Source organism: Eretmochelys imbricata, chromosome 7 (genome assembly GCF_965152235.1).
Source record: "Eretmochelys imbricata isolate rEreImb1 chromosome 7, rEreImb1.hap1, whole genome shotgun sequence".
NCBI classification, from domain to species: domain Eukaryota; kingdom Metazoa; phylum Chordata; order Testudines; family Cheloniidae; genus Eretmochelys; species Eretmochelys imbricata.
In genome coordinates, this window is record NC_135578.1 from 77,341,913 (window position 1) to 77,414,001 (window position 72,089).

Sequence of the window (72,089 nt, forward strand, 5' to 3'; positions counted from 1 at the left end):
GATAAGCAAGTGGCAGCTGCTCCAGGTGAATTAAGTCACCTGGGGCCAATTAAGATCTTTCCAGAAGGCAGGGAAGACAGCTAGATTGATTGGGACACCTGAAGCCAATCAGGGGCTGGCTGAAACTAGTTAAAAGCCTCCCAGTTAGTCAGGTGGGTGCGTGTGTCAGGAGCTGTAGGAGGAAGCTGTGCTCTTTGAGGAACTAAGCAGTACAAACCATATCAGGAGCAAGGAAGGAGGACTTTAGGTAACAGTGAAGTAGGTATTGAGGAAGTGGGGGCTGCTGTGGGGAAGTGGCCCAGGGATTTTACACGTCCTATTTCCAAAAGGTCAGCTACCATAGCTGCTACTATCAGGGTCCCTGGGCTGGAGCCTGGAGTAGAGGGCAGGCCCAGGTTCCCCTCTCCCCTCCCTGACTAATTACTGAGACTCGGAGACAACCAAGACTGTGTGAGGGAGGGTTGCTTCTCCTCACCTCCCTTGCTGGCTTATGATGAAAATGGCTCAGTAGGCTGTGACCCTGGCCTCTAGAGAGAGAAGGGATATGTGGAGGGTCACAGTGAGCCTCTGAGGCTAGCAAAATCTGCCAGGAAGCACGGGACGCACTGAGATAAGGACAGAGCTTTGTTACACAAGTGAAAAGAATGGATACAAGTAGAGCAAGATGTATTAAGGCAGGATATCCGATCTAAGGAATAAACCTTTAATAGAATGGTCTATTACCCTAGAGATTCCCCAAGAATAATCAACAATCCTATTAAAAAAAAAAGTTGAAGAAATTCTCAGTCCTCTCCCCTTGTTTCTCTTCAGTATCAACAGGATTACAGAATATTCCCAATTTCAGAGTCACAAATAATATTCAATATGTCTTGTGGTGGTGGATAACTGTGCTGACCCTGCTAATGTCTGAGGACTTGCTCTGTGCTAATAGGGACCCCTAATCCACCCTCTCAGACACCTCTATCAGCTGAGACTGAAGCCTTTTCCAAGCCTGGTTTTATGACCTTGGGTACCTCTAGACCAGTTTACCCCTTGTGTTTTTTCTTTTTTTCCCCTTTAATGGTTGAGATTCACTTGTCTCTTGAGATATTAAGTCAGGACAGGCACCCAAAATCAAGAATTCAATCCAAATGTGGCACCATTACACAAATTGTTAATTAAGAAAATAGAGAGAAGAACCAAAGAAAATCATTTAATCTATACTCTTGTCTAACTATGGCTCTGAAAAGCTGTAGTAGTATTAATTGCAGTCGATTAGGTAGTGGTGACAGCAGACTTACATGTCAGAAGCTGGCCCTTTGGTGTGTGAGTTCATAGAACTTCCACACACCACCTATCTTCTTCTCTAGAGATAACGTAGCCCTTCACATTCCATGAGCTCAAAACAGGGTGTCAGTAGCCTATTTTGCCAACGAGTCTCTCTGTTTCTAGAGTTCTTAGCTGTGGAGTTTTGTTAGTATGTTTAGACATTTCCTCTTTCTTCAGTTGAAGCACAATACATAATTACTGTTTTATTTCCCACTCTCCAAAAGATTTTGTCTAAATCCATCATACTTTTCTTCCCCAGTTCTACAAGCATTTCAAGGAGCTCCTTTGAACTGAAGTATAATTTTTGTTTTTGTTACCTTTCCAAAGGCTATTGCCTCCCGCTCTGAGTTTTTGGGGTTAGACCTTTGTTAGACACCTGATCTTTTTAGTATTTCAATGAATTCTCCATTCCATGAAGGCTACTTGTCTAGGAAATCTGCAGCTATTAGGTGTTATAGACCACTGTATGTTTTATTTTAGATATGTGTGCACCTTCTTTACAACATGATTTTTTTAGAAATCTGTCACATTGAATCATGTTAAGTATTACTTTATCCTTTGAGACACTTGATTGAGTGTAGTATCTTATTTCTCACAATAGATCAATTTGAGTAAGAGTATCAAAATTGGCCTAAATTAGATGCATTGATTTGTTGCACTGCTCTCTAATCTAATGATAGTTGAACACTGCTTGAAGGGTAATTACTATTTTTTCATGGATTTATATTTTAATAGACGTGTGTCGAGGATTTCTTCCTTGGTATTCAGTGTATACACATGTTGTGCATATATTTCATAAAGACTATCAATTAAGCAGTGATTTTAAGACAAAAAAAAAGTTTCCAGTAGAAGCACAATGATGAAAGTCTAAGAGCCATGGTCTATTCTCATTTATCATGAGGAACAGATTATGGGCCAGGATCTGATCTCAACCACACTAGGGTAAATCCAAACAAATTCCACTGGACTCATTCCTGGGTGCTGAAGAAAGTATTGATTTGCATTGACATCTGTGAAGTTAGTCTGAATTTACTCTGGCATAGCAGAAACCAGACTCTGGCCCTGTCAGCATAAATTTTGAACAGTAGATTTAAAGCAAATTTTCATACAATTATACTTTGTATTTAAGTAAAACAGACCTCCAAAACTACCACTTGATATATGTTAACATAGTGGATCTGACTTGTGAATTATTATAACCTGACATCTATTAGCCATTAAGAATTCTAAAAACAGCTCAGTCTGCCCTTTGTAACCACAACTAATTTCTGACCCAGTTTATTCTTTCCCCTTTCCTCAAGCCTACATACTATACTGTAACTTTGCAAAAAGCACAAAAATTTATATGACAGAGTGGTGAGTGTATCATTCTTTCTAAGACATATTGTACTGCAGCACAAATGCCTTCTAATATAGAAATTGCCATAGTAACTACTCATTTCTTATTGATTAGATGGATAAAAATTCTCATAATACACAAGCACGTTAACTTGTTGGCACATGGCTTCAGGCTACCCCTGTGGCAGCCTTAACTTATGCATTCTCCACTTTTGCAATATGTAAAAGATATTTTTTTAATGAATGATTGTTCAGTGAATTAGACCAGGAAATAGCCTTTTCTGCTGCTTACACCACAATGTATCCTAATTTTAAGTTAAGTTCATTATGCAACACACAAACAGATTTCCTTACTTTCTTATAGTATTCAGAGTAGCAGCCATGTTAGTCTGTATTCGCAAAAAGAAAAGGAGTACTTGTGGCACCTTAGAGACTAACAAATTCCTGGTTTGTTATTGGACCAGGGAAAATGGACTGCATGCATGAAATGAAATCTGCAGGAAGAGAGATTGTTTCTGGTTTTGTAACAAGGCCACCTATTTTGCACTAATGGCTTCTAATTAAAAACAAGAAAAATCTTCTGGTTTAGTGGTGATGGCAGGGGTCTTGATGATCCCTGGCTGAAACTTCCTCCTGTGCCAGGATTTATTGGATGTACATTCAGGTTTTGCATTTCTCTCTAGTAAAGTGGAGCCTGGTGTGCCAATTGTTTGACACTCAAAAGGCTCCCTTGACTTCAGAGGCGATTTGCTGGGCACTCAATGAAGACACTTGTAGGCCTATGGTGACTTATAGTCACTGACAGCTGACTTTGTTCATGGATCAGCCTTCCATTGCTTGCTCTCTCACACCAATTGGAGAGATGCTTCAATAAGCCTTTCTCTAAGTTAATTTGGGGAGACAAGTTTTCTGAGAGTTTTGCCAGGGAATGGAAGTTGTCTTCACATAGGCAGAATGCTGTATAAAATTAAGTACAGCACATCCCTGGAACAAGGAGCATCCATTTATTCAGAACAGCACAGAATGTAAAAGCCCGATTTTAAAAGCTATCCCATTGGCTTCAGTAGGGACAGGATTTCATCCATTGGTTCTACCATTTTGTCATCATACTATCCTGGCCAAGTATTGCAGAACACTATTGGACACTCGCGTAGAAGACTGAAGATTTTGGTCAGAGTCAGTTTCAGTCAGACTTGCCTTCCACCCTCTTGTCACCTTTCTTGACTCTGAGCACTGTGGTTGAAAAAAGAAGAGTGCGGTTTAGGAAGATATCATATGCTGGGCATTGTGCCACTCACTCATTCTCTTATTTAACCTGCAGCCTCATTCTGAAAGCTCATCGGATCTTAAAATTTGAGCCTGGTCAGCAATTGGAAGGGAGATCACCAATGATAATGTAGGGTCCTGCAGGAAGTGATGTGGATAATTCGGAAGGCCAATCCCCTGTAGAGAGAAGTGGTGTATAACTTTGTCTCAGGACAGATAACTGAAGAAGTTTCTTTGGCAGCTGGAGATACCTAAATACTTAACTGGAGGAAATGGGCACAGCTCTTCCCTAAGACTGGCCTGGGCTCAAGTGCATGCCTTGAGACTCTTCACCACAGGGGAGAGTCAGAGTTAAGGACTAAGGAAGAGGAGGCCATACAAAGTGCCTTTTTTACTTGCCTGCTTATATACCAAGAGGCCAGAGGAGAGTCAGGTTTGTTTACACTATGAAATTAGGTCGATTTTATAGAAGTTGATTTTTAGAAACCGATTTTATATAGTTGATCGTGTATGTCCATACTAAGCGCATTAAGTTGGCGGAGTGCTTCCTCACTACCGTGGCTAGCATCGACTTACAGAGCGGTGCACTGTGGTTAGCTATCCCACAGTTCCCGCAGTCTCTGCTGCCCATTGGAATTCTGGGTTAAGCTCCAATACCTGATGGGGCAAAAACATTGTCACAGGTGGTTTTGGTTACATGTTGTCAGGCCCCCCTCCCTCCATGAAAGCAATGGCAGACAATCATTTCGTGCCTTTTTTCCTGGGTTACCCATGCAGAGGCCATACCACGGCAAGCATGGAGCCTGCTCAGCTCACCGTCACCATACGACTTCTGGGTGCTGCTGGAAGACACAGTACTGCATTGCTACATAGCAGCAGCTGCTTGCCTTTGCAGCAGATGGTGCAGTAGGACTGATAGCCGTCGTATGTCTCCTGGGTGATCCTGGCAGACCTCGGTGAGGTCAATCGGGGCACCTGGACAGACAGGGGTGCCTATTCTCCTCTTAGAGCACCAAATGGGAGCCAGAGACTCCAGGTCATTCTCTTCTTTAAGTTTCGCCTCATGGAGATTCAGTCCTGCCTGGAATATCATGCAAGCTGGAGGCTTCTGCCTCAGGCTGCTCTCCCAGCCGGTAGCACCGTACGGTCACACCTACCCCAGCCTATCCCTTGCTCCCATGGCTCATGAAGCCTGAACAGTAGTAAGGAGCGGTTCAACTACAGGCTGAGTAAGTGCAGAATGGTGTTAGAATGGGCCTTTGGATGTTTAAAAGCTCACTGGTGCTGTTTGCTGACTAGGTCAGACCTCAGCGCAACCAACATTCCCACTGTTATTGCTGCCTGCTGTGTGCTCCATAATATTTGTGAGAGTAAGGGGAAGACATTTATGGTGGGGTGGGGTGGGGTGGGAGGTTAAGGCAAATCGCATGGCACCCGATTTTGAGCAGCCAGACACCAGGGCGATTAGAAGTGCACAGCAAGGCACGCTGTGCATCAGAGAGGCTTTGAAAACCAGTTTCATGACTGGCCAGGCTTCGGTGTAACAGTTGTGTGTGTTTCTCCTTGATGCAAACCTGCCCTCTTTGTTGATTTTAATTCCCTGTAAGCCAACCACCCTCCCCCCCCTTTGAAATAAAGTAACTATTGTTTTGAAACCATGCATTCTTTCTTTATTAATTTTAAAAAAAAGAGAGAGAGAGGTAACGGACAAGGTGGCCTGGATGGGGTTGAGGGAGGAGGGAAAGACAAGGCCACATTGCTCATTGTAGCCACAAAAAAAATCAAACTGTTTGAACGACAGCCTTCTGTTGCTTGGGCCATCCTCTGGAGTGGAGTGGCTCGGCTCGGTGCCCGGAGCCTCCCCCCACCCCTCGTTCTTGGGAATCTGAGTGAGGAGGCTATGAAACATGGGGAGGAGGGCAGGCAGTTATACAGTGGATGCAGCGAGGGTCTGTGCTCTTGTTGGCTTTCCTGCAGCTCCAACAGATGCTTCATCATGTCCATTTTCTCCCCCAGCAGATGCTTCATCATGTCCGTTTGTTCCCCCATTAGCCTCAGTATCGCGGCCTGCCTTCGCTCTTCGCACTCACTTAATTCTTTCCTGGCCTCTGCCACTGAATGCCTCCATGCATTAAGCTGTGCCCTATCAGTGCGGGAGGACTGCATGAGCTCAGAAAACATGTCATTGCGAGTGCTTTTTTTTGCCTTCTAATCTGCAATAACCTCAGGGACGGAGATGATAGGGGCAGCGTAGAAACATTCTATGCTCTACGATTCTGGGGGGACTGCATGGTCATCTGTGCTGCTGAGTTCGCCACGCTGACCAAACAGGAAATGAAAATCAAAAGTTCCTGGGGCTTTTCCAGTGTACCTGGCTAGTGCATCGGAGTTCAAAGTGCTGTCCAGAGCGGTCACAATGGAGCACTTTGGGATAGCTCCCGGAGGCCAATATCGTCAATTTGTGTCTGCACTACCCCAAATTCGACCCAGCAAGGTCAATTTTAGTGCTACTCCCCTCGCCAGGGAGGAGTACAAAAGTCAATTTTAAGAGCCCTTTAAATCGATTGAATGGGGTTGGTTGTGTGGACGTGTCCATTTTAAAATCAACCTAATGTGGCTAAATTCAACCTAACCCCATAGTGTAGACCAGGGCTTGTGAGTGGATATAGTTTCTTAAAACAGATCCAGTAGGAGAAAGAGAGAGAGAAGGAGGAGCTGAGCCAGAATGAGTTTAGTGGAAGGGTCCCAGTGAGTTGAGAGAAAGGGATTGATGTGTGTATTCATTCTTTAGGCTTCTGCACTGGGATTATTACAGCCTGCAAATGAGACTGACAACACAGTGTGTTGGTCCTAAAGTATCAGCTCATTGGGGCCTGGGTCTGGTGGGAACCTGCCAGCAAGAATCTTTCTTGTGTAAGCTCTAAAGTATAATTGCATTCATGGTACCTGCAGAGGGAGGATGTTTGGTTGCCTCAGTCATTAATCCCCCACTCCTTTACATAGGTGTCTTATCCACTTTATCTATCACCGTTACACTGACCAGTTTTGTGTCTATTTCCTCCCTACAGCTCCCCGTCATGGTCCTTTTTTATGATCTTTACTTATTACGTGTGTAAGTTGGTTCTTCCTCACCAGGTAGTAAACTCTTTTGATCTCATTTGCTTGCACTAAATTATGAATGGCTTGGGTGGCTGAATGTTGCACAGGTCTAGGGGGAGGGAAAATTAAGTCAAGGAGTGTCTTTCCCCGGATTGTCCAAACAAGGCCATCTTTTTCCCTCTGAAGGAATGACCAGCACAGCATTAAGAGGATGTTGTGCTGCTGTTTTGCTGTCTGTAAGGTACTTTGGGATCTGTCTGCATGAAGGACACTATAAATGTAAGTTATGAAACTGGCCAACAGTCACAGAACATACAAGCCTGCAAAAATGGCAGGCCCAGAAAAGAAAATCTCTGTCTAACCCGTAGCTTTTGTATGTACGTCCCCATCAACAAAGTTCTAAGTGAGGCAGAAATAAGAGCATTATTGAGTCCTGTACTTTCCATTAAAAGTTGCCTTAAAAACATGCAGAAGTGGCTTGTAAAATAGCCCTAAGAGAGACGTTATGCAGTGTTTAAGAACACAAGGTGCTTTCTTGCAAGTTGTGTTCAAGAAAAAGGCCAGTTGTGGTTTTTTCCCCAAAGTGGGAGATTTCCAAAGTCTTTAATTTCATGAAAGTTAGTTATCCTAGTGCTGTTACAAATACCTTCTGGAGGCTGTAAGCAAGAGCTGTTCCCACCCTGCTGTAAAGCAGTCTGCATACTGTATAGAGCCTACACTCATTGCCTTCTGGCTTTTGGCTTTATGACAATAACTATAAAGTTCAGTCTAAACTTTCTCCCCAGGCTTGGCTTCTCCTAGGGGTCCTACAGCAGGACTTCTTAGTCCATATCTGGACTCCCCTCTGTCTTGCATTCTAACTCCTTTCTGTCAGACGACCACTCCCACCTCTCTTCTATTCATGGTGGAGTTTAATATGACACTCATTAAATTACACTTCTGTAACTGTGAGTTAGGAAGATTCACTTAGCATCACCCAGTGGAGTTAATAGCACATGCGAACAGGTTGGGGCCACAGGAGCCCGCTACCAGCCTGCTTCAGATTTTACAGGTTGCATCATGAACTTCTATCTAAAAAAGAAAAAAAACTCTGGCAAGAGAGCAGTTCCTTTTTGTAGTCACCTTTAATTTGTAATTTATATATACTGAAATCTGAGTCTGTTGAGGGTAAATGATGGTGCATTTCCTACCCATATGTGGAGAACGTTCTATCAAAGTTTATGACAGTTTCCAGGAATTGCTATACTGGACCACACTAGTGATCCATCCCATTCAATATCCTGTCTCTGACAGTGGCCAGTACTAGTTGCTTCTGAGGAAGGTGCAAGAAATCGCTTACTGGACATTTATGAAGTAACCTGCCCACAGGGAAAGTTTTCTTCCTAAGCTGTCAGCAAGAGGTTGGCTCATGCCCTGAGGCACAGGGGTTTAAATTTCGTGTACTTTTATTTATGCCATATAATGTAACTGTGAGTGGTCTCATCCATATAAATGCCTAGTCCATTTGTATTAATATCCCCCATCTTTCTCCTTTCATGGCATCAGCTCTTCATGAAAAGAGAAACTGATCCTGATATTTCTCTTCTTTCCCATTTCAGGTGACATTTAGATTTTTTTAGATCCTCCCCTAACCTCTGTCACTGAAAAAAACTCCCGCATCCTCCAGGACCGGTTTCTCTAGTTCTCTATGGCTTTCATGTCTGCCTGGACTCCAGCACTGTGTATGCACAGTGCAGCCACAGCTCTAACATCCCCCAGAATGTGTTGCTCATTGGAGGGAGACATTAGAAAGTGCAACATCAAGATTGCAGTTTGCTGAATAAAATGGTGTCATGAACTGGAGCAGCTGGTGGTAGTGATGTAGGGACCTTCCTGGAGGAACTAGGGCCTGGTTTACACAGCTGGAAAGGAAAGGTGAGAGACAGGAAGGAAGGCTTTTAGATGGTTTTCTCAGCTGAATTAATGTGAGCCTCAGGATTTGTTCAGATAGACAGGCTGGTGAAGAAGCCATCCAGTCTGGATAATTCCCAACAAGCCTGCTCATCTCTATTGCAGTATTTGAAGTCCATTGGTCAGATTTGGCAAAACACCTTTTACCTGCTACCCTCTGGTCAAGTCGTTCACGCGGCTGAAAGGGTTGCTTTTTTTTTTATGTCGTACTGTTATGCAAACAATGCTATGTAGATGTTCAGGTGAGATAAAAATAAATGTGTAAATGATAGCACAAAACTCGGAATACAGCCTTGTGTGTGTGAAAACGGCTGTGTCCCAATCAACTTACTTTGTATGTGCAAAGGAAGAGCTGCCTTCTGGAAGGTAAACAGAGCAACTCTTTTCCTAATAAAAAAGGAGTACTTGTGGCACCTTAGAGACTAACAAATTTATTTGACCATAAGCTTTCGTGAGCTACAGCTCACTTCATCGGATGCATGTACTGGACTGTATTTTCCACTGCATGCATCCGATGAAGTGAGCAGTAGCTCACGAAAGATTATGTTCAAATAAATTTGTTAGTCTCTAAGGTGCCACAAATACTCCTTTTCTTTTTGCGGATACAGACTAACATGGCTGCTATTCTGAAACCTATCTTTTCCTAATGTTGTTAACTGACACAACCAATCTTTTGTAAATTTAAAGTAAAGAAAAAGACACCAGAGATGCAATAATCTTAGTAATTATTTCAAAAGGGCAGAAAAACTATTCAGAGGGAGTTTGTTTTGTTTTTGGGGAAAGAGCTGATTAAGAAGAGGTCTTATTAAACTAAGCAAACCCACACGGAAGTGATGAATTCCGGAGAGTTTACCAAACATTTGAGCATTTAATTGTTTAGGGGGAGTTACTACATACAGTAGATTTGCATACAGATTGCACAGTGTTTAAGGTTCTCATCTTAACATATAAGATGTTAAGTAATCTCCAGGCTTTTCTGTAACTGTTCTGGAGAGATCTGGAGTTTTCAACAGCAAGTTCATATGTCATAGTAAAATGAAATAAAAGCTGTGTCTTTAATACATTAGTGTGTGCATGTGCACATGAACACACACTTGCTTACACCGATATCTTGCTTCATAAATATTAAAGGTCAAATTCTCTTCAGATACAATGGTGTAAACCTGGAATAACATCAGTGACTTCACTTAGGTGCTCAGATGCTACAATGATGAGGGTGGTATAAGAACCTACGTAGCACAGAATTCACTATTATTGCACATGATTTACACTGATATGATTGAGATCAGAATCTGGTCTAAATAATTAATTTAGCATGAGTGGAAAAGAAAAACAGCACATGGAAGATATCATTAATGGAAATACATATGTCGTTGGCTCTCACATAATAAACTGGCAGCTCTCACTGAGGTAACTGCATTTTATTTGCAAAGTACACTTGGGAATTTTTTAAAAAGTAATTACACATTTTCCTCCATTTCCACCGATTTCCAGAGAACAGTACTTTACAAATACAAACAGAAACAAGTAGAACCAGGTTTCAATACACTTTACGATCATGACTTTTTAAAGGCTCAGGAGCTACAAGCTTATTTGAGCCAGTGTCAAAAGAAAGAGGAATAAATTTCAGCAAAGGAAGAAGGAGGCAGTAAAGATAACTATATAGAATAACCAACAAAGGACAGCACTGGGAACAACTGTATAAATAATTGTAAATGGTTAGATACATATTCTAAGAGGCAATGTAATAAAATGCTGCTGACTCAGGAAAGAACAGTAGCTAGGGAGAATTTTCTGAACCCTTGCCATTTTAAAAGGCTCATTTTCCAAGTATGAAAGGATAGCTGTAGCTTTTCCTGAATAGAAAACATTACACCTACTGTTCTTCAGATATGCCACAGAGACTGGCTTATCTTCAAGAAAATATAGTCTACCACTTCCATGATGCAAAAATCTGTGCAAGGCTGCAGTATGATGCAGTATTTCTCCCCACCCAGCTGGCAGATTCAGAGAGAAATCAGCTGACTCAAAGGCTGCTGGAAAAACCTCTCATTTGTCTGGTAAGAAATTGGCAGAGGGAAACAGAGGATTCTTGCAAATAAGATCTATTACCATGGCCAAATACTCAGACTAATATAAATTTTAAATCTCTCTCTCCATGGCCCATTATTGAATTGTACAAGCCAATGTAATTATTCTGCTGCTAACCATGTTCAACCGCAAATAGGAAGATAGACAGCTCATCTTTTAAGTGCCTTGTTTGTCTTTTTAGACTCTCTTTTTGCCTTGCCAAGAGGAGAGGCGGCATTAGAGGACACATCTCTACTATAGCCCGAGGCCAGTGTGAGAAAAGGACCTGTGAGTCAGGTAAAGTTAACAGGGTTGGGATCAGGCCATAAGAGGGGTAGCTTGAAGGGCCCAAATCCTTTTTAAGTCAATGTGAGTTTTGTCAGGACTTGAAAGGAGACAACTGATGAGCAGAAAGATTACTACTACCACAGAATAATCCTGATATTAACTAGGCTCTGTGTCTGATAACCCCTGGAGGCCCTGGGATCTACTACAGGCCAGTAGCCCAGTAGATAATTTGTTGCTAACTGAGCCTACTCACGTAGATCATGAGTTAAAAACACAAGTCATGCTGTTTGTCATTGCACTAATGAATCTGAGATGATGCCACTGTAAAATCTGTACATTACAGATTAATTAACGCATTCATTTAACATCAATATTTTAATTCCTGTGTATAACAATGAACTGGAAAAAGTTTCAAAAGGAATGTGAACGGTCTAGTCTTAAGTCAAAAGGGCAAAATACAATCTAAGCAACTGATTCGAAATTCACCTCAGTGCTGAAGATTTTAGAGAGAACAGCTGGTTAGCAGCAGCAGTGCTCTAGCTTTTTACCATTAAACCTGAATTAAAATCCCAGAGCAAGCTGTGGCCTAGTCTCCATATGCCAACATCATGAAAACCCCTCAATTAACGAATGGCACTTTCTACTGAAAAGAGGCCCAAGATTAAAAGAGCAGGAGGTGCTGCAGGTTATTACTGAAGTGCACTGTCCTGAATGGAAAGGAACTGTGAAAGACTTGCAGTATGCCTGGGCAGACTTGCAGTATGCCTGGGCACGCTCTTCTTAGATCACCTAAAGTCCTGATCCAGCATTGAGCAAATATCATGGTAACACAGGTCCTCATCGTCATGAGCACTACAAACCTCACAAATATAAACAAAAATATGTTTTGCGGTTTTTTAAACAAATTATTCAAATCTTTTTTTCCTTTAAAAATAATTAAAATCATGTCAGCACTCATAAATGACCCTATAATAATAAGCTAGTGTATGCCTGCTACGAAGGGGAAAATTCTCGGGTTTTTTTCTAAAATTTTCATGTATTCCTAACTTCTATAAACAGATTAATCTTTCAGACCACAAAAGATTACATGAGAAGATTTAACTGGAAATTTTCAGTTGAGAAAACTATATCTGTTGGGTCATGTTAAATTTCATACATTTTGTTAATGTTTTTAAATTTAATTAACTTTTCAAAATATGGAAAGTTGTAAAAGCACCTGCTATTTGTGTGCAAATATAGTTATTTAGCCAGGTTTTTGGAATCATCGCTCTGATTCTCAAATCCCATTACACCTGTGTAAATCAGGAATAAATCCAATCAAATCAGTGGAGTTACATTGGTGTAACATATGTTTAGGTGAGAAGTGACCTCATGTTATTCACTACTGAACTTCCGCAGAAGCCTCTGCACTGGTGAACATATATTTTTTTCAGACTTTTTTAAAATGATGCTCAGATACTCAGTAGACCAGACAGCCTCTGAATTGGATACATCAGAGTTTAGGCACTTTATAAAATGCAAACTGAGAGCCAAAGTCCTTTTGCTTGTCTTCTACAAACAATCCCATTGCTTTAAATGGGACTACATGCTTGAGTAAAGTCATAACAATTGCAATTCAAAAAAGACATTTGATGTACTAGCTCACTTTCAAACACTGTGAAATGGAAAAAACTTCAAAGTATTTTGTGACATTTTTTCATTATTTTGACCATCTCTAATTGTAATAGAAAGATAAGCACCTCTATAGAATATGGCTCATGGCAGAAACGTCCTTCACTATAGTGAACTGTAAGGCCAGATTAAAAATGTTTTAGATTTGGTACCAGGCAAGCCCCAAAAAACACTGAGAAAGGACTTCCATGGTTCTGTGTGCTACTCCATGTCATCGGTGCTTTCACTGAATCAAGCCAATAGTGAGGTAACTTCTAAAACAGTTGTTCTTACATTCACTGAAAGGACAATGTTTTGATGTCATAGTGACAGCAGAAACACATTATTTCCATTCAACTTACACTCCTATGCAATTGCCATTGCTGAAGTAATTCTGTGATATATCATTCACCACACTGTTTTTACAGCCTGTCAACTGAAGCAAAGTTACAGGCTCCCCAATTTCAGGTAACTGTCCTGATATGTCTGTCCTTTTGCACAAATACATCTGAGCACATTCTTTAACATAATGCCTCCAAAGACAGTAACCAAGTTTGTTAATGCATCACATACAACTTCAAATCTTGTAGTTCTATAAACTACACCTACCTAATCCCGCTGGATAAATATAATAAGGATGTAGTAGAACCCCCCCACCCCCACAAATCAACAGGATCAAAAAGTTCTCCTTTCTGTGACATCGCTTCAAAGTCTTCTGGTTTTTAGAACAAAACTTCATTTTGTGGTGGAAGGGAGATGAGTAAGAACCACGATAATACAAACAGGCCAAACCCTTCCAAAAGGCCACAGGAAACAGACGGTGTTGCAGTGAATAAACAGTTGAGTTCACTGATATTCTGATGGGACTGGCGAATCCTCCAGAGGAATAGCAGTGCATTCTCTCATATCAGTATCCGAGTCGCTGGGTGGGAGAGTGGTATCATTAGGCTCACATGGGCAGCAGCTCACTCCTCCTATCCGGCTGCTTGGTGGATACTGCAGGGAAGCACGGAAGTCTAACGATAGCACTATTAGACGGTACAGTTGTAACATCACAACTAAGATATTCTTAGCTGTGAAAAACACCAGCATCTGATTGATTACTTTAAAATAGCTCATCAGTATCAAACGTAAAACGAGGAAAGGGCCATCTTGTATGAAGAGGCTGATTCCAATGTTCCACAGGTCTGCACTGTGTCTGCACAGCAGTAAAGTGGGGACTCTCATAGATGACACAGATAGTTTACAGCCAATATGTTGCACTGTAAATAAAAGACATGCTGTGTTAATGTAGCACTCTGAAACCTAGACATGAAAGGCTGAAAGGGCAGCTCAGAGGTAGAGTAGATTATTAGTGCACTAAACTATCAACCCTGCAGGTCCAGGTTCAAAATAAAGTATGCCCAGGGCTTGATACAGCAAAGCGTGCACTTCCCTCTTAAGAATGTACTTACAGTTAAGTATACACTTAAGTGCTTTGTTGAATAGGGCTTGAAAACAATATGGTCTCACTCTGTCCTTGTTGGACACTTGTCCACATCACACACCCACCATACAGATTTGGTATGACCAGTAACCTCCTTTCAGTGATGGCACATGGCTCACACAGCTGGCCTTGTAGGTTAGGGTTATGATATACAGGATGGGAGGTATGTACAGTGCTTACAAACAGTATGAATGACTCTAGTCATTGCTATCTATTTCTGGTTTTATGGGTACTAAATCACATGGGTATATCTTAACTTGTATGCACGAGTCTTCCTTAACCTGATGAAAACGTCTCGCTAGCTAACTTAAAATGCTTACAGTGATATTGCACCTGCAAGGCAAGATAATATCTAGGGGTCACTCATGATAAATATGGTTGTCTAACATGAAAAACTTACCACTGAAATTAGGTTATTTTGTTTAGACTGCATAATTTTTAGATTTAATTAGTATCATAAATCATGACACATTCAGTAGAAGAACTGTATTGTTTATCTCTTTGGATGTAAATAATTCGGTCAAGAATGGAAAGCAAACCTCTTAGAACAGCGGAGCATTTCATTTGAATTCATTAGAGAAACAAAAGTTTCTGCATGCAGTTGCTGAATTTTTTATGCACTTGTGCATCATCATCTTGAATCACCCTGCCTTGATGCAGCTGAATGTCATGTGCAGCACTGACATAGCCCTTTGTTACAAAGCACAGTGGTGCAGCCGTAAAAAGTAAAATTTTTGTGTCTCACTCAAACAGCTGTACAGAGGTGTGATAGTTACAAACTTACCTTCTTAAATAGAATTGTCACATATGGTAAATATTTTAAAGAGCATACATATACTCTTTCCTTTAATTTTCCACTGTGAAATGTAGGGAAAGAAACAGAATAGCAATGACAAGGAAAAACCTGGCATACATGTTGCTTCATTTAAATTAATGCTACGATCCTTTAAGGGTATTTGAATGCTTTCTTGAACTAGAGTGGTATTTATTTTTGAAAGAATACATTGTTAGCAAATCTGTATCTGCAAATCTGAATGTGACACATCTTAAAAGCTCCCGCATCAATCTGTAGCATCGAGCTGCTAAAATGAAAAATTAAAACATGGAAATATGGCCTCAACCTTAATATTTAAAAAAGCCTAATATCCTTTGTAAGAAAATGGCTTCAGAAAAAGTCCCAGAAGAAAAAAATGATTGAGCTATTTTATCAATTTTATATAAAAACCTGTTGAAAATAATTCCTGCTTGAGCTGATGGTATACATGAGATGCAGCTGAATTGTAAACTCCCAGAAAAGAGGGGTCAGAATAATAGATGCTGATATAGGGAGATGTCCATTATGCCTCCCTGCACCAGAAAAGCCCTCTCTGCAAGAGGATAAAATCACCCTGAGGTAGGACCACTTGTGATGTTTCTACTACCTCCTTTCCCTGGTGTTCAAGCCAAGGATGAGCAGCGTAATACTTTTATGGTTTCCAGAGAAGCTCTGTGGACTGGAGCCACCAAGTCGGGGAGTGTCTGGCCATGCCCTTTTCTCAGTCAACCATATCCACTTTATGGGCTATGCCGGCCTCATGTTAAGAAGAGGACATCCCAACTCAGGGGCTCTTTGCCATCGTCTACCCCAGTGGGAGCCAGCATAGTTCCAGGAGTGGCTCTAGCCCCCGGGTTTATAGTTAAGGTTGTGTCAATTTTTCCATTATAATGACACAATCACAGCAGGTGCTCCTATTTAACACATTCAGCAGCAATTCCAGTTTGCCTGGAAACAAACAGTGTATATTAAAGAGATCACAGTTCAGCTTGAAATAAATCTTCCTTCAAAAGAAAGCATACTTATTTTTCTATGCTGATGCTGAGCTTCCTTCGAATAACGCATCATTGTCTCTGTGATGTGAAATGCCGACCAAAAGCCCACAGCATAGTCTTTGGCAGTGGTGTTTACTTTCATTCACATAAAGCTGTAAGTGTGCACAGCCCTGAGACATGCTCATCTCTGAAAAAGCTGTTTTGCTGATACTAACCTGCAAGATCAAGTGGAAACTGCAACATACTCCAAGTCCATACACAAAGAATTGCATAAACAAGAGCATGGTTATGCCTAAAAATAAACAAACAAAAAAGTGAGTAACTAATTAAATGAACCCCCAAACTATTTAGAACACGGTCACTTTTAAAAGGATTTGGAGCTCAACAGTACAGCTAGTGGGTTCATGTGTCATTCCAGTGGAATTCTGGAGAAACCTGGGGCAACTCCTGGTGGGAATCCCTACAGTTGGTTTGCATTTTCCACCTGCTTGAGCTGTGTGATTTAGACCAAACCTCAGAGTTAAAACTCAAGAGTGATCAGAGTATGGAAATAAATTCTGAGGCTCAATGAGGAGAAGATGCCCTACCCTTCTGGTGATTTCACATCTTCGTTGAGCTTGAACCATCTTTGTTATGTAGAGAGAGCCTGCCCTGCTGTTAAATAAGTTTTCTGTTACAGGTACAGCTTAGTTGAATAGTGAAAAAAGAATAATGTATGGATATTTTCAGGGACAAAAGTGCCAAGTTCAGTTCCCCATTATTTGTGGGGTCACATTCTTTATGAAAATTCAGATAAGTGAGTATCTCTGAAGATGTTTCTAAATCATGCTAATTATTATTCATCTGAAAATTCACATTGGAAGCAGATTACTCTCTCCTCTCCTATTTTAAAACCTTGTCACCCACTCAGGGAGGAAACCATATCAGGTAACCGAACATGCAACTTGGATAATGAATAGCCACGGCAAACTGTTTGCAAACAACATACAGTCTGAAAAGTATCTGATTTACAAGACAATCAAGATTAGCTTGTGAACAAATCACTAACCAAAGGAGAGGCTCTGTTTGTAATAAATAGTTGGAGTAGCTCTAATTGTATGTATTGTAAACAGTATGTGTTAGTTACTCCATTTTCCTGGTTGTTTGAGTCCTTTCCTTTTGATGAATGTGGCATGTTTCATTATGAATAACGTCCTACGAAGCGGATGGGAGCTACTTGTCACCTCCATGGAGGCGCAGAAGAAGATAAAAAGTCCTAGACAGTAACCATCTCTTGACATCTCTGAATAATCTAGTTGCAGCAACCCCAAATTCACATGGATTACAAAACTTGAAATGGAACAAGAAAGTCTTCAGTATAACCTTGGATACAAATGATGTACTTCAGGAAATATTACTTACCTTACATTTTCTACTTCCAAAGTCTCGCTAGTGAATTCAAGTATGTCTGCTGCAGTTCCCACAAACATAAGCAGCAGCTGGGACAACTGATCACGGGTGATTTCACCACCAATGGGAAGAAGCCATCTCCCTATTATTAGTAGTAGTAGAAAAGTCTGGTGGAGTCCTAGCGTCCATACAGTTTCGCACACTGTGGAGAGCTGGGAGACAAAAACTCTAGCCTATTGCAAAGACCAAAACAACAAGAAAAATACTGTAACAATAGGAACATGAGATGGTCTAGCTATAAAAACTTATCTCCACTGAATGCACCTTCAATTCAATTGATCATGTTAGCTCTTTCTTCAAGCAGAATTAAAGCAAACCCGTTCATGCTGCTGGTGTGACTCACTCAATGGACTGCCAGACCGAGTTGATTTATCTTTCTTTTTCTTCCCTTGTCTCATTGTTCACTTAACTGTTATACTTTGCTCCACTGTAACTCCAAAATTGTTGAACTCAATTTTGTCATTCTTGGGGAGGAAGGAAATCCCTTCAGACTCAGACCAATCCTAGCAACAACATTTAGAGAACAAGCACCATCTACACCAATGGCTTTTTATAAATGACAATTTTCATCACACCACTTTGCAAAACTGTCCTGTGCAAGGTTCACTACATAGACCCAAAAAGTGCTATCTTATCTCTGTGCCCCTATATATCATAAGGTCTATAGATTGAGTAGAGAAAGGTATCCCACCGACTCAATTATGTGATGATCTGCTCCCTCATTTTTGGGAGTGCTCTCTTTTAATTGATTGAAGTCTTCTCTGTTGCCAATATTCTCCCATGTTTGTTCAGTTTCATTATTGCAAAACTACAATAAACAAAAACATCATACACTGAGAAAACATCATGGGGCTGGAGGAGAATTCTTGAATTTTCACCCAACAACTTCATCCTAGACAGACATCTCCTTCCTTCCATTCCAACATTTAATCTCCCAATTTCCCATTCCTGTTGTCTTAGCTGTACTTGCATTATACTCCAGCAGCAAACTGTAATATGCCACTTGCTCACCCCATTTGCAGAACTTGAGCCTCATTTGCATGTTGATCCCAGTCTCAGCAAGCCCACAATGGATGTCACTCCTGAAGCCCAACCTCCTGTGATGGTGTGCTGTGAATTCCAAGCCAACTAGTTCTGAGAGAGCCTGTGGTTCTACCTATTCATGTATTAAAATACTATGTAATGCCAACACTGTACTGCACTTAGTTTTACTTCTGAAGTTTGACTCTGACTTGCTGGATTAGTAAATACAGTATGAGTGTAGGATCCAGACACTGCAGCAGAGTTCTAGTAGTACAGTAAACATTTTTGTTCAGAATCTAGTCAACTGCCTTTTTATTAGCATATTTTAATAAACATATTAGAAACAAGAGAAAAATGACAGGTATCCATTTACTGCCACAACCACTGGTAGCTTTCCCCCCGCCCCCTTGTGTACTATAAGCCTGACCATTTTCTCTTTCTGCATCAGAAAACTCCAATGCAATATCATTTAGAAAGGGAAGGGGTTTCAGTACAACTATCATTTTCCCTTTAGGGCTATGAGTTCTGTGGCTTTCTCTGTGATTATCAATAGTGCCATCCTATTAGTTGATTTATTTCATAATTCACATAAGTTTGAAGGGACCTGCTAGGGAGCCCCTAAATTACTACCCAGTTTTGTAAAACAGAGTATTGTAGATTTTCTATATTGTATGTGGTGTTGAATTTTCTAGTAACTGCCAGTATATTTTAGCAGAATCAAATATGTCTGATATAGGATTTGTATGATCTTAGTGGGTTTGTGTGCCTAACTTTATTGGTCCAGTTCTGCTCATTTGCACTACTTTACATCTGGAGTAATGTAACTGATGTCAGTAGTATTACTTCAGATTTACACCAGTGTAAGCAAAATTTGGCTCCATTCTCTGTAGTTTCATTGTCCAGGAGAGCATCCAAATACTGCAAAAATGACACCTTACAAACTAGTTTGATACAACATATGACCACCTTCTATGCATGGGTGCAAAATCCAGCGTTATCTTAGAAGGATAGATGATTTCTGGGTGTCTGCAATGGGTAGAAAAAAAGACTTTTTACTGAATTAGGAATTTTTTATTTACCCCAAAATCATTGGGTATGTAGAAAAATATCTGTTCACTAACGGTGAAATTCTTCCATTGTTCAGGGGGCTAACACAGCATTCCCCATTTTGAAGACTTAAGTGGTGCATGGGTCTAGTGCTGAGGTGAATTTCACTCTAGAACTGGACTCAACACCATTTGCTATATGGTAGGGAAACCTCTGTAAAGTTTTGACTTCACTTCATAATGCAGTATGCTGTAGCTCTCTGTAATATGCCACCAATGGTTCCAAAAATATCCAGTCAGGCTCCCTCTGCTTAGAAGGTAAATCAGGGTTAAGGCTGATAGCTGCATTCTAATCTGAAGACAGGTGTGGCCTATGCTTTTGCGGGGGGGAAGAGACTATTTTCAAGACAACTTTCTCTTATCCAGGGGACCTGTCTGTAATTATTCTGGTTGTTTCATTTCTCCTTCCATAAGATCCCTCAGAGGAAGAAAAGATAAACCATTTTTTCTGGCAAGAGGCTATTTATTTCTATCTTCCAAGGAAACTCCTGCTGTAATTGGTGAAATGTCAGGACTAATTAAGAAACAAAGCTATGTGCTGCTGTGTATCCCCTTAGAGCAGAAAAGCACCTCTTTGAGTACATACAGCTCTGACAGAATGTAATGAAGGCAAAAAAACCTGAAGTTACTGAACTTCAGTAAACAAATCCTCATTGCATGGGGCTGCGGTGATTAAAGAAACTACTGTGATGCAGGGAGCAGATATTCAGTGACTCTTATTATTGTCCCTGGAGCAGATTGGATATGATTTTAAAAATCTATCTTCCTAACAATCCCTAAGCATCTCATTTCATTCTACTCAAAAACAAAGCTAATTAGAAAATCAAACTCCTCAGTTATTGAAGACTTTAATCCCATCATATTTCTGCCAGACAGGCCCGGATGATTGTTTTCTAGCATGCTCATCGCATCAGTATAGGAGTTAAGAGTGGGATTCACAAAGGTATGTACAGTAGGCACCTAACTCCCATTGATTTTAATGGAAGTTAGGTGCCTAAATAAGAATCCCACCATAACTTTTTCTGCACCAAACAGACAGTTTTCCAGGGAGTGCTAGGGATCTACATGCTAGTACAAAGGCAACATCTTCCAAAAAATACCTGAATTTGAGGTTCCACTTTTCCCCTTTACTGAGAATGAAGCATAAGTGAAGCACCTCAGGTACCACTGTGCAGTAATTGTGGACAAAAGCTGTAAATAGAGCCCCTTCCCCAATAACCTGGAAATTCAGAAAAAAGCTCTTAGGTTAGCTGTTTGGGTTATTTGTGGTGGGATGGGGGTGGAGAGTTTCACAGGGAGAGAGTTTAACATAAACAAGGGAAAAGAACCATGGATGTTTTGTATCTTATGAGATGGAAGGTAGACAGAGGCATTACTGTGGACATGTGACATGAACAAAACAATGAAACACGAACACAATGTGGTTAAATGAGGAGGCTGCAATTTTATTTAAAGCTATTGTCTAATTGGGTTAATGACTCCAATGTACCCAGGAGGGTTGTTTTAGTACACATCTCAACAGACACCACTGGCCTGGGTGGGACTATAACCTGAGGGTGAGTGTGAAGGCCATGCCCCCTCTACACCCTCAAGCTTGCCAAGGAATGGTGACTAGAAACCAGAGTCACAACACACTTCCTTCCTCCCACTTGGGGTAGGAGCCACAAACTATGCAGGACATAGAGGCTAACCCCACTGTGCATGACTGTGCTCAGGGTCAATGCCCAGGCAACCCACTGGGTTACAGGGAGCTTGAATCAGACTATTTTTAATTTATCTATGGACTAGAATTGCCAAAGTTGCACCAAGTGTAATGTAACCCCTGAGCCCAGACCTCTTGGATGCCAGGTGGAGGGTGAAAAACCCACCCAGCGCTTTGCCAGTTTTGCCATGTGGGAAAAATCCCTGCCAGACTCCATCACCAGAGATCCAGCATGTAGATTAAGAGGAGGGCTGAAACAGGGAGCCCACAATGGCTGCCCCATCTGGACAGAAAGCTGTATCAATCTCTTCGCTCTGCATTGTCACCAAATGGGAGCCAATCACAGAGCCATAGCACCACCCTGAATTGTAGTGGCGTACTAAACTGCAGTACACTATTCAGCCACTAGGTGGCACAGTGTGTAAAATATCTTATCTAAGCTAACTTCAGCCATACCTGGCAGAACTTTAAAGGATCTTGTACTGAACGCATCTGGTGTTTAGCTCTGAGAAGGAAGCTCAGTCTGTATCTGGTACAGGAGCCTGGGCTGCTAGGAGCAGCCCAGCAACCTGCCATGTACATGACACGCAGCGCAGTAGGTGGGACAGGTCCAGAACCCAGGCTCAGATGCAGAAGGTGGAAGGAAGTGATGGGAGGATAAGAAGCAGCAGCAGCCCCACCACAGTGAAGGAAAGTGGAGAGGAAAAGGAGAGGGAACATGTGGAACACTGCCTCAGCTGTTCCCACTTGAGAGAGCTCCTCCCTCTCCCCCACCCTAGCAGGTATCTCAGCAGCTCCTGGCACCATCAAACTGCAGCCTGGTGAGCAAGGTGAGAACTGTCATATTGGGGTAGGGATGAGGAAACGGAGACCATACATGCAAAAGCAACTTACTCTGTCCGTAGCTATCTGGGTCCCTCTTTCTATTTCTAAAGCTATTTGTGTTTTAATGTGAGCTTTTCTCCCGCAGTGCTGGACTTCTCCTTCTGAAGAATTCTGCCCTGACTTGCACTCCTTAGTCCTTATTCTGGACTAGATGTGAGCAAATAGTGGACACATATATTTGTTAACATGTTCATTTAGTCTGAGTCCTGATTTGATTCAATTACATTTGTGTCTTGTTCTAGCTCAGTTCTCTGGGAATATTTACGAAACTGGTGTGTGTTCACATGGAAGTTTGGGGAAGAGCTGTTCATTTTACAAAGTACGTACAAGCGTGAATGGGAGCATTGGCACTAGAGCTATTCGCCCTGCCCATCTATCCACTATATACATGCAATTATTTAGTGGGAATATGACACTTATTTAGTGGGAAACTCCTGCTGCAATTGGTGAAATGTCAGGAAAAAGAAAATTGAATGTAAAGCCTGGCAGGCAGTAAATAAATCTGGCTTACATCTTTCCTTCTCTGTCAGGAAGGAACTCAACTATTTTTCAGTATTGGATCTATATACGTAGCTAGATGTAATTCTCTTTATTGTGCAAAAAAGGATAGGAAGAAATTTTTAAAATCCTCAAACTTCCTTGGCTAACTTATTTCCTACATTTTTTTCTTCCTAAAATGAGATTCAACATCCCTATGATTTCTTCACATGTTTTTCCTACAGTCAAACCTGAGAGTTAGGAACACCTCGGGAATGGAGGTTGTTTGTAACTCTGAACAAAACGTTATGGTTGTTCTTTCAAAAGTTTACAACTGAACGTTGACGTAATACAGCTCTGAACTTTACTATGCAGAAGAAAAATGCTGCTTTCCCTTTATTATTTTAGTAGTTTACATTTAACACAGTACTGTACTATATTTGCTGCTGCTTTTTTTTTGGTCTCTGCTGCTGCCTGATTATGTACTTCCAGTTCCAAATGAGGTGTGTGGCTGACCGGTCAGTTCATAACTCTGAGGTTCTACTGTATTTATAAACATTAAGTGATCCAATCAAGGAACAGAAACCATATCGTGATCAGTTATAGGCCAAATTCTAGATTTTAATACTGCAAGGAGCAATTGCTACAGCTTGTGAAAACCCTATAGACTAATTCAGAAAATTCCTTTTGGGATTGCAAACAGTTTGCAAATGGAATTAAGGGCCAACTAATAAACTTTTCACAGTGTCATTTGACCAACTCTATTCTGGACCCACTGCTACAAGGGGCAGAGTACCCTCAATTGCCACTGACTACTGTGGGAGTTGAGAGTTTTGAAAACTCCAAGGGAGTTCTCAGTACCTCACAGGATTGGGCCCCCTGAAGCAACAGACGCACCTATGGGGCTACACTGTAAAGAATGAAGTTGATGCTGGAGACCTTCATAGTCTGCTGCTATGGAAATACATGTGATGCTGCCAATTCTGCACTATGACTTGCTTGCAGGATTAAACGTGAAGAGAAGCTGGACCGTGACTAGGGCCCTACCAAATTCATGGTCCATTTTGGTCAATTTCAAGGTCATAGGATTTTGAAAAATTGCAAATTTCATGATTTCAAATATTTAAATCTGAAATTTCATGGTGTTGTAATTATAGGGGTCCCGACCCAAAAGAGGGTTGTGGTGGTGGTGGGGGTTGCAAGGTTATTGGAGGGGTGCGTCGTGGTATTGCCACCATTACTTCTGTGCTGCCTTTAGAGCTGGGTGCCTGGCCAGCAGCTGCCACTCTCCGGCCACCCAGCGCTGAAGGCAGTGCACTAGTGCAGAAGTAAGGATGGCAATACCATGACCGCCCTACAATTATCATGTGACTCCTCCTCCCCCCTCCCTCCTGCCCTGCAACTCCTTTTGGGTCAGGACCCCCAGTTTGAGAAATGCTGGTCTCCCCTGCGAAAGCTGTATAGTAGAGGGTAAAAGTACACAAAAGACCAGATTTCATGGTCCACGATGAGTTTTTCACGGCCACGAATTTGATAGGGCCCTACCCATGACATAAGGAGAGGACACTTGTTTAAATATAGTCTTTTGTCTCCCGCAAAAATGTCAGGGCAAGTGATGAAAAAACAAACATTTACTTTATTAGTAGGATGATATATCAAGTTGGATCTAGCATTAAAATCATACTTAAATATACAGAGCAGAGCTGAGCAAACAATTGTTTTTTTAGTTTGGTGGCCAAACTGAAAAATCCAAAATAAAAAATTCATTTCAGGTTAACTCAAAATTGAACTTTTAGATTTTTTTTCTTGCCACAACAAAAAAACCCCCAAATTACATTTTTCTTTTGTTTAGATTCTGGGTGTTTTTTACCCCTTCTTAAAGATAAATCTAGCTAAACTTCTACTGAAATATCACTTCAAAATGAAAAGTGAAAATGTTTCATATCAAAAAAGCTAAAACAAAATGTTTTGACACTCTTCATTTTTTTTCATCTGAAATTATTTGCCATATTCTACCCAAATTTGCAAATAGTTTGTCATCCCAAAGCTGCGTTTTTTAATAAACACATTCATCCACAAAACTTTGCCCATATGTAGTACAAAGCACTAGTTCTGTCCGTGGGGTGGATTTTGGTTGCTTCTTAAACTGTTCAGGGTTGTTTAAAATAAATATTTGGTTGGCACATCTTGTAACTTCTTTTGTACTGAATGGAAATTTACCTTTAACCTGGCTGTTGCTCAAGTACACGTGGAGTATGAGTGAGCTCTCTGTGAGCCTGATTCAAAGCATTGAAGCATGTGTATAAAGTTAAGCATATACTTAAGTCATTCTCTATTCAGCACAGCACTTAAACACATTCTAATGTGGCTTGCTCAATTGGGACCTTAAGCTTTAGGAAGAAAACAGGAATGTCTCAAATCTGTGTTTTTACAGATTATAAAATTTGTCAGTTTTCTACCTTGCTATTTAATTCACTGATTTTACTGACTAATTTTTTTTACTCAACATAGTTCAATCTGACTTTATACCATAACCCTCTATTAAAAAAGTGCATCCCAACATGTTTTAAATCAGAGGTCCTCAAACTGTGGTCGGTGAGCTCCATTCAGGTGTTCTGCAGATAGTTCCCTGTAAGGTGCATGCCTGGGCGGCTGCACACAAAAGAATAGTGCTCGCAGGTGTGGCTCCACTAATTAGGTGCCTGGACCCTGGAGAAGACACATATAAGGTGAGGTGGTGGCCTTGGGAGGGAAGAGGGGGCAGTGGGGTGAGAAGAGGGGGTGGGGGGGAATTTGGGGTGTGCAGGGCTGCAGCGGCCAGAGAAAGAGGCAACTTTCCCCAGCTCCAGGGCTGTGACTGCTGGGGAGAGGCCCCCCTCCTTCCCAGCCTCAGCTCATGGGCTGCTGTGGTGGGGGAGAGAGGGAGAGACCCTCCTCCTTCCCAGCCTCAGCTCTGTGGCTGCCATGACGGGGAAGAGAGGGCACATCCATCGCATTAGACAGGTAAGACTACTGATATTAAAATATGAGTTGTGGGCTTTTATTTCTAGAACAAAAAACATCTATTATTAAGGTTTTTTTTAAATATATATAGCACTTTTATCCAAAGCGCTTTACAATAGTTAGCTAATGGTTCAAACAACATTTGGAAAGATCATTAAGTGGTCTGCCATGACCCTCAGCAATTTTCAAGTGATCAGTGGGGAAAAAAAAAGTGAGAACCGCAGCTTTAAATAATATAAGGCACTGTCGATATTTCACATATCTGATATATATACGTGTGTGTGTGTATATATATATATATTAATTAGTTATGCTCATTCCTGTGATACTTATGGAAGCAAAACTTGCATGCCCTTCAGTGGTAGGGGAGTACATATTAAATTATGCCCTAAATAATTACCACTTTTTGGGGGGAAGAGCTAATGTTTACTTTCAGGGATTCAATCTGAGAGCAAAATCTTTAATAGTATTTACTGCCTCAGTTACCACAAAACCTTTTTATTGTGTATTCAATAAATGTGCTATAGTTGTTGCACAATTGCCTGGTCTTGATCCTTTTATTAAGAAAAGGCACAAGATATTTTATTATAAAGAGTAGTACTTGTGACTGGGTGCTACATTTTGACCTAATTATTAACAAGACTGATGTCCTTCCCTGAGGTCTTGGTTTGAATCCATTAGGTCATGTGTACTTTCAGAATCCTCTACCCTTCTCTTCAAGAATAACCTGAACTATTTACTTGATATACTCCCACTTTAATTCAGAGGAGCAGTATATCAATAAAATACAAAGTATGCCATGTTGTAACATCATTCTGGGACATAATCTCCTGCCTTTGACTACAGAATTAGCCTGTTTCTTAGCCCAGAGTTAACAATTACAAATGTTCTCAATATCCACTTTACCTGTTCACAAATGTTTAGGAAGATGTGCCAAACATGAAGACAATAAATTCTTGCTTCTGTGTTTAGAAAGAGCCTCAGGCAATCTCAGTGCAAATGCAATTTTGAATATTTGATAATGTTTCTCTGTGATCTAACAATGTTTCAGAGGAGAAAATGAGGCTCTGTATTTGATTAATCAAACTTATTCATTTTCTTCCTATTGCTTTCTGTTAACGATCCTCTCAGGCTCTTCTGAGGAAGTTCTAATGCAACCCTTGGGGCTAAATCCTGATCCATGCTAAGCCCCATTGTGCTACTCTGGCAGTGCTAAGGGGACTTAAATATGCTCTAAGTGGGGAGATGACAATCATCCAACACTGAGGAATCAGCTGATTAAGAGCTGGCTGATTTAGGCTTGTTCTATGCTCTGTTGTTCCCCCCTACCTGGCATAGGGGGTGCATCAAAGATAAGAGGGAACCTTAATGCTGCTCTGAACTATACTGACTAGGGCTGGAGCTGCATAGAATTGGCTTTAGGATTGGAAAGCTGCAGTTGACTCATTTGCAGCTTCCCCCACCCACTCACAACTACCCCTAGCCCTTCCTTGGTGCAGCTGAGGATTCCACTCTTGAAATGGAACGTTCTCATAATCCTCATGAATAACAAGAGGACTTAGCCTTAATAGAACACCTTTAATCCAGGGATTTCAAAATGTTTTACAAAAAGGGGTAAGTATAAGTATCTTTTTTTTAAAAGAGAAAATAAAGCATAGATAAAAGTGGCTTTCCAAAAGTCACAAAGGGAATCAACAGCAGAGCTAGGACTAGAATCCAGGCCCTGTCCCTGTCTGCTTCATCACATGTGTAATAGCTCTGGAGACTGGCTCCATTATTTAATCAGAAAGCACAGAAGTCAGTACATCTCTGGTCAGAGGGCCAGCAGGAGGCCTATGCATCACTTAACTCTACTTAAACCCTCAAATAGGGATAAAGTGGGACAAAGGGGGTGAATATCATCCATCAGGAGTACAGGGTTGGCAGTGACTATGTAATCTTCCTAACAATAGTGGGCAAATATGCCTCAACCTTGACTTAGGTGGGACCATGGTACCTGTCTGCTAAGAACTGGACTGGAACCAGTACTGTATTTTACCTAAGCCACCAAGCAGCTATCTGACAGTAATGCCATTGCCAGCCTAAGTTGGGTTCAGACCAGTAACCTAGAGGTGCATGGCTGTATATCATTTATCTTGATACTTCCAGTCCCATTCCCATCAGCAGAATACCAAAGAGATTGGTCTCAGTCAGCCTGGCAAGTAGTGAGTTTCATTAAATCAAATGTAATGAAGTGCTGCCAATTCAACATTACCAAAAGATGTTACTAGAGTTGAAGCTGGATTGGTAGAGTCTCCAGAGAATGGAATGAAGAATAGGAATAAGACCTGGCAGACTATGAATAAAGGAATCAGTTTCCAGATATTTCCTTCAAGGACCACAAGAAATACCTGAGTTTCACGATGAGTTTCCAGTAGCCATAATGATGGTACTGTGCTAATCAGATATAAAAATATTGCTGGAGAAAACCTGTGAAGAAAACGAAAAGATAGCTTAGGTTACAACACTGTATGAGCACCACATATATCCTACCATTTTCTGAGTGGAACATTCAGAATGTTACTTTTCAGTGTGAACTGTATTTAATAAGCGTTTTGTGAGTTCTGCCATATGGAATACAAAAGGGAGGGGTAACTGCAACCAACACTTTAACAGCTGTCATTCTCACTGAATTCCTAAGGCAATCAATACATGTATGTCTTAATACTGGTTTACTAGTAAACTTCTCAAAGATTAGGTTTGTTTAAAAACCTCTCTCAAAAACAAAATGAAAGTTTCTCTTTTAATTCATGTATTTTGCCCACTCAGTTCTGCATGGAAGTGGGTATATAAAAATCTCTTGCTGAAGGCCCTCTTTCTGATCTCAACCATTGGTGTAAATCAGGAGTCACTCCACTGAGTTACACACGGACTCTGATCTCAAACTACTTTTACACCTGTGTAAGTACAAGGGTAGAAATATCCTGAACCAAAACAAATGTGTCCTCCCCAAAGAAACCTTCAACATGGACTAAAACTGTTTATAAAGATACTGGCCAGATATGCATGTCACTCACGCTGAAAGTTCTGTAACCTTGTTTGTTACATCTACATAGAGTGCTTCTGCGGGCGCAGGCTGAAATTGTGGAAAAGCAGCATCACTTGCCCCATAACCTCAGCCGTGCAGAACACAATGCCATCCACAGCCTCAGAAACAACTCTGACATCATAATCAAAAAGGCTGACAAAGGAGGTGCTGTCCTCATCATGAATAGGTCGGAATATGAACAAGAGGCTGCTAGGCAGCTCTCCAACACCACTTTCTACAAGCCATTACCTCTGATCTCACTGAGGGTTACCAAAAAAACCTACACCATTTGCTCAAGAAACTCCCTGAAAAAGCACAAAAACAAATCCGCACAGACACACCCCAGGTTGGGGTTCCAGGGGTATTCTATCTGCTATCCAAGATCCATAAACCTGGAAATCCTGGACACCCCATCATCTCAGGCATTGGCACCTTGACAGCAGGATTGTCTGGCTATGTAGACTCCCTCCTCAGGCCCTACGCTACCAGCACTCCCAGCTATCTTTGAGACACCACTGACTTCCTGAAGAAACTACAATCCATCGGTGATCTTCCTGAAAAGACCATCCTGGCCACTATGGATGTAGAAGCCCTCTACACCAACATTCCAAACAAAGTTGGACTACAAGCCATCAGGAACAGTACCCCTGATAATGTCATGGCAAACCTGGCGGCTGAACTTTGTGACTTTGTCCTCACCCATAACTATTGCACATTTGGGGACAATGTGTACCTTCAAAGCAGCGGCACTGCTATGGGTACCCGCATGGCCCCACAGTATGCCAACATTTTTATGGCTGACTTAGAACGACACTTCTTCAGCTCTCGTCCCCTAGTGCCCCTACTCTACTTGCGTTACACTGATGACATCTTCATCATCTGGACCCATGGAAAAGAAGGCCTTGAGGAATTCCACCATGATTTCAACAATTTCCATCCCACCATCAACCTCAGCCTGGACCAGTCCACACAAGAGATCCACTTCCTGGACACTATGGTGCTAATAAGCGATGGTCACATAAACACCACCCTATACCGGAAACCTACTGACCGCTATACTTACCGACATGCCTCCAGCTTTCATCCAGACCACACCACACGATCCATTGTCTACAGCCAAGCTCTAAGATACAACCGCATTTGCTCCAACCCCTCAGACAGAGAAAAACACCTACAAGATCTCTATCAAGCATTCTTACAACTACAGTACCCACCTGCTGAAGTGAAGAAACAGGTTGACAGAGCCAGAAGAGTACCCAGAAGTTACCTACTACAGGACAGGCTCAACAAAGAAAATAACAGAACGCCACTAGCCATCACCTTCAGCCCCAACTAAAACCTCTCCAACGCATCATCAAGGATCTACAACCTATCCTGAAGGACAACCCATCACTGTCACAGATCTTGGGGGACAGGCCAGTCCTTGCTTACAGACAGCCCCCCAACCTGAAGCAAATACTCACCAGCAACCACACAACAGAACCACTAACCCAGGAACCTAACCTTGCAACAAAGCCTGTTGCCAACTGTCCACATATCTATTCAGGGGACACCATCATAGGACCTAATCACATCAGCCACACTATCAGAGGCTCGTTCACCTGCACATCCGCCAATGTGATATATTCCATCATGTGCCAGCAATGCCCCTCTGCCATGTACATTGGTCAAACTGGATAGTCTCTATGTAAAAGAATAAATGGACACAAATCAGACGTCAAGAATTATTCAAAAACCAGTTGCAGAACAATTCAATCTCTTTGGTCACTCGATTACAGACCTAAAAGTTGCAATTCTTCAACAAAAAACCTTCAAAAACAGACTCCAACGAGAGACTGCTGAATTGGAATTAATTTGCAAACTGGATACAATTAACTTAGGCTTGAATAGAGACTGGGAGTTTATGGGTCATTACACAAAGTAAAACTATTTCCCCATGTTTATTCTCCCCCCCCCCCACCTCCACTCCCCACTGTTCCTCAGACGTTCTTGTCAACTGCTGGAAATGGCCCAGCTTCATTTATCACTACAAAAGGTTTTCCACCCCCCCACCCTGCTCTCCTGCTGGTAATAGTTCACCTTAAGTGATCACTCTCTTGTTACAATGTGTATGGTAACACCCATTGTTTCATGTTCTCTATGTATATAAATCTCCCCACTGTATTTTCCACTGAATGCATCCGATGAAGTGAGCTGTAGCTCACGAAAGCTTATGCTCAAATTTGTTAGTCTCTAAGGTGCCACAAATTCTCCTTTTTCTTGTTGTGGATCTCTCTGTTTTCTCTGGTTTCAGAGTAACAGCCGTGTTAGTCTGTATTCGCAAAAAGAAAAGGAGTACTTGTGGCACCTTAGAGACTAACCAATTTATTTGAGCATGAGCTTTCGTGAGCTACAGCTCACTTCATCAGATGTATACATCTGATGAAGTGAGCTGTAGCTCACGAAAGCTCATGCTCAAATAAATTGGTTAGTCTCTAAGGTGCCACAAGTACTCCTTTTCTTTCTGTTTTCTCTATCACTTTGTGTCACCTCTGCTTGCTTTGATGACACTTGTGGCATTCAGCTTCTTGAGCTGACCGTGTTTTCCAAGAACGCTGAGGAATTTTATCATACCATCTACGCACACTTCTCCCTTTTTTTGGTTCTTGTGTTTGTTGCTACGGTTTCCCAGTAAAATGCAAGTCAATACTTTCTTCATAGTCATTTTTTGGACCGTTAGGAGGACGTTAGGAGTTAGGTCCAATGTTGTTGTTTTGAATGAGCCTGATCCAAAGCCTCATGAAGGGATTGGAGTCTTTTCATTGACTTCCGGGGGCACTGATTCCAAACCTACTCCCATTAAAATTGACAAAACTCCCCTTGACTTCATGGGTGAAGGAGAAGCCTGAGGAAACTTACTTGGTTATCATTACTCCTGATTACTAAATCCTGAAGTCACATGAAACTGCTTGAAACAGCCTTAACTATCTTTTCTCCATGATGATGTGACAGCAAAATTAAAGATGTTCACAGATATAATAGGAAACATTAGCCCCTCTACTACACTTTTGTTAAGGTATTTCCCTAAAGCAGCCTTTTTTCGCTCAAATTGATTTTGTGGTGACAGCCCCTCACGTTCTGTTGCTCTGCAATTTAAGTGGTCTTGCTACAGCTGCTCAGTTTTTTGGCTTGCAGTCAGTCCAGCTGCTCCACCCAGTCTGAGCTCTACCCCCTTGTGACATCAAAATGAGATTGTGTGCAGATCTTCACAATATGACCAGTTCCTTTTTTTTCTTTGATGCTTTGGTCAGCAGTGAAATAGTTAACAATGTTCTCACTTAAATAATCATGGTTAGATTTCATAGTTAACACAGATTGAGACAAGCAGAGCTATTGTTTCAGGATTTCTGCAGACATCACTCCACTAATTTACATTTTAAAAGTTAGAAGGATTATTTTTGCAGCTATAAGGGCTAAAGATTTTGGGCATAGGGGCTAAACTAAAGTTTATTTTCTGGAGCAAGAGAGAGCTGCCAGAGAAAAGTACCAGTTTTCTGAACTGCCATAAAATGGCTCAATCAAACGCCCGATGCTACTGCCTTCAAAACTACCTAGTTACTCCTTGGTTTTTTAAATGTATTTATTTTTTTACTTCATTTCAATGTCATTGATTCAATTTTTTTTTTAAGTTAGATCATTTCAGAAGAGAGCAAAATAAGGCCTGGTCTACACTTAAAAAATAGATAAACCTAGCTATGTCCCTCAGGGCTGGGAAAAATTTTGCACTCCAAGCGCTGTCGTTAGGTCAACTTAATCCCTGGTATAGATGCATCTAGAAGACTGATGGAAGTGTAGTCATATCTTGAGAGTGAAGTAGTCCTAATTTCTACCCTAGAAACATGAAGCAGGTATAAAATGGAAAACAACTAGTATATTTGACAATCTTAGCCAGAGACATGATGGCTACCTATCTTTCCTGTAAGACAAGGTGGATGAGGTAATATCTTTTATTGGACCAATTTCTGTTGGTGAGAGAAACAAGCTTTTGAGCCACAGAGAGCTGCTCTTCAGATCTGGGAAAGGTACTCTCAGTGACACAGCTAAATGCAAGGTGGAGCAGAGTGTTTGGCATAGGCAGTTAGCGGATATTCTAAGGGACTGTTCAAGGTAGAGGGTCCATTAACACCTCTGCAGTCATAGGACAAAAAGAGAGGGTTAGTGGCATGGCCACCGACTCCATGGGTGCTCTAGGGCTGGAGCACCCATGGAAAAAAATTAGCGGGTGTTTAGCACCCAGTGGCAGCCAAGCTTCCCCCCTCCTGCTGTGCTTCCCACCTGCTGGGGGCCCCACTGATCAACTCTTCCCCGTTCCCCCCAGTGCTTCCGGCCCACTGCAATCAGTTGTTTCGCAGTGTGCAGGAGGCACTGGGAGGGATGGGGAGAAGCAGGGATGGGGCGCACTCTGAGGAGGGGGTGGGAAAAGGCAGGGGTGGGGCGGGGCAAGGTGAGGCGGGGTTGGGGCTTGGAGGAAGGGGTGGAGTGGGGGCGAGCCTGGAATGGAGCAGGGGTCGAGCACCTCGCTGGTAGAAAGAAAAAGAAATGTCTAGACACCTTCTTGTTATCAGGCTTGATCTTACTCCCAGTGAAGTCACAGAGTGCAGGATTGGGTCCAGTTTTTAAAAAACATTTCTGCAGGATTGCTCTAGCTCCTGAGTAAATTTGTTTTCCCCAAGACTTTTTACTGACCTCTGTTGAATCCGAACTTATTTGCACAGCTAAAACTATTCTTTGAATTTTCTGAAAACAGATGTGCAAAATATTCCTCTGCATAGCTGCTGATGTTGACAAAAATAGGATGTTCTGACACTGCTTCTTTATAATAAACATGTATTTTGATCCCTATAATTACTAAACAGTTACTGCATTATTTAAAAAGTACAAGACGCGTTAGTACTAGGAGGATATTTGAGTTTAGACTGTGAAAATTTTGTGGCTTGCCTCACAATAATATTTTGGACTTTTATAACATTTCACACAATGGTGTCAGCATTTATTATCATAAAACTATCTTTCTTTTTTTACCTGTTTGTTTACTTTCAGGGACATGTGGCTTGAGTTTCTACAAACGGAAGATCTATAATAATACTGGCAGATGCAAAAACTTTACCTCTGCTTATACAGAGCTGTTGATTTGGCTCACTCTTTAGATCAGGGGTGGGCAAACTACGGCCCACAGGCCGAATCCAGCCTGTCAGGGATTGCCACCCTTATGGCCCCATGGGCCCACAGCACTCCTGGAAGCGGCTGGCACCACGTCCCTGTGGCCCTGGGGGCGGGAGGAGAGGGGCAGAGGGCTTCGCGTGCTGCCCTCGCCTGCAGGCACCGCCCCCCACAGCTCCCATTGGCCGGGAATGGGGAACCACAGCCAATGGGAGCTTCGGGGAAGGTACTCACAGGCGAGGGCAGCGTGTGGAGCCCTCTGCCCTGCCTTACCACAGGAGGCACAGGGATGTGGTGCTGTCCTCTTCCGGGACTGGTGCTGGGCCAGAGCAGGCAGGGAGCCTGCCCTGGCCCCAGTATGCACTGCTGCCACCCTGGAGCCGCTCCAGGTAAGCAGCACCAGGCCAGAGCCCGCATCCCTCCTGCACCCGAACCCCCTGCCCTGAGCCCCCTCCCACACTCTGCACACCCTCATACACCCCGTACCCCTCCTCTGCCCCAACCCCTTGCCCTGAGCCCCTTCCTGCACACCGCACCCGCTTCCACACTCCAACCCCCTGCTCCAGCCCTACATGCAATTTCCCCATCCAGATGTGGCCCTCGGGCCAAAACGTTTGCCCACCCCTGCTTTAGATTAATGAATCACATGGGATATGGACAGAAGCAAAGTAATCCTGTTTGTGTGAGCACTTTCTAAACACATGTAAAACCCTCGACCTTGGGCAAACTGTGGTATGTTTTTAAGGAATCTTTGTCTCTCACCCACATTCATTTATATTGAAACATTTTCAATGCAGTAGCTCCCATATTTAACTTCAGACCGATTAGAAACTGAAATACTGAGCAGAATCTACAGCATACCAAGCCAGTGGCTTGTACACATCTTTATTTGTTGATTGTCAGTTCAGGGTAATCATTGTTGCAGCCAGCACTGATGAGGAATAATGTTCCAGGAAAACTGTGGCTATCAGTGAGACTAGCAGAAGGAGGAGGTTGCTGGAACTATAGCATGGAGCAGCCTGCTTTCTCTGGGATTTTTGCCCTAAGCACAGTTGCTACCTGACAAGCTGTTGCTCACAAAGCACCCAGATTTTCTATCTGTGCAGATTATAGCAAAATCTAAAGGAGTTATGTAGTTTTTCTTCCTAGCTATTTCAGCACTCTAGATCAGCAGCACTAGAACAAAAATGCCTTGCATGAAACTCACATTTTCCAATGTTTTCCCTGAGAAAAGTTTGATCTCCAAAGAGCCTGATGCAAACTACCCTTTTAAAAAGCTCTTTGGGATTTTGCAGTGGCTTGTCCAGAACCCTACTGCCCCCCCAAATCCCATCTACAAACCTACTGTAGTAATTGATGCAAATATTTCTGAAATCTCAACACAGACAAAGCAAGAACAGCTTATGTAGCAGAGCTAAAGTGAGTCCCAGCTCTGAAATAAAATAGCAACCCAGCTACAGTGAGCCTCAGATCTGCAATAAGTGTATATGCAAAGAGCCAAAAGACACCCTGAAGGAGCCAAAGGGATATGCTCACCATTTGTAGCCTTTGCCTTGCTTAAACTTGAGGGTGAGCCCAGTTTCCAGGCACAGGAGGAGGTTGAGCAATGCCAGCAGCCAGAACTTGGGTTCCTTCTTCACTTCAGTCACCCTCCAAACCCCGATCAGAGAGTGTAGAACAAAGAGCAGCCTTGTAACCAGGGCATTGAGCAGCACCAGCAGCTCCATTCTCAGCTGGCCCCCCACCCCCTCTCCCAGTACTGCGGGGGCCCAGTGCCTTTTACAGGCGATGGGAAGTTTCCCTGGGAATAGCTGATATGTGTATGCACCACAAGCAAATAGACATTTCCTCTTGTTCCATCTCGACAAAGGGGCCCAGTATAACAAAAAAAACCTGCATTGCCCCTCCTCCAGACTTCCTGAAAACTCTTTAAAAAAAATCAAAACCAGGCTTTTAAATTATAGTGCTGTCCAATGCAGGACTCCACACAGCACTGGCTGATCTCATTGAGTCACAGGCACATAAAGGATTCCTTTCTCCCCTCCACCCCCATCCTCCAGTCAGTGACTAGAAAAGTTATGGATTTGCATCTGATGGGTTTTTTTTTCATCCCTTTGCTTTCATCCCTTTTCTCCATTTGCTGCTGTTGTTTCATTTTATATCAAAGGGCAAAAGACGTTAGAAAAATTACCAGTTGAATCACTTTCTGTAGTTGGAGTTGTACAACCTGCCCCCCACCCTCTTTCCCGATAAACATTGCTTTAGCAAAATAATTTCAGCACGCTGACAAAGCAGCTAAAGGAAGAATATACAGAACTCGAGCTAAAATCTGGGCTGACTTTCTAGCCTTACCTCATGCCATTAAGGAGAAATAGAAAAAATACACAGTCTGAATGTTGTGCCAGTTAACTCTGAATATCCTTGCTTTTGCTTGTTCCTTGAACTTCCATAGAAATAGTATGTAAAGTGAAGTGGCTTTAATGTACATGGTAAACTTTCTCTATTATAGAGAATAATTTTATTTACACTGCATAACACGCAAGAAAAGTTTCCCAAAAGAAAGCTAAACATTAGACTGAATCATTGTGGTCCAGTTTTACACCCATGTGACTTCAGTGATTTCAACTGAGACACTTGGGTGTAAAACTGCAGCATGAAAGCAGAGACTCGGGTCTGTTGTAGTTTGTTTTGATTCCCTAATGGTCTGACTCTTTAGCTTATCTGATGATTTTACATATCCTGTGTTCCTCTAGACGTAAGCAAACATTTTTGCAACAGTTTGTGACTCTTACCAGAGCAGTGGTGTGTGTGCGTGTGTATTTTTAATTCAGAGCATTGGATTCTTTCAGCTTAAGACATCAGAGCATGCACTGATACTACCCTCCACCCCCGCAAAAAAAATCCCAACCCAAACCATATGAATCACAAGGAGACTACAAATAATGTTGAATAAATAAAGAGAATATTCTGTCAAGGCATGTTATTTCATTGGAAGGACCCTGGAATCTGTAGCTCTGAAGGATACTTTTTCTCTTAGATTTTTACTGTGGCAGAAAAAAGTCTTTTATGGACTCTCCAGATCTGGTTTTGAGAGGTAGAACACAATTTGGTTAGAAACAGCTTTAAAGCTTACAAAAGCTACTTGAAGTCCCTTAAAGGTTAATCCTGTTATTTTAGATAGTTGTATAATGTGTGCCAATCCCAGTTGCTAGGTGCCCTTACAAAAATGTCAGATAGAAAGAACAAATATCGAGAATTGGGGGAAGAAGGGGGAGGAAAGGTCAATAATACTAAAATTCTCCTGCCTAAAGAAAAACAAAGAAGCCACTTCCACCACTTAAAGCATCCACTCAGGAAATGCCTGAGTAAATAGATGGGCTTTGCAATGTGCCTTTGGGATCAACAAAAACAACTGAGACTGAGAGGGAAATTAATCTCAATCAAGAGCCCACCACTGTAATGCTCTAGCCTATAACCCCCCCTTCCACTTTGAATCTGGAGGGTGTCAGTTCATGCACTGAAGCTGATGTTTAACAAGAACAAACCTAACCTCTAAAGTAGCCCAGGGTGAACCCATACAAGGACACTGTATGAATGTAATGGGCTGGCAGTGTGTACATGAAATCGTTAACAGGTGGTATTCCTGCTCAGAATGATTTAACTGGGTTCTGCTGACCCACTGAAGCAGATAGCATGTTACTTCATCTAGATATAAGGGAGGTAGGAGAGGATCTGTGGTGTAGGCTGAGTTCCTGAAATAGGAACCCCGGAAACTACCAGGCCTGAGGAGAAGTTTTGAGCTGCACTGTATCTTATTGTCAATTTCATTCTTAACAAAAGCCCAGAAAGGGGCAAGTTGAACCTGCACAGTGTATGGACTTTGCATTAGAGTGAGCTGGGAAAGAAGCCTGTTTACAATGGGATTCTAATTTTTTAGCTGACATTTTTTTCTTTATCAGACAGATTTCAACTCTAGATTGACCTCACTAGCTTTGAATACCAACCAAAAGTTGCAGTCCATACTTGCGCACCTGGTCACCATGGTGAGGCCATGCAGCCAACCAAACATCCCACAACACTTTCCAGAGCTAAGCTCACATATCATTATATTTTTTTGTCTTGCATCCAAAGTTGTCCAGTGTCCGTAGTATTATTAGTAGTTACCATACCGACTTTCAAGTTTTGCTTAACTGAATGTCTAGGTAGTTAGATCTTGGAGAAATGCTTTTTGTTACTTGTGGTGCAATTTTGTTTTGCAAGGTGAGCATATCACCAGTAACATTGGTTCTCTCTGTGTGCCCTTGTAACTGGAGTCATTGTTTTGCTGTGTACAGGGTACCCACACAGTCAAATAAAAATATCACATGAAGCATTACGGTGCCTATTTTTCAAAAGCCCCTTGATATTAGCATTTCTCTTCCTACTGCATTGAAATATCCTGAAAGAGTATCACTGTAAGGCAATACTTCACTACAGTTATTTGGCATTAGCCCCATTCATGCTAAGGGATTTTGGTCAACTGCTACCTCAAAATCTCTTCCCCGTAACAGTAAGGCACACTTTCTCCACCACGACATAGGCTCTCTCTCAAGGCAGTACTTTCAGACTGATGTATAATATAGGTTGTTCTTTCCCTTTTTCAGTCATCTTTCTGCCAAAGGACCCTATCAATACCTCATAATAAGGTAAATGATGAACAACTTCTTGGCTGGCCCCATATTGCCCAGTAAATTATCTGTCCTGGGCCATGTGTAAATATCAGCAACTGTCACTTGATATACTACAGTCGATTTAAAAATATGTCGATCCTTCTGATCTGGAATAAAGTGTACTGGAGAAGCCAATGGGCTCCCAGAAATTCTAATGACCCTGTCCTAGTTGTTGTTTATGATCTGGCCAACATTCTTTAGCCACTCTGGAAGTGGTCTGTTTACATGAAGTCTGTGGTTTTTTTCCCCAAGGGGATGCTTGAAGAGGAAATCAGCCTGTTTACCAAATATTTAGCTACAAACTGAACAATTGAGTGTCCTAATGAAAAATCAAAACCAAACAAACCCAACATGTGGTAGTTAAAGTATATGTTCAAATGAATGCAGAATTATTCAATTTTATATTAAAAAACAATTGATCCAATTTTCGAGTAAGAAAAATCTTGACCCTCAGTGATCAAATAAGAGTGTGGAAAAAGCCAGATCTCTATAAACATGGTATACAGTAGAATATAGCAGCATAGTAAGAAAGTGAGGGAAATGGCTAAAGGAGTGAAAAAACAGAGTATAAAAAGATTAGCTCTCCACTAAAGAGCCAATATGATTGCAGAAGCATTACATTCCCTCTAGGAGATTTACTGAAGACTCTGCCCTGGATTAGAATTTGATATAAAATAACTTAACTGAAGTCATACAATTTCTGTGCCATTTGTAACTGAATTAATAGCATATGTTCCTGGAGGATTATAGTCAATGATTAAGGAAATTAGGTTTTGTTTGAATTTAATTTAGTAATATAAAGCTGCTACTATAATTTACAGCTTTGATATTTAATATTTAATAACACAGATCTTCAAAGAATCCTAGATATAGCCGTGTCATTATACATTGAAATATTATTCCCATAAGTCATTTATATTTGCTAGTTGATAAGAATGTTCATCAACCAGATGGGCTCAACAGGAGCTTTCTGATAAAACCAATGCAGTTTGACAGGCTAGAGGTGAAGGGGGAGAAGCTTTCTATACCTGTTCCCTTAATTCACTTGAGAGGAATTCTTCATTCTCAGCTGCAGTAAACAGTTACTGCAATGAGGCACCTCTGATGTATTGTTTTCCTTCCTTTAATTTCTGAGCAAGTGGCTGTTTACTTCACCAGCATTAGAAATTTTCCCCATCTTTCTCATTAGATCTTCCTCTCTCTTGTTCTTTCCTCTCCAATTCTCTAATTCACCATTCTTATCTATTCTCCTTCCTGCCACTCACTTCCCACTTTCTTTGCCCTCCCCTTCCCTATATCTTCCGTCAGCTTCTCCTCCCCTTTCGATACCTTTGTCTCTGTGTTTCACTTCATCCTTTGCTGTCAATACTATGCCTTTTTGTCCCTCTTGTCTGTGTCTATCACCTGCAGTTTCAGCACTGTTCCCCTCAAAATGGTGGGTGACTTTAGGAAGCAGTTGCCTCCCAATGGACAGAGCTTCTCAAAAAACAGACTAAAAGTTGAGAGAAGTAGGGTTGTCTTGGCCCTGGCTCAAATACACATTGTAATGCAATTGTTTGCAGCTTTGGAGGACAAAACTGCTCATCATAGAATGTTTTCAATTATTGGTGGCCATGGGTCAGCTATAGGCACCCAGCCAGATCCTCCGGTAGATTACCATAGTTCCATTGGCTTCAAAGCTCATGCAGCCCCCAAATGTTGCATGAGAAGAAACATTTTCAGTAACTTAGTGCTCAGCACCACGGTTAAAGGCTCTGTCCTACTGTCAACTGCCCTGCCAGTGCTGTCTTCCCCTGGTGCAAATGTGACGGGTTTGTGCCAAAGCCCCCTGGTAACACGCATCCTCTGATGTTGCCAGGCGCATCTGCAGTATTCCATGATAATGTATCCAATCATAGCTGGGATTTCTGCCAAACTATCAAAGTTGCAACCTGGTATGTTGCAACTTTTTACAGGCATGGTCATCATGTTGCTATCTCACACTAAATGGATCATCTTGGCATATCAGTTGCTGGCCTAACAGAAGCAAGGTTGATAGATCATGGACACCACAAGGTGGAAGTTTCATTACTTCTGGATTCCGGCAGTCCCAACCACTTTTATATGGGGTAGCATTACTACTGCAAGGCAAGGCCAAGTCCTCCTTGATAATTTGGATGATCGTGTCTTCTTGACTACTTATTACATGTCGTAAATATCGACATGGTCACCTTGCTGTCATTGTAGACTGTGTGCCAACAGAGGAATCAGCTGATTTAGTCAAAGATCACAGAATCTCAGGGTTGGAAGGGACCTCAGGAGGTCATCTAGTCCAACACTCTGCTCAAAGCAGGACCAATCCCCAATTTTTGCCCCAGATCCCTAAATGGCCCCCTCAAGGATTCATAGATACGAAGGTCAGAAGGGACCATTATGATCATCTAGTCCGACCTCCTGCACAACACAGGCCACAGAATCTCACCCACCCACTCCTCGAAAAACCTCTCATCTATATCTGAGCTATTGAAGTCCTCAAATCGTGGTTTAAAGACTTCAAGGAGCAGAGAATCCTCCAGCAAGTGACCCGTGCCCCATGCTACAGAGGAAGGCGAAAAACGTCCAGGGCCTCTTCCAATCTGCCCTGGAGGAAAATTCCTTCCCGACCCCAAATATGGCGATCAGCTAAACCCTGAGCATATGGGCAAGATTCAACATCCAGATACTACAGAAAATTCTTTCCTGGGTAACTCAGATCCCACCCCATGTAACATCCCATCACAGGCCATTCGGTCTATTTACCAAGAATATTTAAAGATCAATTAATTGCCAAAATCATATTATCCTATCATACCATCTCCTCCATAAACTTATCGAGTCTAATCTTAAAGCCAGATAGGTCTTTTGCCCCCACTGCTTCCCTTGGAAGGCTATTCCAAAACTTCAGTCCTTTGATGGTTAGAAACCTTCATCTAATTTCAAGTCTAAACTTCCCAATGACCAGTTTATATCCATTTGTTCTTGTGTCCACATTGGTACTGAGCTTAAATAATTCCTCTCCCTCTCCGGTATTTATCCCTCAGATATATGTATACAGAGCAATCATATATCCCCTCAACCTTCTTTTAGTTAGGCTAAACAAGCCAAGCTCCTTGAGTCTCCTTTCATAAGACAGGTTTTCCATTCCTCGGATCATCCTAGTAGCCCTTCTCTGTATCTGTTCCAGTTTGAATTCATCCTTCTTAAACATGGGAGACCAGAACTGCACACAGTATTCCAGGTGAGGTCTCAACAGTGCCTTGTATAACTAAAACCTCCTTATCTCTACTGGAAATACCTTGCCTGATGAATCCCAAGACCACATTAGCATTTTTCACGGCCATATCACATTGTCGGCTCATAGTCATCCTATGATCAACCAATACTCCAAGGTCCTTCTCCTCCTCCGTTACTTCTAATTGATGCATCCCCAGGTTATACCTAAAATTCTTGTTATTAATCCCTAAATGCATAACCTTACACTTCTCACTATTAAATTTCATCCTATTACTATTACTCCAGTTTACAAGGTCATCCAAATCTTCCTGTATGATTTCCCTGTCCTTCTCTAAATTGGCAATACCTCCCAGCTTTGTATCATCTGCAAACTTTATTAGCACACTCCCACTTTTTGTGCCAAGGTCAGTAATAAAAAGATTGGTCCCAAAACCGATCCCTGAGGAACTCCACTGGTAACCTCCCTCCAGCCTGACAGTTCACCTTTCAGTAGGACCCGCTATAGTCTCCCTGTTAACCAATTCCTTATCCACCTTTCAATTTTCCTATTGATCCCCATCTTATCCAATTTAACTAATAATTCCCTATGTGGCACAGTATCAAACGCCTTACTGAAATCTAGGTAAATTAGATCTACTGCGTTTCCTTTGTCTAAAAAATCTGTTACTTTCTCAAAGAAGGAGATCAGGTTGGTTTGGTATGATTTACCTTTTGTAAAACCATGTTGTATTTTGTCCCATTTACCATTGACCTCAATGTCCTTAACTACTTTCTCCTTCAAAATTTTTTCCAAAACCTTGCATACTACAGATGTCAAACTAACAGGCCTGTAGTTACCGGATCACTTTTTTTTTTTTTTCCTTTCTTAAAAATAGGAACTATGTTAGCAGTTCTCCAATCATAAGGTACAACCCCTGAGTTTACAGATTCATTAAAAATTCTTGCTAATGGGCTTGCAATTTCATGTGCCAATTCCTTTAATATTTTTGGATGAAGATTATCTGGGCCCCCCGATTTAGTCCCATTAAGCTGTTTGAGTTTCGCTTCTACCTCAGATATGGTAATATCTGCCTCCATATCCTCATTCCCATTTGTCATGCTACCATTATCCCTAAGATCCTCTTTAGCCTTATTAAAGACTGAGGCAAAGTATTTGTTTAGATATTGGGCCATGCCTAGATTATCCTTGACCTCCACTCTATCCTCAGTGTTTAGAGGTCCCACCTCTTCTTTCTTTGTTTTCTTCTTATTTATATGGCTATAGAACCTTTTACTATTGGTTTTAATTCCCTTTGCAAGTTCCAATTCTACTTGACTTTTAGCCTGTCTCACTTTATCCCTACATGTTCTGATCTCAATAAGGTAGGTTTCCTTGCTGATGCCTCCCATCTTCCACTCCCTGTATGCTTTCTGCTTTTTCTTAATCACCTCTCTGAGATGCTTGCTCATCCAGCTTGGTCTACAACTCCTGTTTATGAACTTTTTCCCCTTTCTTGGGATGCAGGCTTCCGATTAGCTTCTGCAGCTTTGATTTAAAGTAATCCCAGGCCTCCTCTTCCTTTAGATCCAGAAGTTCTTCAGTCCAATCCACTTCCCTAACTAATTTCCTTAATTTTTGAAAGTCAGCCCTTTTGAAATCAAAAACCCTAGTTGCAGATTTGTTTGTTCATCCTTCCGTTCAGTTTGAACTGAATTAACTCATGATCACTTGAGCCAAGACTATCCCCTACAACCATTTCTTCTATGAGGTCCTCACTACTCACCAAAACCAAATCTAAAATGGCATCCCCTCTAGTCGCTTCAGCAACTACTTGATGAAGGAATCCATCAGCTATCGCATCTAGGAAAATCTGAGCCCCATTATTATTACTAGCACTTGTCCTCCAGTCTATATCTGGGAAGTTAAACTCTCCCATGATCACGCAATTTCCATTAGTATTTACTTCATTAAAAACATTAAAGAGGGCTCTATCCATATCCAAATTGGATCCCGACGGTCTATAGCACACCCCAAGCACTATCCCAGGGGAGGCTCTAATAGTTTTCTTCCCCAATGTAATTTTTGCCCAGACGGACTCTGTCTTATCCATTCCATCGCTTCTTATTTCTTTACATCCTACATCATCATTGATATACAATGCTACTCCACCACCTTTACCTTTATTTCGGTCTTTCCTAAACAGAACATACTCTTCAATACCTGTAGTCCAGTCATGACGAGTATTCCACCATGTTTCTGTTATCCCTATAATATCTGGTTTCACTTCCTGCACCAGTAGTTCTAGTTCCTCTATTTTGTTACCGAGGCTCCTCGCACTGGTGTACAAACATCTTAATTTTTGCTGTTTGGCCTCGCTCTCATTCTGTACCCTATTAGGCACGGTCATTCTACAGCCAGTATATAACCTATTAGACTGCTATACACACTGCCCTTCCTCCTTATATACATTCTCCTACCCATGGCTGTATCCTTTCTTACTTAGTTTTCTTCCCTCTCAATGCTAAAATCTGGCATGGAGATTACCTGGACAGCTCCCAACCATCTCCCCCAAATTCCTAGTTTAAAGCTCTCTTAATCAGTTGTGCCAGCCTCCATCCTAGAAGTCTATTTCCTTCCCTACTCAGATGAAGTCCATCCCGAGAGAACTGTCCTCTGTCCATGAATGTCTCCTAGTGGCCATACATCCCAAAGCCCTCCTTATAGCACCACTGCCTAAGCCATCTGTTGATAGTCATAATCTTGTCACACCTTTGTTGCCCTTCTCTCGGAACAGGCAGAATCCCACTAAAGATCACCTAAGCCTCTATATCCTTAAGCGTCTTCCCCAGCCTAGCATAGTCTCCCTTAATACTTTCCAGCGAGAATCTAGCCGTATCATTTGTTCCCACATGAAGGATAATTAGGGGATTCTTTCCCACTCCCTTTAGGATCCTTTTCAACCTCAGGTCTACATCCCATATCTTAGCACCTAGAAGACAGCACACCCTTCTATTCTCTGGATCAGCTCTGGTTACAGGCCTGTTTATTCTTCTCAGAAAAGAGTCCCCAATCACATTGATCTGCCTTTTCCTGGTGATGGTGCTATTCTCCTGTCTATCCCCTGTTCCCTCTGGCTGCAAGTTCTTTCCATTCCTATTCTCTGTTGTAATCCTCTTCAACCCATCCTGTATCCTCCTGGGGCTCACATTTGGTGTAATCTCCATTGACTCTTCCCCTTTTCTTATCGGACTAGCCACTCTTCTCTTCTTCCTTGCCCTTCCACCTTCAGTGACTACCTGCTGAGCCCCTTCTTCATTTTCCAACTCTGCAAACCTGTTCTTGAGCTCTATTTCTCCTTCACTAGCCCATCTTTTCCTCTGCCTGGTTCTTTCAGTCACATGGTTCCACTGACCATTTTCCTCACCCAGTCTCCCCTCAGAATTCCCCAACCCTGCTTCCATCTGCAAGTCTGAGCTTTTCCCTTCAGATACCTCATGTCTTTGCTCCATAATCTGCCCGAACCTCTTTCTAAACTCAACCAGACTTTCCACCTGCATCTCCAAACCTCGGATCTTTTCCTCCATCAGCTCTATCAGACAGCATTTCATGCAGACAAAACTCTTACCAGGTACCCCCTCCAGGATCATGTACATACCGCAGCTTCCACATCCAGTCATCCTCATTGTGTCTTCCACTACATGGGTTACTCCCACCCTGTATCTGTCATAGCCTTCCCACCTAAATCCTGTTAATCTGGGAAACACAAACCACACCAAACCACCACCACCCACAGCAAAAACAAACCCCAAACAAGCACCACAAGACAAACTCCCCTTTCAAACTCCCCTGTTTACAGCTCTGTTTGCTAGCTCCCGTGCTGCTACAGCTCTTTGTGCTGCTGCCTGACTGGCTGGCTACCTTTATAGGACCCCTAGTCAGAGAAGCCCGGCCCCCTAATCACCCTGGGTTTAGCAGGCTAATGCACAAACCACTGAGCTCTCACCCTCACTCACTTCCTCCAGGCTGAGGGAGGAGGTTGGGGTGCGGGAGGGTGTGAGGGTTTGGGCTCTGGGATGGAGTTTGGGTGCAGAAAGGGGTGCAGGCTCTGGGAAGGAGTTTGGGTGTGGGCTCTAGGCTGGGGCAGGGGTGCAGGAGGAGGTCAGGGGGTCAGCGCTTACCTAGGGTGGCTCCCGAAAGTGACAGGAACACTCCTCTGGCAGCAGCTCCTGGTGGGGGCCCAGAGGGTCTTCACGTGCTGCTGCCCACAGGCACTGCCCTCGTAGCCACCATTGGCTGCAGTTCCCACCCCACGGGAGCTGCGGAGTCGGCGCTCAGGGCGGGCCAGTGTGTGGAGACCTCTTCCCCAGGAGCTACAGAGATATGCCAGCTGCTTCTGGGAGTGGCGTGGAGTGAGGGTGGGCTGAAAGTCCACCTTTGCCCTGCTACTCTGCCGGCAGCAGCGGCCAGGGGCCCCCAGGCCCTTTTAAATTGCTTGGGCCCCTGGGCAATTGCCCCCTTTGCCCTTCCCTGTAAGGGGCCTGCTGGTACGCACTGTTCCTCCACTTAATAATCTTGTGATCTTAGACGCTCTAAATGCGGTTATTGGTTCCCTGAGAATTGGCCATTATGGTTCAGGTATACCCATGGTAACTCCTGCCTCTTGTTCACATTCTGCACCTCTCAGAATCTCTCCATTTTCAGGACATGATTCAAGAGATGACATACACACTAGATGCCTTGGATCTCTCATGATGGCATCACTCAGAAGGAATTGGACCACATCATCACATGTGACAGGTGTCTCTTCACCTCCCGCTGAGTATATTTTGGCATGGAATGCACCACAAACACGGATCATCACGTAGTGGTTGCCCACCTGGCGCTGATGTTTTGACAAGCAAGTAAGCCCTCTGCGATGATGAAGAAGTTTGACATCAGTGCATTTCTCTGAGCACTGGATTTTGTTAACAGGTTTTGTATCAACGACTGCAATAGATTCTCTGCTCTAGCTGACCTGCCAGGTGATGTCAAGGTTACCTGGTCTCTGTTAATGTCCATCCTCTGTCAATCGCCTGTGCAGATGATTGTCTATAACCGCCCAGCACGTCGACCATGGCTATCAGAGGAGGTCTTCCAGACATTTAAATTGAAGATAATCAGCTGAAGGAAAAGTTCAACATCCTGGCACTTCATGATCACGAGGCATTTTGTAAACAAGTGGCAGATAAAGGTGAACTCAGCTTAGCCAGGGGAGATTTAAAGCTGGCATTCTGTGTGATCTGCAAGCTCAGCAGTCAAGCGGTAGTCTCTATGAATGGAATCTTAAACAACAGCATCATCCATGTAAATCAGATGACGACATCCTCTCATGCTGGGTGGGACATTATCACAGCATCCTGAAACACCTTCCAGCAATTTGGCAGCCACTGTGGTTTCGGACCCAGACACTTGTACTGACGCATCAACATTGGATGTGTGAAACTGAAAAACAGACCATTTGCAAACTGAAAAATGGACATGCAGCTGATGCTGATAGCATCTTCCCCCAGAGCTGAGAAAATGCACTTTTGACCTTGTGGCGGAAACACTTCTGGCCATCTTTCACCTGGTTTGGAGAACTGGAACCTTGCAAACCATGTGGAAGGACAGTATTGTGATCTCACTTTATAAGGGCCAAGGACTGCAAAGCAAATGTAAGAGCTACAGGCTGATCACCTTGTTGTCCATGCCTGGGAAGGTATTTGCACATGTTCTGCTGGTGTGTTTGAAGCCCCTGCTGCATCAGAAGCGTTGCCCCCCAACGGTCAGGCTTTATGAAGAACAGCTCCACATTAGATGCCATTTTGGCCCTCTGCTGGTTCTCAGAGGTACACCGTGAGTTCAAGAAACCCCTGCACATAGCATATGTCGATCTTAAGGCTGTGTTTGATTCAGTTGACCAAGTTGCACTATGGAAGGCCTTAAAGGGTGCAGGTGTCCCAACCACACTGCTGGACTTGATTAGCAAGCTGCATAATGGAACCACTACCCGTATACATCTGGGGAATTGGATGTCGGCACCTTTCAAATCAGTATCTGGTGTTAGGCAGGCTGTGTCTTCGCTCCTGCACTCTTTTGTCAGGCAATGGATCTTCTAATGCAGCATTCCATCAGGTCCATCGACATTAAGATTGGTGATCTCTCATTCTCAGACCTTGACTATGCTGATGATGTTGCTCTTCCAGTACAGAGCCCAATAGGTTTCATGAGGCACTCCAGCAAATGGAGGAGGAGTCAGTGAAGGTTGGCCTCCATGTTTCGTGGTCAAAGACAAAGCTGCAAAACCTAGGATCAAGTCCACCCGCAACTCCAATTTGTTTGAATAATGAAACTGTCAAATCAGTCTCCAGCTTTTGCTATTTGGGTTCTGTACTCACCAGTTCCTCCAACTCTCATATCGAGGTTCTTCACCAGATTGGCATTGCAGCACCTGCCATGGGTCATTTATGACAAATGTGGAATCAACATAATCTCAGCATGAGAACCAAGTTCAGGATCTATTCAAGCTGTATCTTCTCCATACCGCTGTATGATTGTGAAACATGGACACTATGCTGCTTAGACTGGGCAAAGTGGGAGGCCTTCCACACAAAATGCCATCATCATATGTTGGTCAAAAAGTGGAATGACTTCATTAATAATGCAGATGTTTATGATCGCTCTGGTCTACAGATTATGGGGGTCATTGTCCACCATTGGCATCTTACACTTTTTGGACGCATCGCCAGAATGCTGCAAGATACTCTGGCGAATGCTGTTCTCCACGTGGCTTGTAAAATCCATGACAAAATTCCACCAACTGAGGGGTGGAGGCGGCCCAGAGGCAGACCCTCAATTACATGGGTGCATCAAGTCCGTTCCAACATTGGACTTTCAGCCTGTCAAGCCCTTGCAGCTGCAGGGGAATGGACCAAATTTTGAATGATCACTATGGCCAGCCATTTGGCTAAGCGTTGAAGAAGAAGAAAGTTGGGGGGGGGGGAGGGGGGAAGCTATGATGCTGGCAGAACAGGTCAGATCAGGGCCCCAGGCCAATTCACTTGTGTATTAGTGTAGATAAAAGTGAGTGTTTGTTGTTTAAGTGTGTATTCAGATGTTTAGACTTTATGAAAACTAATGCAATGTTACTTTTATTGTTTTCTCTTATCTGTTCCTGTTACATTATAACAGCAAACATTTACATTGTATATACCCTGTAATTAAATAATCCATCAAAGAAATCTTGTGAAATCCTAATGAAGGAATTAAGGACTGTTAGAGAGCTTATTCCTTCACTCTCCCTGGTCCTTCTCGCATGAACAGAGAGCAACAATACCCGAAGTCCGAAGGTGCAAACAATTCAATGTTTATTGGGGTGAACTTCCAGGAAGCTTAAATACAAGTTCCTTTTCCTTATTTCCGAATCCCAACTTACTTCCTGTTTGCCCCTAATTTATATAGTAATATTCTTAGCTATACCTTAACCAATCATTCTACTAAAATTTAACTAACCAATCCTAACGTATTGTAACATGATTATGTAACCAATTATATCCCAACACCTTACTTAGTTTACACCCAGCAAAATTAATTATACAGCAGACAGGAACAATCACAGAACCAGACAGAGATTATACAGACAAACAATAGCAAAGTGGGAACTATAATGGCAAGACAATACAGAAGTGAGGATTTCACATCCCAGTACTGATAAGTGAGTTCTTGCCAGACAGGATGCTATCAAACTAAGTTTTCTTTTACATTTTCTAGGCACTTCCCTTTCTCTGGAGCTGATAGGCACTATCAGGACAGGATTGTATTCCTAACAGCCCAATAGCACCTTCTTTCCATGTGACTACTTTGGAATGTGAGGATGTGACCGGTCGCTTCCCAGCTTATGGCTGCCTCTGTCACTTAGCCAAAGGCCTTAGCCTAAGAACAGGGCCCCAGACTGTCACAGTAAGAGAAGGACCTTACATTGGCAGACAGTGATTTTGATTCTTTCTTTTATACCTCTAACTAGCCAAGTGATAAGAATACACCTAAATTCTTAAAGGACAGGCCTGAATATCTATATCCTAACAAGGAGCTTAACAGAAAATTCTAATTTCAAAGTAAGTGGTCATTATGTAGGATGGTCAGAAGTCAAAAGACTTAGTGCATTCCTTATTCATGATCATCAGAAGAAAAGCCCACATGGGTGGAGGCACCATCAGCTTGCTTTCTGTGTGAAGAAGCTATAAATATGGATTCACAGAATGGTCCTGAATCTGTAACTGTTTGGACTCTTATAGGGAAGTGTACCAGATGCAAAGCCAAGATCCCCAGGGTTCCTTGAAAAGAGAGGGAGACTGGCAGTTTATTACATCAATGCCATTATTTGGAATGACAAATGGTGACTCACCTGTTTAATATATTTTACCTGCTTTAACCTCTCAATAACTCTCATTTCTTTTTCTTAGTTAATAAACCTATAGTTAGTTTACTATAAAATGTACTGCCAGTGTTTGTCTTTGGTGTAAAATCTGGAGTACCAATTGATCTGGGGTAAGTGACTGGCCTCTTGGGATTAGGAGCAACCTGATGTGGTGCAATTGTTGGTTTAAGTGACCATTATCACTAAATCCAGTTTGGCTGGGGGGTCAAGACTGTCTGTGACTCCATGGTTAGACTGGTATAGTGATCCAGGAGTTCACATTTCTTACTTGCTTGGTGAAATCTAATTATAGAACACACCACCACTTTGGGGTGTCTGTCCTGTTTTCTGACAGTTTACCCTGAGGTAGGCACTCATGGTTGTGAGCCATTCCAGAAAGCGTGACAGAAGCATGTGGGTAGTTTAAACCTCTGATGAAACACAACCTTCCTCTTTCTGCTTTATATCTGTAAAAGGAAAAACCTCCAGAGAGATTGTCATTTTTCCCCAGAAGCTCAGAATTTTACCAAGATTTTGAGTCTCTCTCCCCTCCCTCACTTCATTTCAGGGCTAGAACCATACAAAATTGAATAATAATAAATCCTGAAGCAAACAGAGTTTCTATCATGGGTGGGAGCAGCCTGGGGTCATAACTCTGCTGCTGAACTCCCTGACCCCTTCTTTGGGCATTCCTGTATCCACTGCCAGAGTGGAAGCTAAACTATGGCTACAGCAATACATTATTAAGGGTTAATTCCACAGGTCTTTAAAGATGGGGTTGCACCATCTTAATGGGGATTTGGTACACTCCCGGTACTACCAGTCTGGCCATCTTTTACATCCTGTTTGGTTAGGAATGCCATTTAATCTTTCTAAGTCATCAGAGGGTCATCTGGTCACTGATATGTATCTTTCTTCATCCTATTTTATAAATCTCAAAGTCCTTTGGATTGGTACATTGCATTGTTTCTACCTCAAAGTTTTGTTTGGTATTGTGTGGCGATAAAATAATAGGGGTTGAAAGTGTGATTGTAGCACCTGAGAGGTGTAGCAACTATTCTGATTCAAAGGTTGGCTCTCCTAATATATCAGACACTGGATTCACATAGACTGTTATCGATTATAATTAGCCACAAAAAGTTAGTAAACTAAAAACTAAGGGTCAAGATTCTCATTTACACGAGAGCCCCTTTACATTGCCAAAGCAGTTGAAAGAAGCCTTAGGGTAAATGAGAATAAAGTCTTAAAGAATATAATTTTCCCTCAATACTAAAGAATGTCTGCCATTAATGTTATATGCACACACTGGACTTTGTCCATGGCTGTGCCCAATATACGCTGACTGCAGATCAGGCCAAAGGATCCATTTGTCTTCTAATACTGGGGCTGGTTCTATGCCATCCCTATCCCCAAGACAGTTTTAGAGAATCCTCTGGGTTATTCTAATCCTATGCTGCCAACAGGCCATGTTCCTGTCTGGGATCGCTGGAGTTCAGTGATGCTCTTTCTCCCATACATGCCCTAATGTGAATCTGTACTCCAGGGGCTAGGGAGGAAAGTGTATAGCAGCTTCCTGTGTTGGCTCTATGCCACTCAGGGCTTTCCACACACTAGGTACATCTACAGCTTGATAATTAAACTGGCTTTCTGGCCTATTTCTGGTGGAGTGGTACACAGGGACCAGAGAAGGATGGAAGATCTGGACCCCTTGAGAGGAAGATGTACTTCTAAAAATGCATAGCTTAAGTCCCTTCCCTCACTGCATGAATGCAGAATTTTAAAAATCCAAGAGTGAGTCTGCTAATGATATTCTTCATCATTTACAGCAGAAATATTAACATGGTATTATTGTCTGAAAGCAAGGCCTCTGTCAAGGTGCTTAATTACTTTCTCTGATTTCATTTTTGCTGCCACTGACCTGATGAATGGAAGAGAGAATATGGTTTGTCATATCCTCTTAGAAACTAAGCACACTAGTTTCTGTTCTGCCCTCTTATAATGTTGTAAACTTTTCCAACAACAGATATCCCCATATCTTTGTTGGTCCAAAATATATGCAATTTTGCAAACAAGCTTCCTCCCAAAGGCTGTAATTTCTAACAAACCATCTGCTATATCATTTTCTTTCCCAGGAAAAAGAGAGGCTGAGAGCCAGAAATAATTTCTGAATGCTCTATGCCCAAATTATTAATACCTGATCTAACTGACATCCATAGAGATTTAGAACCTTTTTTTTTTATAATCTTGCTGCATAAAATATTGTCAAGTTGTCTGGCAATACCAAAAACGGAATGCTCGTTACCAATTCTGGGTTTGATAACTTTCTCCAAGTGGCTAATAATGCCAGCTTGTTCATACTTAATTTCATTTGTTTCTCCTCTTGAGTACTTTCTCATTGCCTACAGTTGCCTTGTCCTTTATCTGAGAATTCTATGGACCGAATTAGTGTAATTACTTGCTGATTTTTTCATTTGTAATATAAATGCCAGTGTCAAGACTACACAGATAGTGATGGGGGAGGCAAAAGAGCATATCCAGGATTCTACTGCTATGGTATTGCACTGAGATGAATGCAGATTAGCACCTTTGCCCCTAAACTACTTAGGAAAGAAATTTTAGGAGGACGCTGGCTTTAGGATTATACAAAATGATGGGGAGTGGACAAAACCACAATCTCTCCTCACCAAATATTTTTTGTTTTATTAACTAAACTATTTTTTTTGACAAGTTTTTTTTTGACTGCTTAGTAAGGGCTTCTGTTAACTTTTGGACCGTGAACAAAAAGCCTTATCATTTTCTTTAGCATCCTGAATGATTAGCACCCTCCACTACACCCACCAAAGGGGAATCTTGTAAGTCATCTTTGAGGACAGTTATCATTTCCTGTTTCAAATGCAGAGTATAAAATGTATGGGTGGGATTTATGATTCAAGATGCTAAAGAGACATACAACATGTCAAAAGCTGTACTCTAGAAGGTGGTAGATGAACTGTCCACTGACTCCTAGAAGGTTCAATAACTTTGAAGTCATCAGGTAAAAAAAACCAAAACCTTTGGAATAAAGGTACTAGGCTGCAGACTTGTGTGAACACTAGAACATAAGGAAGGCCATACTGGGTAAGACGAACGGCCAGTCTAGCCCAGTATCCTGTCTTCCAACAGTGGCCAATGCCAGATACCCCAGAGGGAATGAACAGAACAGGTAATCCTCAACTGATCCATCCCCTGTTGCCCATTTCCAGCTTCTGGCAAACAGACTAGGGACACCATCCCTGCCCATCTTGGCTAATAGCCATTGATGGACCTATCCTCCATAATGTATCTAGTTCTTTTTTGAACTCTGTTATAGCCTTGGACTTCATAACATCCTCTGGCAAAGAGTTCCACAGGTTGACTGTGTTGTGTGAAGAAATACTTACTTTTGTTTATTCTAAAACTGCTGCCTATTAATTTCATTTATTGACCCCTAGTTCTTGTGTTATGAGAAGGAGTAAATAACACTTCCTTATTTATTTTCTCCACACCAGTCATGATTTTATAGACCTCTATCTTTTAACCAGTTACTGATCCAGGAGAGGACCTTCCCTCTTATGCCATGACAGCTTACTTTGCTTAAGAGTCTTTGGTGAGGGACCTTGTCAAAGGCTTTCTGAAAATCTAAGTACACTATATCCACTGGATCACCCTTGCCCATGTGCTTGTTGACCCCCCCCCCCAAAGAATTCTAGTAGTTTGGTGAGGCACAATTTCCCTTTACAAAAAACATGTTGACTCTTCCCCAATAAATCATGTTCATCTATGTGTCTGATAATTCTGTTCTTTACTATAGTTTCAACCAGTTTGCCTGGCACTGAAGTTAGGCTTACCGGCCTGTAATTGCTGGGAAGCCTAATGTTCTTAGTTTCAAGACAGTAGGTGCCATTTTCAGAGGTTTTGGTAAATGCCCGTTGAATTACTATTAAAAGAGAGCTTAATTACAGTTATACTAGAGAAAAGCGTGGTCTGCTATTTGCTCCTAGGATATAAATAAAACTGTTACATTATCTAAAAATAACATCAGCAAATCAATAGGTACAGCTATTGGGGAAAGAGGAAGGGTGAGGAAGGCCACTTCTCTTTACCCCCAGTAGCCTTTGGGTGCATTCCCCCGATGTGACCCACATCAGCTACTGCCTCCACAAGCCTTCTGGGGACAGAGTTCCAAAGCTCCCAGATAAAATGGCTCGCTGACTTAGGACTACCACCTTCCTCAGTGATTGAGGCCTACTTGAATGACATTAAAACATGTTCACTGTACAAAGACAGCATGGATAGTATGGACGAGTACCTAGGGCTGAGTTTCAGCCTAAAATGCTCAGAACCCCAGCCTTCAGACAAATACAGTACATCAAACTCTACATAGACAGTATTGCCAACTTTCCAAAACATTATTGCAAGTCCCATGATATTTGGTGTTTTTTCTCAGAGCAACAGCTGCTGGAGACAAATGTTTATGTGAGAATATCTGCTTTTTTTTTTAAAAAGTGTTTCTAGCCCTCATAATTGCAGAGAAAAGCTTGAAAATGTGACCCAAGCATACCATAAAGGGTTGAAAACAAGAAAGCAAATAAAAAGAACCCCAAACTTTCCTTTTAAAACTTCATGATTTTTAAGCCAGTCTGAGGATTTTTGTGTGTCCTGACTCATGAATGATGTTTTTGAATGTTTGTGGTTGGCAATTCTGCAAAGACCTCAGAGAGTGATTGCAGCTTCAAATACAGAGAGCTGTACATGCCATGGAAGGTATGTCTACCCTGCCACTGGGAGTGAGATTCACGCTAGTGGAACTCTCACTAGTGTGCTAAAAATAGCAGCGTGGACATTGCAGCATCAGTGGAGGCTCAGACTAGCTACCCAAGTTCAGACCCAGGGGAGGGGGGCTTGAGCTTGGATGGCAAACCCAAGCCAGTGCTGCAATGTCCACGCTATTGTTAGTATACTAGTGTGAGCCCCATTCACACAAGTCTATCTACTCAGGCTGCGAGGCCCACTACCAGGTGCAGTGTAGACATACATATAGACTACAGAAATAAAACTAAAAAGATAGCAATCTTTAAAATATATATTAAAAAGCTGCCAAAACTCACAGGAAAGGTGTTTCCAAAGTCAGACTCAAGCAGTATCCATAAGATGAAATCCTACCTGTTGGCGCTGATACAGTCTGTTCTGTTTCTGTAGCCTTTTCATGGTGTGTCAAGGTTTCTCCCCCACTCTGAACGCTAGGGTACAGATGTGGGGACCTGCATGAAAACCTCCTAAGCTTATCTTTACCAACTTAGGTCAAAACTTCCCCAAGGTACAAAATATTCCACCCTTTGTCCTTGGATTGGCCACTACCACCACCAAACAAATACTGGTTACTGGCGAAGAGCTGTTTGGAAACGTCTTTCCCCCCAAAATACTTCCCAAAACCTTGCACCCCACTTCCTGGACAAGGTTTGGTAAAAAGCCTCACCAATTTGCCTAGGTGACTACAGACCCAGACCCTTGGATCTGAGAACAATGAAAAAACATTCAGTTTTCTTACAAGAAGACTTTTAATAGAAATAGAAGTAAATAGAGGTAAAGAAATCCCCTCTGTAAAATCAGGATGGTAGGTACCTTACAGGGTAATTAGATTCAAAACATAGAGAATCCCTCTAGGCAAAACCTTAAGTTACAAAAAAGATACACAGACAGAAATAGTTATTCTATTCAGCACAATTCTTTTCTCAGCCATTTAAAGAAATCATAATCTAACACATACCTAGCTAGATTACTTACTAAAAGTTCTAAGACTCCATTCCTGGTCTATCCCCGGCAAAAGCAGCATATAGACAGACAGAGACCCTTTGTTTCTTTCCCTCCTCCCAGCTTTTGAAAGTATCTTGTCTCCTCATTGGTCATTTTGGTCAGGTGCCAGCGAGGTTACCTTTAGCTTCTTAACCCTTTACAGGTGAGAGGAATTTTCCTCTGGCCAGGAGGGATTTTAAAGGGGTTTACCCTTCCCTTTATATTTATGACATGGTGCAACTGGGTTTTAGGTGAGGTAAAGCACAGTTCACTGTACCACAGACTTTGTATACTAGGGTCGACATAGTTGCCATATTAGTTTCTCTTAAAATGAGAAAGACCTAAATGGAGACAGGCTGAAAAACCTGGCAAATGAAGAAACTACCATGCTGCCAGGGCATGCACCATATTTTCTCCATTTACCAAGGTGATAAATTAGTGGTGGAAGGGCAGGGGAGTGAGAGAAGGGAAAGAGGACAAGTTTTTGTTGCATAAATTTCCTCTTTGGATCTGTAGCTTTGGGTGGTGGCATAGCTCAGTGGTTTGAGCATTGGCCTGCTAAACCCAGGGTTGTGAGCTCAAACCTTGAGGGGGCCATTTAGGGATCTGGGGCAAAAATTGGGGATTTGGTCCTGCTTTGAGCAGGGGGTTGGATGAGATGACCTTCCGAGGTCCCTTCCAACCCTGATATTCTATGATTCCACAAAATAAGAGAAGGAGTACTTGTGGCACCTTAGAGACTAACCAATTTATTTGAGCATGAGCTTTCGTGAGCTACAGCTCACTTCATCGGATGCATACCGTGGAAACTGCAGCAGACTTTATATATACACAGAGAATATGAAACCATACCTCCTCCCACCCCACTGTCCTGCTGGTAATAGCTTATCTAAAGTGATCGTCAGGTTAGGCCATTTCCAGCACAAATCCAGGTTTTCTCACCCTCCACCCCCCCACACAAATTCACTCTCCTGCTGGTGATAGCTCATCCAAAGTGACAACTCTTTACACAATGTGCATGATAATCAAGTTGGGCCATTTCCTGCACAAATCCAGGTTCTCTCACTCCCTCACCCCCCTCCAAAAACCCACCCCCATACACACACAAACTCACTCTCCTGCTGGTAATAGCTCATCCAAACTGACCACTCTCCAAGTTTAAATCCAAGTTAAACCAGAACATCTGGGGGGGGAGGGGTAGGAAAAAACAAGAGGAAATAGGCTACCTTGCATAATGACTTAGCCACTCCCAGTCTCTATTTAAGCCTAAATTAATAGTATCCAATTTGCAAATGAATTCCAATTCAGCAGTTTCTCGCTGGAGTCTGGATTTGAAGTTTTTTTGTTTTAAGATAGCGACCTTCATGTCTGTGATTGCGTGACCAGAGAGATTGAAGTGTTCTCCGACTGGTTTATGAATGTTATAATTCTTGACATCTCATTTGTGTCCATTTATTCTTTTACGTAGAGACTGTCCAGTTTGACCAATGTACATGGCAGAGGGGCATTGCTGGCACATGATGGCATATATCACATTGGTGGATGTGCAGGTGAACGAGCAAAGGCTCAAAAAGGCTGACAAAGGAGGTGCTGTTGTCATCATGAATAGGTCGGAATATGAACAAGAGTCTGCTCGGCAGCTCTCCAACACGAGTTTCTACAAGCCATTACCCTATGATCCCACTGAGAGTTACCAAAAGCAACTACAGCATTTGCTCAAGAAACTTCCTGAAAAAGCACAAGATCAAATCCGCACAGACACACCCCTGGAACCGCGACCTGGGATATTCTGTTTACTACCCAAGATCCATAAACCTGGAAATCCTGGGCGCCCCATCATTTCAGGCATTGGCACCCTGACAGCAGGATTGTCTGGCTATGTAGACTCCCTCCTGAGGCCCTACCCTACCAGCACTCCCAGCTACCTTTGAGACACCACTGACTTCCTGAGGAATCTTCAATCCATCGGTGATCTTCCTGATAACACCATCCTGGCCACTATGGATGTAGAAGCCCTCTACACCAACATTCCACACAAAGATGGACTACAAGCCGTCAGGAACACTATCCCCGATAATGTCACGGCTAACCTGGTGGCTGAACTTTGTGACTTTGTCCTTACCCATAACTATTTCACATTTGGGGACAATGTATACCTTCAGATCAGTGGCACTGCTATGGGTACCCGCATGGCCCCACAGTATGCCAACATTTTTATGGCTGATTTAGAACAACGCTTCCTCAGCTCTCGTCCCCTAAAGCCCCTACTCTACTTGCGCTATATTGATGACATCTTCATCATCTGGACCCATGGAAAAGAAGCCCTTGAGGAATTCCACCATGATTTCAACAATTTCCATCCCACCACCAACCTCAGCCTGGTCCAGTCCACACAAGAGATCCACTTCCTAGACACTACAGTGCTAATAAACAATGGTCACATAAACACCACCCTATACCGGAAACCAACTGACCGCTATTCCTACCTGCATGCCTCCAGCTTTCACCCTGACCACACCACACGATCCATCGTCTACAGCCAAGCTCTGCGATACAACCGCATTTGCTCCAACCCCTCAGACAGAGACAAACACCTACAAGATCTCTGTCAAGCTTTCTTACAACTACAATACCCACCTGCAGAAGTAAAGAAACAGATTGATAGAGCCAGAAGAGTTCCCAGAAGTTACCTGCTACAGGACAGGCCTAACAAAGAAAATAACAGAACGCCACTAGCCGTCACCTTCAGCCCCCAACTAAAACCCCTCCAACGCATTATTAAGGATCTACAACCTATCCTAAAGGATGACCCAACACTCTCACAAATCTTGGGAGACAGGCCAGTCCTTGCCTACAGACAGCCCCGCAACCTGAAGCAAATACTCACCAACAACCACATACCACACAACAGAACCACTAACCCAGGAACTTATCCTTGCAACAAAGCCCGTTGCCAATTGTGCCCACATATCTATTCAGGGGACACCATCACAGGGCCTAATAACATCAGCCACACTATCAGAGGCTCGTTCACCTGCACATCCACCAATGTGATATATGCCATCATGTGCCAGCAATGCCCCTCTGCCATGTACATTGGTCAAACTGGACAGTCTCTACGTAAAAGCATAAATGGACACAAATGAGATGTCAAGAATTATAACATTCATAAACCAGTCGGAGAACACTTCAATCTCTCTGGTCACGCAATCACAGACATGAAGGTCGCTATCTTAAAACAAAAAAACTTCAAATCCAGACTCCAGCGAGAAACTGCTGAATTGGAATTCATTTGCAAATTGGATACTATTAATTTAGGCTTAAATAGAGACTGGGAGTGGCTAAGTCATTATGCAAGGTAGCCTATTTCCTCTTGTTTTTTCCTACCCCCCCCCCCAGATGTTCTGGTTTAACTTGGATTTAAACTTGGAGAGTGGTCAGTTTGGATGAGCTATTACCAGCAGGAGAGTGTGTTTGTGTGTGTATGGGGGTGGGTTTTTGGAGGGGGGTGAGGGAGTGAGAGAACCTGGATTTGTGCAGGAAATGGCCCAACTTGATTATCATGCACATTGTGTAAAGAGTTGTCACTTTGGATGGGCTATCACCAGCAGGAGAGTGAATTTGTGTGGGGGGGTGGAGGGTGAGAAAACCTGGATTTGTGCTGGAAATGGCCTAACCTGACGATCACTTTAGATAAGCTATTACCAGCAGGACAGTGGGGTGGGAGGAGGTATTGTTTCATATTCTCTGTGTATATATAAAGTCTGCTGCAGTTTCCACGGTATGCATCCGATGAAGTGAGCTGTAGCTCACGAAAGCTCATGCTCAAATAAATTGGTTAGTCTCTAAGGTGCCACAAGTACTCCTTTTCTTTTTGCGAATACAGACTAACACGGCTGTTACTCTGAAACAAAATAAGAGAGCTCTCATTTTTAAAAAGGAGACTATTGGTAAAACTAAGTGTAATTTTCCCATAGATATAACTTTTCTCTAATAACCAAAGCAACTACTGTAGGATTTTTAAATCATGGTTTTCCATTATTCAGTACAAAATGAATGCTGTTAAGGAACTGGAAATTTAAATCAGAACTTCAGACAAAGAATGGTTTACAGATATGACAGAAATAGTAGTGCATGAACATCTCCTACATAAATTGCAAGTTGGCATGGCAAAGGAAATATAATACATTTTAGATACTATTAAACAACGGATACTCACATTCTGAGGTAGAGATACTGCAGTATTAATAAAAAGAAAAGGAGTACTTATGTATCCAGTTTGCACAGACTAACACGGCTGCTACTCTGAAACCTGCAGTATTAATAGATGGCATCATGGCAACAGAGTTTTGGACCATTCCAGTTTCTATATTACTTAATGTTTAGTCTTTCACTCATTGTTATTTCATGACGTCTTTCCTCTTAACTTAGTCTTCTGCACGTTTGATAGCAATAATTAGCAACAAATCTGTGAAAATTCATGTACAAGTGAATTGGATAATTATCCCATACGTTTCTAGAAAGGGTATGATTACAGTGAAAAGATGGTAAACTTTTGTTGCAGTGGTTATCCTAATTATTTATTATTTATATTCTTAGTTATGTTGTTATATTTGACACTATAAGAAGTATACTGGTACTTCTGATAAATGTATCTCATGCTTTGTATATGAATGTATTTCTAATTTTATGAACTATAACTTCAGAGTAGCATATTAATGCATTATTCTCCCTCTCCAGAATATACCATTTTACCTTGCATTGTCATTAGCATACACTGTATCCAAAAACATTTTACAGTTAATACCACATTTTGCAGAGTTAACTATCATCAGAAGGAGAGAGAAATTGCTATCTGCGCTAGCTGCAATTTACAATATGGTGAATCCATTGGGAGATGCAGGAATGTTGTTGCAGATTGCAGGAACTGAAAAGGAGAAAGCTCTTGCACCAACCATGGTAATTATATGGTGGCAGATTGCAAGAGGAGGCCAATGCTAGATGCTAGGGGACTAGGTAAAGACAAGGCCCAAGAGAGGCGAGAGAGAGTCCGTGGAGGTCTTTAAAAGCAGGAGTGACATGGGGAGGGATGCCATTGGGAACTGGGCTCAGACATGAATGAGGTACCAGTGGAGTTTTCTGAGATAGTCATTCATCAGGTTTCTTTGTACTTGTGAGAGGGCAGACAGCAGCATTCAACGTATATTGAAGCCTGGGGTGCCAGGATGTAGGAAATCCACAGGGAACAGAGCTGCAGCAGTCAAGGCAAGAGGAGGGATGAAGGCATGGATGAGGATTTCAGTAGCGGCAGATTTAAAGCAACACTGTATATGTTGGAGATGGTGGCAGTGATTTACAAACATAGCAGCTGTAAGGAGAAGAGGGCAGAAGCACGGAGGGCACCAAGGTTAATGTATTTTTAAAAAACATTATTGATTGGGGCACTCAGATACTACAGTAGTGGGGGACATAAATATCAGAGGGTGTGTCTATACAGGGGGTTTAATCTGAAGCTTTTTGATGCATGTCAGGTAACTCGCAGTATGCAAGTCGCGTCAATAACATGCACAAGGGGAATGCCTGTTCATTTTCAATTTGCATTGTGTGAATGCATGCTGGCTGTTTGCTGCGAACTGAAGGCGTAGCATTCTTGGAAACTATCCCATGGTCCTTTGCTTCATTGCTGAGCAGTGTGCCTCCTGGGAGGGTTTTCACTAAACTGTGGGAAGCCAGGTGGGTTAAAAAAGTTTTAAACAAAATCCCATGTTTCTGCTGTCTCTACCCTACCTTTCCTTTTTGCGATGGTTCGTGCCATGTTCAAAATGCTGTTGACCAGCATTGATCCAACAATGCTCCACACCATTATGGTGACAAGTGTGAATATACAGTGTGTATTACAGCACCCAAAGCTGGACAAATGGAGAACTGAAATTTATGCATCGTACCACCAAGGAGATGAAGCAGGAGATTGTTCTACAGCAACAGCAGCAGTTCCTCTGGCAGCAGGATGAGGAGGAAGAAAAGGACTATGCCAAGCTGTTGGAACTAGAGGACCAGTTCCTAGACCAGCTACACAGCTTTTGGTGCTGTTTCTGGGCCTGGGAAACCAGCGTGGATTAGTGAGAGGGGATTGTTTTGCAAACCTGGGATGACCAGCAATGGCGAGAGAACTTCAGGATGGGGAGGGTCACCTCTTTTGAGACCTGTGCAGAACTGACCCCAGAGCTGCAGCCACAGTGTACGAACACGAGGTATCCTATCCCTTCTGGAGGGATAGGTTACCATTGCCATCTGAAAGCTGGCCATCCAAGAATGCTACTGGTCTGTAGCCAACCAATTTAGCAAGAGGAGATCAGTTGTTGGGGCAGTTCTCATGCAGATTGCTATGCCATTGATAAGGTGCTGTCTAACTAGTCATAATGCTGGGAAATGCTCAGGAAACTATTGATGATTTTGCATGGGTTCCCAAATGATATTGGGGCAATTAATGGAACTCATGTGCCTATCACTTGCCCCCAGTGCCAGGGCACATAATGTATAAACAGAAAGACACATTTCTCCATGGTGCTCCATAGATTTGTGGACCACCACAGCAAGTTTACAGACATATATGCAGAGTGATTTGGAAGGGGCCACGATGCTAGGATCTTTTGGAACTTAGTTCTATTTAGATTAATGGAGAAAGCCCTGTTTGCCCCAGGACCACTGTGAAGGTTGATCGGTTGCTCTGGGAGACCCGGCTTATCCTCTGATGCCATGATTTAAAAAGCCATTCACAGGCTGCTTAGAGAGAAGGAAGGAACATTTGAACTATTGCCTGACTAGTTGCAGAATGGTGGTGGAGTGGGTATTTAGCCATTTGAAAGGTAGATGTGCTTATGAAATAGGGTGGAAGCAGCAGCAAAAAGTGTTCTGACCATTGCAGCTGCATGTTCTTCATGATGTTTGTGAGAGCAAGGGGGAGAAAGCCTTAACGGTGGGTGGGAGGCTGAGGTGCAGACACTTGTTTAGAGATTTAAGAGGCCAGCAAAGCATCCAGGAGAATAGTGTCAGGCTCTTGTTTGTAGTTTGAGTCTCATGCCTGAATAGGTGCAGGCAGTTAGCCCATGGCAGAGAGTGTTAGGAGAAATACATTGCGAGCACTGGCGTATTGTGTATGGGTGGTGGAATGGAACATTCTTTATGTACTTTTGTAGCATCCTCTGAATCATTTCAGCGGTATTTTTTTTTAAAGGATTTTCTGACTTTGATGTAATAATGGCTGAATTGTATACAGTTTATTATGAAAAAAACAATGACAAAATAAAAAAGTTTTAATTGAATCCCTGGAAAAACAACAATGATTTTTAATGTGAAAATACATTTAACAAAACAATCTATTTACTAACCACCTATAAACAAGCCTTTCATTAAAGCAACAATACAAGCAAAACTGAAAATGAAACAGTGCAAAAAGAATAAGATGTGTGGTGCGGGGGCAGAGTAGGGGCGCTTAAAATCACAGGGGACTATGTGCTTCCCTTTGCCTCTTCTTCTCCACATGGGCTCTGCGGTTGAGTGCTGCAGCTCAAAATTGTCAGGGCCACTGCTGGACTCAAAAGTGCTGGGCTTCCAGGAGCCAGTGTTCTTGGTGCCCAGGGGTTGGCTCTGAGAGGGGAATGGCAGCTGGTAGGATTGTTGTGGAGGTGCAGGCTGGAGGAGTTTGTTGCTGGTCCCAGTAGCTAGCATTGTCAAGGGCTGAAGGACATGGCTGGGTCCCACACTATGGGACGGCAGGGCCTATTGGCCTAGAAGGAGCATGGTTTAGAGGAGAGCATTCAGGGTCAGGGTAGTCTCTGCATCTCCCTGTCTCTTTCCTTGCCATCCCTGGCCACAGCGACGATCTCCTGAGAGAGCTGCATTTCTTTCTCCGTCAGTGGACTGTGTGCAGCTCTCAGCCAGTTTGGTTTTCTTCTAGGACTCTGCCACAAGTGTGGCAAACATCTTGTCCCAAGTGTTCCTTTTTCATGCCCTCAGGTTGGCCAGCCTCTCAGCAGGAGTTAGAAGCTCTGTTCTTGACAATATGGCCGTTGCATGTGTTATGGCTGTGGGAATATGGCAAACAAAATTGCTTATTGTTCATATTCCAGACAGGCCATGATAGCATTGTTTTAAATATGAATGTGATTTTTACCTCCCTCAGATTCTTCCCAGTCCTGGGAAAACCTCAAAGAGAAGCAGTCTGCATGTCAGGAGGTACTGGGTTCACAAGGATTTGTCTGCGGTTAGGAAAGTTGTGGGGGTGGGTAGGGTTGGAATTATGGTCCTGTTTTGGTTTTGCAGTTTTGTTTGTGCACTGGAGGAGCTTCTAAAGTGTCAGGAGTTGCGGGGAGTGTGGCGGGTAGTGTTACCTGTTGGATAATCCCCTCTACATCTTGTAGAGGCTGTCATGACTTTTGATGTCATTCTGCTGATGCAGGTAGCTAGGAGCAGAGAACAGTCTTATTCAAAAAGGCAAAGGACAGACCGATGAGATGCATCAGGAAGTTATTCACCAGGATGGTTCTCCCAGAAATGCTGCAGGACTGCAAGGGATTTGCAAGCTATCCTGGGGGACATAGGTGTGCAGCTATTCCCTATAATGTGTGAAATGAAATACAGCAATTTCTCAGTCTTCAGTTCTGCTATATCTCCCCTGCAAAAAAATAAATAAATAAATAGACAGGGTCCTGAAATGATTGTCAGCTACAGTGCATTTGTACCTCAGCAGGGAGCGGTATTGTTTGTACCTTTACCAGCCATGCAAGTATCCATTTATATCTCATGTAAACCATGAACCCTAACCAGACTTCTTTTCCGTAACCACTGGCTCAAAGGGATGAATTTTGCACAAATGAATGCTTTTGTTCTTTGAATTGGCTGTGGGAGGGGAGGTGTGTTAGAGCCTGCAGCTGTGCCATGCTGGCAGCTGTCATTTTGAGACAGTAGAATGAGTGGAGGGAGGGTTTGCTGGTTAGGACAGATGAGGGGAGTGGGAAAGGAAAATGTGCTTCATGGCATGGTCCTGAAAACTGTTGACAAAACAGTTGCAGCACCCTGCCTCTGTTTCCCTTCTTGGTTGCTCAATAACGCCGCAACACAGTCCACTAGATCATTAAAAACATCCCCCACTTGGAGTCCAATTTATTTAGTCTTTACACAGTCTGGTCCTCCAGGTCCCAGTCCCAGTTCAGTGTGTCACTCTTAGGTACAGAGCCCCTAGCTCTCCTTCTCAGAGCTGGGTCCCACTTCAGTCACCATTCCCAGACTTTATCTGGCTGGAGCTCAGCTTTCAGAGTCTGACTTCCAAACTCCACTGGTGTCAGGGTCTTCCTCCTTCCTTAGCAGGCTACTCCCAGTCCTCCTAGCTGGGGCAGTTACCCTATGTAACAGACACAGGAATTTCCTGCAATATCATTGAAAGACCTTTATACTATTACATTTATGTACCAGTGTGGTCTGGGGTTATATGTAACCTCTCTAGGGGGGGAGATCTGACAGATATTGCAACCTATGCAGTCTGGTTGGGGTACATTGATTTAAGTGAATGGTTTATGTAGGGTTGTGTTCTACTTCATGGGGGAGGGCTAACCACAGTTCCTCTTGGAATTAAGAGCAGTGGGGGATAATTAGGCATATTCAGGCAGATGGTAATACCTCCAGAGAAGTACTACCACCTGGAGAGTCTCTCATACTATTTAAAAACTAGATTCTCCAGAGACCAGTAGACAAAGAGGACTTCTGGATAAATAGCCTGAGTTTAAACTGACTCAGGCCCTTCTACCTGATCCATCAAATGGACAGGACCTTCAAGGGGGGCCCCCCCAATCATTCCAGAAGGGTTGACCTAGGATGCCATAGGCTGATGTGTGACCTTTGGTAAGCTTTTAGCATGAGAGTAGGTTTTGAGAAGAAGCCGTATAGTAACCTATAACTGTGGGCAATATACAAGTCAAAGCTTTTGGAGAGAAAGCAAAGTACAGATGCTGCCTGCTTAGGCAGTTTGGCATGCTGGAGATATCACAGTATATTCCAGGGAGTGGGGAACCCTTAAAACCCCTAGTCAGAAGGAGGAGGGATGCAGGTCTCTGTCCAAGAGAAGTGTCAGCTGGGAGCTGGAAACCTTTAAGTGGGTGCCATGAAGGGACTTCAGAAGGGGGGATATAAGTGCAATTACCCTGAAACTTTGACACGCTGCAGGAGCCTTTGCTCACTCTTTGCAATCTCTGCCACAGCTACCTGAGCTTCTTGGCTTCTCTGCAGCTTTCTGTTGCTCTTATAATGGAAATCACCTGTTTCCTCTCCAGTGAGGTTCCTCAGTAATCAGGGATGGCTGGGCCCAGGCCTTTCAGCTCTTTGGGGCAAGCCACACTGCTGCAGACTGCTTGCTCTGGTATCGCTTGGTGACTCCTTGCAGAAATCTGTTTTGCAATATCCACAAAAAGATCTTTATTCTAGTGGCTGGCCACAAGAACTTCCCGAACCGACACTTCTCCCCAGCTGTCAATAAGACCCAGGGTCCTAGTGTGGCTCCAAGTGGCCACTCTAGGCTTGTTGTGAGACTTCTGATGTGCTATTCACAGTTGTCTCACAAGAATGATGAACTGGGATCTAGGAGCAAATTGGCAAAATCTGGTACAGTGTCATCTTTTAAAGGTCAGATGTCATTCTGGGAACTTGACACCAGAGCAGAGGAGGTCAGTAACTATTGACCTGCAAAGCACTGTGGGATAGTCCTTGGAAGCATGCAAGAACTGGTACGCAGAATTGTGTCCACATAAATAGAACAAACTAATTCAATTTGAAGCCAAACGAGTCCACTTTTCAAGAGTTCTCCAGAATTTGTGATAAATGTGGCATTAATGTGCACTGATGGATTGTCTCATGTGTATGCAAGAATTTTTAAAGCAGATTAACTTGATTTGATCTAGTTTAAAACTTCCATGTAGACAAGAGGTTACAGACAGAGGCAGATAGGACAGAGCTGAGAAGATAAAAGCAGAGAGGTTTCTCTTAAGAAAATCTTTTTTTTTTTGTAGACGTTCAGCTCAAGGAAGTCAATAGGAAGTGATAAGCTTACAGTTCAGAGAGGGTTTGCAGGTCTTTCTGTTTCTTACTTGTCTGACACGTCTCAGATTTCCACTATCCCTCAAGTCTACCTTTTCCCACTACCCCATCTGGCCATGAAACCACATATGACATTTCCCCACCTGCTTGCAATACTCTTGGCTCTATTTAGCATATAATATATATAGTCTGTTACCTGTGTATTGTACTCTAAGAAAATGTTTATTAAGAGTAGGGATGACCAAGGAAAGCAGATTAAGTAAGGGACACTTTATGGAATATGGGTATCATAATTCAAAATAATTAGATGTGAAAAACTGGCAACTACTATTGCTATAAATATGGTTGTGCCACAGAGGTTAGAAAAGATGTTTCAATGGGGGTGCTTAAAGATATTTTAGTACTTCTTTCACTATTGAGTTTGCATGCAATGGATGCAGCTATAAAAGAGGGTTCATGTGCATATGGAAAAGAGCAAAATATGAAATACCTATTAGCTACAAGGACAAGCCAAGTATATAGTTTTCATGTCTTTTTTTTGCCAAGAATTAATAGTTTCAGAAAATGAACATTTCTTAATAAAGGCTGTGTTACTGGCATGCCTATAGTGACTTCAGAACTGGTGTCTAACTTATTGTTCATTGACATCAAGGACCAAGTTTTCAGTGGAGCCTCAACATATTTTGCATTTGTGTATGCACAGCTTTGAGTGAACACAACACTGGCATGCAGACTTTTTGAGTAGCATCCCAAGCTTGGACAGGATAGAGTCTTTCTATCACTTGTGCAAATAAGTATCAGTCATCTGCACATGTAGATGACAGTGCTAACAAATGCTCAAAGCTGCATGAATGCAAATGGAGGCCATGTTTTGAAACACTGGCATTTCAAATATTGACACGCTGGTAAAACAAAATCCAGTATATTCAATCAATTGAAATACAGGCATCCATATTTAATACGACATGGTTTTAGAGCTGGTGCACAATCAAGGAAGGAAACTAAAGTTTATGCCAAACACAAATTGACGTTCCAACCCCTCACAAAATCACCATGAACAGCTGTAGGCCAGGAAATCCTTTATATCAGTCTAGCATGGGCAGAAAACGTAGCAGGTCTAAAGTGTCAGGACACAGCTTTAACATCTGTTAGCTCAGATGTTAGAGCAGCCCAGATTTTCAAGAACAATACTGTGCCACTGCCAGTTATCTTTTGGATATCAAACCAGATCTCTTTTCTGGTTTTGATGTTGATATCCTGTTATGACAACTCTTTATAGCAATGAGATCTCAAGATAATAGATCATGAAACTGCCTGGCAGCATAATGAATAATGATGTAAATAGAAAGGAGCATTAACACTGCCAGATTAAATGTAAAAATGTAATAAGAAAAGCCAAAAAGGAGTTTGAAGAACAGCTAGCCAAAAACTCAAAAGGTAATAAAATGTTTAAGTACATCAGAAGCAAGAAGCCTGCTAAACAACCAGTGGGGATCCTGGATGATCGAGATACAAAAGGAGCACTTAAAGACGATAAAGTCATCGTGGAGAAACTAAATGAATTCTTTGTTTCAGTCTTCATGGCTGAGGATGTTAGGGAGATTCCCAAACCTGAGCCGTCTTTTGTAGGTGACAAATCAGAGGAACTGTCCCAGATTGAAGTGACACTAGAGGTCGTTTTGGAATTAGTTGAGAAACTTAACAGTAACAAGTCACCGGGACCAGATGGCATTCACACAAGAGTTCTGAAAGAACTCAAATGTGAAATTGCGGAACTATTAACTATGGTTTGTAACCGGTCCTTTAAATCAGCTACTGTACCCAATGACTGGAAGATAGCTAATGTAATGCCAATATTTAAGAAGGGCTCTAGAGGTGATCCTGGCAATTACAGATCAGTAAGTGTAATGTCAGTACTGGGCAAATTAGTTGAAACAATAGTAAAGAATAAAATTGTCAGACACATAGAAGAATATAAATTGTTGCACAAAAGTCAACATGGTTTCTGTCAAGGGAGATCATGTCTTACTAATCTATTAGGGTTCTTTGAGGGGGTCAACAAACGTGGACAAGGCGGATCCAGTGGACATAGTGTACTTAGATTTCCAGAAAGCCTTTGACAAGGTCCCTCACCAAAGGCTCTTATGTAAATTAAGTTGTCATGGGATAAGAGGGAAGATCCTTTCATGGATTGAGAACTGGTTAAAAAGACAGGGAACAAAGGGTAGGAATAAATGGTAAATTTTCAGAATGGAGAGGGGTAACTAGTGGTGTTCCCCAAGGGTCAGTCCTAGGACCAATCCTATTCAACTTTTTCATAAATGATCTGGAGAAAGGGGTAAACAGTGAGGTGGCAAAGTTTGCAGACGATACTAAACTGCTCAAGATAGTTAAGTCCAAAGCAGACTGAAGAACTTCAAAAAGATCTCACAAAACTAAGTGATTGGGCAACAAAATGTCAAATGAAATTTAATGTGGATAAATGTAAAATAATGCACATTGGAAAAAATAACCTCAACTATTCATACACTATGATGGGGGCTAATTTAGCTACAACTAATCAGGAGAAAGATCTTGGCGTCATCGTGGATGATTCTCTGAAAACGTCCACACAGTGTGCAGCGACAGTCAAAAAAGCAAATGGGATGTTAGGAATCATTAAAAAATGGATAGAGAATAAGATGGAGAATATTTTATTGCCCTTATATAAATCCATGGTATGCCCACATCTTGAATACTTTGTACAGATGTGGTCCCCTCATCTCAAAAAAGATATACTGGCATTAGAAAAGATTCAGAAAAGGGCAACTAAAATGATTAGGGGTTTGGAACGGGTCCCAAATGAGGAGAGATTAAAGAGGCTAGGACTTTTCAGCTTGGAAAAGAGGAGACTAAGGGGGGGAGGATATGATAGAGGTATATAAAATCATGAGTGGTCTGGAGAAAGTGAACAAGGAAAAGTTATTTACTTGTTCCCATAATATAAGAACTAGGGGCCACCAAATGAAATTAATGGGTAGCAGGTTTAAAACAAATAAAAGGAAGTTCTTCACTCAGCGCACAGTCAACCTGTGGAACTCCTTGCCTGAGGAGGTTGTGAAGGCTAGGACTATAACAGGGTTTAAAAGAGAACTGGATAAATTCATGGAGGTTAAGTCCATTAATGGCTATTAGTCGGAATGAGTAAGGAATGGTGTCCCTGTTTGTCAGAGGGTGGAGATGGATGGCAGGAGCGAGACCACTAGATCATTACCTGTTAGGTTCACTCCCTCTGGGGCACCTGGCATTGGCCACTGTCGGTAGACAGCATACTGGGCTGGACGGACCTTTGGTCTGACCCATTATGGTAATTCTTATGTTCTTATGATGTTGACATGATCATATGTCTCACACTCACATGACTAGTGCCAGTGAACTCAGCTTGTATCACTCAGCCTGAGCCTAGTGTTAAACCTCCCATTGCTGAGCAAGCTTATAGAGAAGATAACTCATGGCCATCTAATTGAGGCTAATATTCTAGACCTGGCCTGAATCCAGATTGTGCTGAGACATGGGACTGAAACTGCATTAGTGGCATTGATGAATGATCTTCTGTGATCAATGAATAGATGGCAGACATCCAATCTCCTCCTCCTGCAACTTTGCAGCATTTGACACTATTCACCGTGAGATCCTGCCGTCTCACTAGAGAGGTAGCTTGAGTTTGAGTCCTTTTTAGAGGGATGTACCCAATGGCTAGTGATGGGAAACTGCACCTGCATCACTAAACCCCTCACTTGTGGAGTTCCACTAAAGATCAATGCCCTTTCTGGTCTTTTTCAGCATCTACATGCAGCCACCAGGTGAACTGGCCAGATGACATGGACTTAAGTGCCAGAAATATGTAGATAAGACAGCTTTACTTCACCACATATGACTATATTACTGCCACCAACATGGCCCTGTGTCTGGGCAAGATCGGCTCATGGATGAAGAATGGCTGGTTGAAGATGAACTTGAGCAAGACAGAGGTGATGCTGGTGGGTAGAGAAAATTTTTTGAAGAGTTTGAAGCCATGATAGAGTCTCCTTTAGTTGAACCCACAATTGCTTGATTCAATCCACAATTTGGGAGTGCTCCTGGATCCCTCTCTGGTGCTAAGCTCTCACATAGACAAATCTGTGAGTAATGCTTTCTACCACCTCTCTCTGGCTGACTAGGAAACTCCATCTGCCTGGCAGACAATGACCCAGTCTCAATTATTCACACCTCCATCACCTCTCAGCTGGACTAGAGCAACATAATATACATAGACATGCAGCCTTCAGTGCTTGGGAAACTGCAACTGCAATAGAATGTTGTGGCAATGCTCCTTGGCAACATGGGCTACTGTGAGCACATCAAACTATCCTCTACTCTCTATGCTGCCTTCCCACAGAACACTGAATAAAGCTCAAGGTCTTGGTACTTATCTACTAAACACCCAATGGCCTGGGCCCAGGCCAAGTAAAAGATTACATAAAGCACGGGGATGAAGATCATGGTCAACAGCTTTGCACCTGAGGAATAGTGGCGCTTTCTACCATAAGAATATAGCTAATCTATGCAGAAGACAGCTGTCTGTGAGCCAGTCTGAGGCTGTGGAAAGAACTCCCCCAGGAACT

General features: G+C 42.4%; 1 protein-coding gene across 1 annotated transcript; it reads right to left on the bottom strand.

The window, feature by feature from the left end:
* Nucleotides 1-13,815: 13,815 nt before the first annotated feature.
* Nucleotides 13,816-35,902, bottom strand: TMEM26 (transmembrane protein 26). The gene is made up of 6 exons (XM_077823231.1): nucleotides 35,712-35,902; nucleotides 28,300-28,378; nucleotides 18,405-18,521; nucleotides 17,666-17,886; nucleotides 16,480-16,556; nucleotides 13,816-14,231 (listed from the first exon to the last, which is right to left on the bottom strand). Exons 1-6 carry the CDS (start codon nucleotides 35,900-35,902, stop codon nucleotides 13,816-13,818), a joined length of 1,101 nt encoding a protein of 366 aa, XP_077679357.1.
* Between the last annotated feature and the right edge of the window lie 36,187 nt (nucleotides 35,903-72,089).

Coding starts and splice junctions, on each gene's coding strand:
- TMEM26 (XM_077823231.1), bottom strand. CDS start 35,902: ATGGAGCTGCTGGTGCTGCTCAATGCCCTGGTTACAAGGCTGCTCTTT. Junction 17,887..18,404: donor ATCATCACATAATTGAGTCG/GTGGGATACCTT, acceptor TCTTTGCAATAG/GCTAGAGTTTTTGTCTCCCA. Junction 14,232..16,479: donor GTTTCCACTTGATCTTGCAG/GTTAGTATCAGC, acceptor TTTTATTTACAG/TGCAACATATTGGCTGTAAA.